At 42.7% G+C, this 71,487-nt stretch overlaps 4 protein-coding genes across 7 annotated transcripts in view; 3 read left to right on the top strand and 1 right to left on the bottom strand.

Moving 5' to 3' along the window:
• Positions 1-4,818, top strand: part of golim4a (golgi integral membrane protein 4a) — a 22,136-nt gene extending 17,318 nt beyond the window's left edge. For 3 of the 4 annotated variants that reach the window (XM_036535918.1, XM_036535917.1, XM_036535920.1), the window contains 7 exons: positions 174-328; positions 513-586; positions 947-1,023; positions 1,614-1,781; positions 2,455-2,523; positions 2,805-2,906; positions 4,480-4,818. In XM_036535918.1, the coding sequence (XP_036391811.1) occupies positions 174-328; positions 513-586; positions 947-1,023; positions 1,614-1,781; positions 2,455-2,523; positions 2,805-2,906; positions 4,480-4,641 (807 nt within the window). In that variant the 3' untranslated portion in view covers positions 4,642-4,818. The remainder of the gene's footprint in view (positions 1-173; positions 329-512; positions 587-946; positions 1,024-1,613; positions 1,782-2,454; positions 2,524-2,804; positions 2,907-4,479) is intronic. The other variant, XM_036535919.1, reaches the window with a different exon arrangement.
• A 13,930-nt stretch (positions 4,819-18,748) lies between these two features.
• On the bottom strand, positions 18,749-33,587 carry serpini1 (serpin peptidase inhibitor, clade I (neuroserpin), member 1). The gene is made up of 10 exons (XM_036536394.1): positions 33,503-33,587; positions 33,141-33,201; positions 25,045-25,315; positions 24,509-24,739; positions 23,931-24,125; positions 21,437-21,641; positions 21,054-21,163; positions 19,713-19,799; positions 19,168-19,257; positions 18,749-18,968 (listed from the first exon to the last, which is right to left on the bottom strand). The coding sequence occupies exons 3-10, from the start codon at positions 25,292-25,294 to the stop codon at positions 18,892-18,894; spliced, it is 1,245 nt and encodes a 414-aa protein (XP_036392287.1). The 5' UTR covers positions 25,295-25,315; positions 33,141-33,201; positions 33,503-33,587; the 3' UTR covers positions 18,749-18,891.
• A 75-nt stretch (positions 33,588-33,662) lies between these two features.
• On the top strand, positions 33,663-44,446 carry pdcd10a (programmed cell death 10a). The gene is made up of 8 exons (XM_036536396.1): positions 33,663-33,751; positions 36,585-36,771; positions 39,455-39,508; positions 39,869-39,986; positions 41,778-41,904; positions 42,399-42,477; positions 42,738-42,820; positions 43,980-44,446. Exons 2-8 carry the CDS (start codon positions 36,682-36,684, stop codon positions 44,059-44,061), a joined length of 633 nt encoding a protein of 210 aa, XP_036392289.1. The 5' UTR covers positions 33,663-33,751; positions 36,585-36,681; the 3' UTR covers positions 44,062-44,446.
• A 1,054-nt stretch (positions 44,447-45,500) lies between these two features.
• Positions 45,501-63,802, top strand: LOC118783654 (WD repeat-containing protein 49-like). The gene is made up of 18 exons (XM_036537607.1): positions 45,501-45,506; positions 46,582-46,692; positions 47,062-47,493; positions 48,181-48,357; positions 49,212-49,383; positions 51,744-51,911; positions 53,114-53,262; positions 53,583-53,816; positions 54,288-54,452; positions 54,742-54,857; positions 55,665-55,795; positions 58,293-58,402; positions 58,763-58,832; positions 59,651-59,838; positions 60,797-60,994; positions 61,484-61,698; positions 63,121-63,230; positions 63,621-63,802. The coding sequence occupies exons 1-18, from the start codon at positions 45,501-45,503 to the stop codon at positions 63,800-63,802; spliced, it is 2,934 nt and encodes a 977-aa protein (XP_036393500.1).
• The last annotated feature ends 7,685 nt before the right edge of the window (positions 63,803-71,487 follow it).

Raw genomic sequence — 71,487 nt, 5'->3', positions numbered from 1 at the left:
TATGATTACGTTTGTTTGAACAAATGACAACGGATGTGTTTTTTATGATCTCATTTTGACTCATGGAGTGTAAATACTGAAAATGGTAGATTTCTACTGGAACTGTCTTAATCAGCTGCTCCAGAGCAATGAATGAGCGGCAGATCACATGACATCACCGCCTCTGTTTGCAGCCACTCGTGCCGGAGCTGCAGCCGGACGCAGAGCAGCAGGCAGCTGCGCAGGCCGAGCCGGTGAAGTCTGCATACCAGCAGCAGGAGCAGCAGCATGCGGCTGTGCAGCTGGCTGAGGAGCGCAGGCAGGCCCACCTCAGGGAGCAGCTCCTCAGGTCAGGGGTCATCGGGGGTCTTAGGGTCGTGTCAGGTGAAGACAGGGTAGGACAAGCTCATTACGTCATGCCTGCCAACTTAGTTACTGATATGAGTCTGATCCGAATATGCATGTAGATGCGTTTTAATGTATTTCTCATCTACTCTTACTTTGAATGTGCCTCTTTGCTTCATGTCTTACAGGCAGGGAAATCAGTTTGACATGGACTCAGCCATTGTTCAGGGTGAAGAAGACTCGCCGAATAAGCAAGGCGAAGGTGAGATGCCCGTGCTCAGATATCTGGACATGCCCATCAGGGGCCACCTCATGTATGCTCATCACTTTCATAACATTTTAGTGTCTTTCAAGAGGGTCAAACAGCATGACTGTGCTGGGGTGTGAAGTTTTAAGGTGTTCAGCTAGTAAGAATACTGCAGAAACACCCGAGCCAAAAAAACACCTCAGGGCTAGCTGAATTCATCAGTCTGGGAGAAAAATAGTTCATACAAAATGAAGTTGCCCTGAAGCCTGCTACTACTAATGGCCCTTAGGCTGCCTGTGCAGCCAAGGGTGTGTCACAGAGGGAATGGCTCAGGTTGGGTTTGTATTGGTGTGTTTTTTTTGCGATGTGTTGTAGAGGGGAACATTCAGACACAGTTGGAGGAAGAGGAGGGTGAGCAAGCGGAAGGGGACCGTGGGAGAAATCGTGAGGATGTGAGTGGATGTCTAGAACCTTCTTTAGGACTTCTAATGCTCTAATCCTGCAAATACCTGTTTCTGGAATTCCAAGTAGAACATTTTACACTCATGGTGTTTTGCTTAAATCTCCTGTCCTGTTTTGAGAGGGACATTTAATACATCTCAGAACATCATAGAAAGATATTACCTCAGACACTCACCTGCTAAATGTAAATGATTTCCACACACACATGCACGCCATATACACAAGCACACACACTCTCACACACACGCATGTACAGCACAAACACGCACACCCGTGCACACTACATACAGCAATGTTTTCTCAGTGTTTTTCACTGTGTCCTTGTTTCACCCTGAGCTCATTTCTGTCAGTAATCTGAACCTTTTCTCTAGTTACTGATCTGTGCTGTAATTTTCAGACATTGCCTGGCAGTAATTTTATAGGTGTATGAGGACACAGTTTCATCTGTGGGGCAGTACTCTGCTGTTTGAAATGTTCAGCCCTAGAGGACAATTATCTTAACTGAATCCCTGTGAAACCACAGCTATAATGACATGATAAACTGTGCCCCACTATGTCCTGCACACCCCCACCCTTCCAGAATCTGGCTGAAGAGGATGTGAACCCTGAGGATGATCCCAACAACCAGGGGGAAGATGAGTTTGATGAGGCGCAGGAGCAAGGAGCGGGGGCGCCAGTGGGGCAGTCCCAGCACCAGGCAGGAGAGAACCAAAATCAACCCGCAGCAGCCGAGAGAGATGACAGAGGGGTGAGACAGACTGGGAGGGGGTGAGACAGGGGGGGTGGCAGAGGGAAAGGAATGGCTGAGGGCGATGAGCTGGGGCATGTGGTGGGTGAAGATTGTGCAGAGGTAGGAAGAGGGGCATAGGAAAGTTTTAAAGAGAGAGGGCTCTAAGGGATGCTAGGGGAGAGGGAGAGTTTGGGCTGACAGGGTTGGGGAGGGAGGTGGTTAACTATTTTAAGGGACTGTTTATGCTGGTAGAACTCACTAAGTACATTATAACCAGTTGTGTATGTTTTATTTTTGAAAGCAGTTAGCATATAGAAAGTGAACAGATAAATGCATAGTGAACTGTCAATTGAAGAAAGTGAAATCATCAATAACCGAAACAGAAGACTGTTTCTTTGCACTTACTATCTGCTCATTAAATGCATGAAAGCGTAGGTCATACTGAGAAATGATATGTTTTTTAAATGATTTCCAATAGTATGAATAGGCGTGTAAAATAAAGATCGTCTGAGAAGTGTAAAGGGGAAGTGGGAAATAGAACATGGATTGAAGCAATGTTTTGCAGCTCTGGTCCTGGTGCTTTGTAACCCAGGAAAAATGGCTACAGTCCAGTACTGTGTCATCTAGAGGGAAACGTCAGGGGGAGCAGCTGTACAATAACTGGAGCATCATCTTTGTGGTTTGATTGCAGATGGGTGGAAATCCAGACCAACAGGAAGACACTCTGGATGAACAGTATCAGGAAGAGGGAGAGGAAGAGGTGAGAGGGCACACATACACAAACACAACAGCAAACAGTTCCACACAGCATATATTTTCTGTCATACATGGGGTGATGTTCGCTAACCAGTGTTGACTTTGTCTGTAAGTGTCACGGTCATATGTACTGAACTCTGTTTTCGTGATTAGTTGTGTTCAGGGTGATAGTAATTCTCAGGGTAACAGGCACTGTGTTGAACGCAACTTAGATAATGTTAAGGGTGATTTGTAGCGGAGGCCAGCTGCCACTGGCCTGTGTGCTGACCTGCTGCTATCCCACAGGTTCAGGATTTGAGAGTACATCAGAGGCAAGAGGAAGAGGTGGTGAAAGAAACAGAGGCCCCATATAATGACGAGAACAGAGAATATGCCCTGATGCGTCAGGTATGTTTTTAGGCTGTAAGGAAAGCAAAATAGGGGTAATCAGTAGCAGCCAAAATGGCAGATTCTCCATTGTTTATTTAAAGGCTGTCTGTTTTGCTGACATGAGGTTCCATCACAAGAAATCCTTCGTTCAGTAAGGCAGAGACAGGAACGGTGCTGAAACAGTAAGGACCACAGTGTGTGTCATATCCTTAGTGAAAAATGATCTTGAGGTTTGTTATCCTCCAGAAACCGCTGGTAGGTGTGTTTTACTCATCCTGGCCCCATGAACCAGCCAATCATAGCGAGTGGCACTACAGGACTAGAGGATTAGAAAAATAGTTTTGGAATTCAACTTAATTTCAGCCACTTTAGTTTTCTTCACACCGTGCCAGAAAAAAAAAAAGGAAAAAAAGTACAGGTGAGCTGGATCTTACAGGGTGGTGGTTTGATTAATCTCTAATAATTATCACTCTCATAAAAGTCTGAATGTTTAATTTACCCCCTCAAACTCAGGTACTGAAAATAGCTCAGTCTTTTACACAGCAGTAATTGACTCAGATGGAGGCCAGGCTCGACATACTGAATTCCACTGTTAGATTTGCAATTTAAAGATCCCCCCCCCCCCCCCCCCCATCCCTCTACCACCACATAAGTCACATTGATTTCTTGTCAGGTCATTAAGCAGCTGAGATATTTTCAGTTCACTTGCATATTATTTGAGCTGTGACCATGTAGGCTGTTTGGTCAGCTGCTCTGTAAAATAAACACATCTACAGCACAATCTTGAGAAGGACTATATCATCTTCATTTTCTTGTGTGGCTTTAACCTTGTTAGCTATGCTTAGCTCTTTGCTTTGCCATGTGTGAATGTGTGTGCGTGTGCACGTGCGTGTGCGTGTGTGTGTGCTGCTCCTGTAACTATAGACTGATCTGTGTGCCACAGCTGGGTGAACTGAGGATCAGTTACCATCTCGTCCAGAGTGTCTAGTTACCTCTTCGCTATTCTGCACCTACATTGAGACAGTACAGTTTACATCACTCTTCAACTCCATTCAGGCATCGTTCCCAATTCAGCATGTTTCACTGAGGAATCTCCACAGATAATCAGGTTCCGTTCACTACAAAGCAACATTCAGCATGTCACCACTATAAAACACCATTACAGATTATATGCTATGCTGTTCTAGAGTCTGCCACTGTTCCAGAAAATTCCATATGTTGTTGTTCCTGGCACTGTTGAGCAGCATTGTACCTACCAGTGTTCCAGAACATTCCATCCTGTTTCAAGTTCTACCTCAGTCAGTAGCTTGCATTTCAAGCTGGCATCTAATCATGCTTATGCTCCAGCTGTCAGACATACAGGTTCTGCTTTCTTGCTTGTATCCGATTATATGAACAGAGTACGTCTGACAAGGCAGCGTTTGGACTCATTTATAAACTTGATCTGAATGCCCATCTTAGGTATCACATTATGTACTTTTGTAATAACGTGTAATAACGTTATGTAAGTTTATAGTGGTCTGCACTCTAGAAGAAGGGCAGACAAGTGTACATCCTGTGCTAATTTGTGACTGTGTTTTGCGCAATTTAGGACAATATGAAGAGACAGGAAGGCCCAGAGAAAGAGGACAATGCGGCCAGGAAAGAGGGAGCTGCCAATGAACAGGGGAATTATGAGGAGGAAGAAGCGGAAGTATTGGAGGATGAGGAAGGAGCACAAGACAAGCCGGCTAATCGTAGAGCAGAGATTTGAAAGGTGCACATAGAGAGACAGTGCCTTCATGTGGATGCTACTCCCCTCAGGACTGTTGAAAGCATTTTTCTCTCTTTAAAAAAGAGAAAATTTTAAATATTTCCACTGGAAATCCACTCTCTATCTTGACTATTCAGATCTGCTGAGGGATGGATCTAAATATTCATCAGTCTAGGACTGGAATCTGTTTCTCACAGGAATTGGTTCAGGACACATCTGTTGGAGAAGGATCTGTTTGTCTGTCTGCCTGTTTGTCTGTATAACCATCTTGTCCAGTGAACTTTCTGATGGGGATTGAGCAATTTGCAAATCATAGATATAACTGATTCAGTACAAGAGGGGGTCTGTTTTGAAGACCATTGCTATATGATGATTTTTTTTTTCCCGAGGGTTTAATGTTGTATTTTGTACACCTGTGTAATTCTGTTTTATATATTTGATGTCTTTTTTTAAATGAAAGAATCAAGCACTGTATGTATGGAAAACGGTGGAGGACATTTGAAACTAGAAAAGGCCACTGCTTGATTCCGCTAGACCGCACAGTGACCTGGGAACTCTGCGCACACATTCAGATGTAGAACAGACAATGCTTTACTGCTGAGCCTGGTTGTGGACAGTCTGAGGACTGAAGAATTCCCTTTGTTTTTCCTTTTGTAGCCAGGTTGGTGAAACTTGCGGGGTGCATGCACATGCACAAACACATGTACATGCATAAACATGCATAAGGGCACCCCACACATGTAGGAAGTCAAATGATTTAATTCTTCCCCTGCTATTTTGTTCCAAAAAAAAACATGAGATGTTTGAGACATTCATTTGAAAGACACTTGAAGACACAGTTGCATCAGTTGTGTTACAAGTGAATTGAAGTACATGTGCAATAAATGTGGAAACTGTGAAGTGCAGTTGCTGAAGTGATATTGTATACATAATCTGTAATCTGCTGGACATGTGGAGAAATACACAGAGCATATACTGTACTTGCTTGTTGTAGACAATGAGAGAAATCTTCCCTGAAAGGGAAGCGGCCATTTTTGATATTTTAAGAAGATCTACATTATGCTGCGCTTGAGGAGGACCGCAACTGATGAACGCAAAACGGATTCAGATCGAACCTCAGATAGCATGCATACGCAAGGTAGAGAACGTGCATACAGTTTTCCACCTTATTTTTTGAGTTCTAGAAATTAAGAATTTTTTTTTGCCAGGCTGTGTTTGATGAATCATGCCATGCTTTAAACAGAATGGTGTGCATCCTAGCAAAGAGCCTCCCGTCCAAATGTGTCCTCCAAGCTGTGCTGAGTACACTGCATTTCCCATCACCTGCATCGTGTCCATGAGGCCAGTGATGCTCTCCGCTACACTGGATGTCCTGCGTCCTGTGGAGCTAACCTGGAGTGTGAGCCTGTGTCCTGGACCTGCATTTTACTGGTGCCAGGCTGGACTTGTCGAAAATGAGGTTTTTATTCAGTTGTGACCAATACTGGGTCACTATAGTATATGTGTCATGAAGTATTTTATAATTGTTTTGAAAGGACAAAAAGAACATTGTTTTCATTCTGTGATGTGAAATTTAAAGCATACTTTCCAGACATCATGCAACACCCTTTATTTATTTTTAGAAAACTGAGATTCTAAAGGTTCTCTTCTATTATAATCATAATCCTTTACACTTCAAAAATAGGGTGTATTTTTGTATGCTTCTTTGACAATCAGGTTATTTTCAGACACTTCCAAATAAAAGCGACACATTTATTTTATATATTGTACATAAATAATATATAAAATAATATATAAAATAAAAACATATATATGTATAATATAAACAAAAACATACTTTGGTATTGAAAATGCATATTTCATCTTCTCTAGAGATGAATGACTGGTACAATAAGGGAGAAGAGAGTCCATGTCTTGCATGTTTCTCTGAGATCAAACCTCCTTAGTTACGCCTTTCTCACATGTGACTATGGAAGATCCCCTTGGGAATATGAAACAGCATTTACATCTATATTTAGTAATTTAGCAGATGATCTCATAGAGAGCGACTTACAGTGTAGATAATCAAGTTCCAGGAACAACAGAACATACATACAAATCACAATGAACACAACCAAGCACACGATCCATTCCCAGGCCACAAGGGAAGCCATTTCATATTGTGCTTGAAAAAAATCTGGGGTATTCTTACAGCGATGTGGGAATATGTTTATAATTGTTTGTGTTGAAATGTTGAGCAGATTCTTGTTGCCATGGAGACAGGTTAGTTGTTGATGAGGTTGCTGTGTAGGTTGGCAAGGATTGATTAAAGGGTTAAGGGGTAGCCTGGTCTCACCCTTGGAGTATGCAGTCATTTTGGAACGTAAATTAAAAAGGGAATGGGTGAAGGAGGATGTCTGAATTAATCTCATCTTCCCCCTCCCTTGGTCTCAGTCCAATCTTGCCGCCCCCTCGCTGTCTGAAATGAATCTCTGAAAATGTGATGTATGTTCACACCTCATCTGCAGTAGATGTCATGTGATCCTTCTCTCCTCTGCTGCCCCCTCAGGGGCATTCTGGGAAGGCGTGGGAGTTCTTGCTCTCCAGAGGTGATTCATTAGTTCACTCAAAAGAGGCTTCAAGGCAAATGATGGAAGACTAAAATGATGGAAAAGAATACAGGACAAAGGACTACATAACAATAAGCAAAAAAATGCAGTTTATATGGTGCCTTTCATGGATCTCAATGCACTTTACATTGGAGGGTGTGGCAGATTCAGTTCAAACATGTGTAACACATGGAAGCCACATTTTATGCACGACAGGCTTTATACCAAAATGCTCACCACATCAGCAGAAGTTAATTAAACTGGAGGATGATAAGACAGCCAGATTTAGAGAGCCAATTTAGGTGTTTGGGGTCAGGACGCCAACTCCTTTTTGCAAATGCAGTGGGATCTTGAACGAGGATCTTGGTTTAACACCATATGCAAAAGGCAGCCTCCTCGAGCACAGCATCCCCATGTGTAACAACCTGGAGGTCTTATACCCAAGTGCTGTCTAAGCCCCACCAAATTTCTTCTATTTGATGGTAAAATGTGACAGGGCAGTGTTAGATCATTTTTTTAAGGTCATTGTGAATGAACATGACTTGATCATGTAATCACGGACCTGTTTTTTTTTTTCTTTTTTCAATGAATTTTACAGCATTCTTTCAATTACCATGCAGCTGGATAAATATAATAGACTGAAAGCCCTGATAAGAATGACTGACAAGAATACTGTCGCAGGTGATATAATTAGAGATGTTTATCAGGGTAGCCTCTCTCCTCTCAAAAAGGCTCTGGCTGCAGAGAGACGGATCACATTCAAAATGATCTTGCCCAGGGATATGAAGTCCATAACCCAAATTCCAACCCTAACCCTAAATGAAATCGGAGAGACTGTAATTAATATGCTTAATTAATATAGACGCATTGCTCATAACTGTGTTTCTTGCGTGCCTGGTACAATCAGATGCAACAGCTGACACAACCCATACTTGACTGTGTTGTCTTTATGAGTCTACTACAAAGTTGTGCAGAGACTACCGAGAATGACAACACATCTGTGGACAGGTCCACTTTTTGGACAGGTCATCCTCTGAAATCTGCAGTCTGCTGGGCTTCTCCATCTTTCTCTGCTCTCTCCTCTCTTTCACCATTGTATCTTTCACCATCTCACTCTTTCTCCTTCCCTGTGTTTCACGCTGCTGTTCACATAGCTGATTCATTAATGTAATGAGGGAGAGCTGGTGTAAACAACTCAAACAGAGCACTGATACTGTTTGCTTGTGTGAACCTATTTTTGGAAGCATCCCACAATGCTGTTTGTGTTCCAATGCCAGGGAAGTTAGAGGGGGTGGGGGTGTTCTTGGAGAAGGCTGTGTCTACCGTACACACAGGCCACAAATCCTTGTTTTATTTGTCTAAAATACTAGTAAAAAATTTATGTTTCATAAAGAAAAAAATGTTGGTTGTTATATGCTGGCAGAATTTCCGACTCACAATGACTGTATTAGCAGAGATAAAGAGAGATAAATTTCAGTATAAAACTGCCTTTATCACTCATTGTTCAAATGAACCCTGAAGCTCCTATATATGGATTGTAAATAACAATGTTGATACTTATTTATTTTCATAAGGCCAGCATATGGCCAATATCTCTGCCGGCTTTTGAACAGAGTTAAGTTTCCTTAACTTTAAGTGTCCGATCATGTTTCAGTGGAACTGAAATCAACACCAAAATTAAAACAAAACACTGTTCTGGATATGAATAAATGAAGCACTGCTGAAATGACACAGCCATTGTGAGACTGTCAATGACAGGCATGGTTGGGACACCGCTATGGTCTCTCCTGTATCTCTGCTCCAGCAGACTCCTCAGGCACTGTAACAACAACATACTGCCATGCTGAACTGTAATAACTTGTATGCTGCCCAGAAATAACTACTTATTTTAGTTTCAAGATTCAGGGCTGTATATTGCAACTTGGATCTGTGTATGGTGGTCAGGGTAAACAGATTTTTATTGTAAATAGAAATTTATGTAGACAGGTATATGTTCCAGACAGGTGTTTTTTGTAGACTTGTGAACAGGTAGAGAGTTGTCTAATATTGACAGGTGTACAGGTAGATAGTTACACTGTACATTTAGGCAGGCAGGTGTGTGGTGTAGACCAATGTTCAAGTAGAAAGGTTTATACTGTAGACTGGCGTTCAGGTAGACAGATGTTCAGATATACAGATATCTTTCCGGTCTTCTGGTAGGATATTTTGTAGTGACTTCAGAAGTGATTGTCACTATCTGCTGTCATTAGGACGTCAGGACAGTATCATATAGCTGTGTGTGATCTTATCTCTTCCTCTCTGTCCCACACAGTGAGAGATCAAGTCGTATCACTGTGTGGTTGGTCCGCCAGCCCAACAGGTAACACTGGACACCACACTTAGGAGAGGAGAGAACAAAGAATACTAATTTGCACTCAAGTGCTGAAACCCCCTCACCAAAAAAACAAACAAAAAAAACTCAGAAAAAACTTAAAACTACACCTTTCAAACCAGGTACAGTTTTGAAGAGAAAAAAATCATCAATTGTTAAAAGAGCATTTGTATTTCCTTATAGGTCTGCAACAAAAGCTGAGGGAATGAAGCCTGCACTCAACTTGAAAATAATATAATATAATATAATATAATAATTACCAGGAACAACTGAAAAATTGATCAAAATGTATGTACACAAAACAGCTTACAACATCTTTAAATAGTAACATCAATGTAATTTGTTTCAAGAGTCTGAATTCCTTTCTGAAAATATATGAAATAATTACATTCATTATGAATATGGTTGTCCCTTACAGTTAATACAAAATGTGATTAGTGTCTTACATACTTTTGTGTCTATCTGCCATTATAAAATATTTGGAATGGATTCAGCATAAATACATAGTGCAGAATGTTAAAAATGGCATGAGAGGGTACGCCCCTCTCTCAAGTCACAGAATGGTGCACATCCTAGACGTGGCTGGGGATTTAGAAGGCACAGAGTCTTCTGGCAGTCTGGGGATCCCATCCAGGACTTCCAGCTTTGGCAAACAGGAGAACACTCTTCAAAGCATGGGGAGACATGCCCACATTAGAGTATCGCACAAAAACAGTGAAATGACAGCACAGTGGCACTCAATCTGATATTTGAGCCAATGAGAATGGAAAAATATTTTCTGCTTATTGCATACCTGCATATGGGCTATAACATGTCATTCACATTCACAAGAATCTGTTGAAGGTTCTTGAATGTATTTAGCATGTTTTATTTGGTTTTAGTGTTTTACATAGCTCTTCGGGGGATTTGAGGTTAAAATGTCTAGAATCTGTCACAACAAAAACATTAAAATGGCGATTTGTGTTTTTCGTACCTGTCTTGAGTGTGCATGTGATTATATGTGTGTGTGTGTGTGTGTGTGTGTGTGTGTGTGTGTTTTTTGTGTATCTGTACTGTATGCATGTATTGTGTATGCATATGTGCATGTTGTGCATTTGGGATGCGTGAGGTGGACTGTGACAGGCTGGGCCTCTCATACCGTGAGCGGTAGTCCTCCTGGAACTCACAGGGGTTGCGGCTCAGTGTGAGAGACTGCAGAGGCGTGGCTCCCAGCAGCGCTAGCTCTCCCAGAGCCGCAATGCTGTTCTCTGACAGGCACAAGTGCTGGATCCGAGGGACCTTTGGCAGTTGTCGGATCGACGTCAAGTGGTTCCTGTGCAGATTCAGGCTAATGCATCTGTGCAACAGAGTACAAACAGCTTTCTTATACACATTTTGAAGGGTGAAGATTAACCATGCAAGGTTTCTTTAACAGTCACATAAACACTTGACAGCGTGGCCTCAGATGATAGTTTCTAATGTGGTAGATATAATAGTTTGAAATGAATCTTTGAAGTTTCAGCAACATTGGCAGACACTTTTAAACTACAGAAATGACATAGTGAAAGCAGCTTATATGCTCTCAAGGCCAAACAAAATTCATTATCGATGTATTTCACGAATTGAATCATGTAAAAATAACATGTTGGAAGACACTGTGCAATAACAATTAATTCTCTGTTTGGTAGATACTTGTAATGAATAACAAGACTGTACAGTGCATTTCCTCCTTAAATGTGCAATACATATTTGTCATATCTGTCAGTTTAAAATTTCAACTTTGCCTCTTCCATGCAGTGGGTCTCTTGGTGACTCCACCTCCACCATGTTGTGATCCCTGCTCTCTTGTAGTGCATTGTGGGAGATGTACCTTGGCAGTCGGATAGAACTCAGGTCCCTCAGTGCATTGTCCACCAGCTGCAGGCGCTCGACTCGGATCAGCCTGCGCAGAATCCGGCTGAAGTTCTCCAGCTGGTATGGGTCCCCCAGGTCCTGGTAAGACAGGTTCAACTCCTGCAAAAATCAAGGAACGCAAGAGATGGGAAAACAGTGTTATATAAGAATGCACACACACACACACACACACACACACACACACTTTCACAGTCTGTGTGTGTGTGTGTGTGTATGTATGTATTATGCACATGTGTGCATATGCATGAGTATGCAAGTGTAAATGCGCACACGTGTATTTCATGGCTGCCACAGAAATGGGATCTGATGACTAATATAGGCATGACAGGAGAATTATCTCTCACCACACAATTCTCCCAGTTCTCCTGCAATCTCTCCTCCCAGCTCTGCGCCTCGTTCACTCTCCTCATCCCTCTGTGGGCGTGCTGCTCCCCCCTCAGGAAGAGCTCCTCCTCTGAGGGACCTGATCGGTGGACAGACAGCAGACATATTGTAGACTGTCAGGTCCTCAAATTCAACAACAAATTGGATGACAAATGCTGAGCGCTGGTAACAAATGCTGAGTCCTCAATAAACTAGGCTATTACAAAAACCTTGCAATAGTGAAGGGAGAGTGAAGCTTCATAAATTTCATAATGACAGACTATGCTCTCCATATGAAAACACATACAGTATATGTTTGGTATTGATAAGGGCATCGCTAACAATGTTATCCCTCCACCAAAAGGTTCACGAAGCTTCATTCCCCCATAATTACCTGCCAGCACTCCTTGAGGATCAGCGCTAACTCTGTAAAAAGGATGAGTCATGCAGTGGATGATGCACAGGCTAATTTTGAGAGCTGCGGCTGCAAAATGATTGTGCAGGGATGTGGTCTCACCTTCTCTGACCCTGGGGCAAGCCAGCTGGTCACCACGAACATCGTGTTCCTCTAACTTGTACCACGAAACAAACCTAAACCGACTGGATGGAGACTGGAACAGAGGAACCACATTGGGACTATCAGAATCAAAAAATTCATTTTGCATTAATGGAAACTGATCTAATTCTGTGAAAACTATCAGCATAATCCTATGGAAAATGTGACTAATATAATACACATGTAGCCTGTTCCTAACCAAAATGCACCTGATCCTATAGAAAACTGGTCCAATTTCTATGGAAAGTTAAGATTAATCTGGTAGTAAATTCACATAAACCTCTGGTAAATTGGCCCTCCTGCAGGTCATTTTTCTAAGAAGCATTCACTGACTAATGATATTGAGTCCCTTGTCATAACAGAACCAAACAAAGGACGCCCAAGACCCTGTCACTTTAATGCTTCTAGCCCTTTCTTGGAAGTCCCAACTATGAGCTCAGGCATGAGCTATAACAGGAAACCATATCCCTTCCACACGACCTCAAACCCTGACCTGTGTTGTCACACAATATCGCCATAGAGTCAAAGAGCATGTGAACCATACAGCATGTGCTACATGTCATGAATTCATACAGGTATTAGCCTGTCATATTTAATAACAGAATGGATTTAGAAAACCCTTGGCAAGTTGCTACATTAAAACTTTAAAACTGTGACAAAGAATGTGCTGAAGGCACTGGAGACCCCTTTCCTCAGCTGATTGGGGCCACTACACTACACTACACTATGCTACACTACACACACACACACACACATGCATGTTCCACATCTTTCTCCCTCTCCCTCAACACGTACTGCATTTTCATCACTTCATTTTTGCTCAGCAGGGTGTTGACAAAAACAGGCAGAGAAAAACACCTTACTGCAGTGACTGTGACAGATCTGAAAAAAAAAAAAAACTGCTTCACTGCAAATGACAGGAGGCTTGCTGATAATGGTGAATACAATTAACCACACACACACACACACACACACACACACACACACACACACACAGAGGTAGCTCTCTCCCCTTTTTCTCTTAGCAATATGCCTCTCTGATCAGGATCCCATGTGTTGACTAGACTCCGAAAAGCTCTCTGTAACATAGCTGTGTGAAAAACCAGAATCTACAATGTCCCTCTACCAGGAAGCATGCATTTTTCCAGGACATTTTGGTACAAACTGCACCTTCCTTAGGGCTATCAGTGTATCATCTCACATAGCAAAAGGGCCACCACTATACCAAATTTCAAAATGATTTTTATGCGGCGACAGATAATCTAGACCATATACATGATAGGGATGTAAGATCACACCTTTCCTTTGCCAGCTCGTTATAATGAGCACACTGTTTGTTCAGAAAGATGTTTTTGAAATTCCATCAATGATAGAGAGCTGACAACGACAGGGAATGTTTCCGACGTTTTTTTGATATATCATCAGTGGTGGGCGCATGTCTCTGCCTGTTCCAGGTTGGGTGTCACTCACAGGGGAGGCGACGATGCCTGAGTCCGGACTCTGCTCCACTGAGACCCTTTGCCACGACGGTCCTGCCAAGGGGCTGTGGGTGTCACTGAGGTCAGAGTAGCGGGAAGAGTGAGACTTGGGAAGACTGTCATTGTTCGTTACCACACCCGAGGAACTGAGAGACAGGAAACAAGGGAGAGAGAGAGAGAGTGAGAGAGAAAGAGAGAGAGCGTGAGAGAGAAAAAGTGAGCTTGTGTGAACTCAAAGTATGAATTGTCCTCCATTTCAAGTACATTACGACCAAACATGAAGGATCTAATAGAAAATTGAGAGCATTTTAAAGTGCTGTTAGACCCTGTCCATTACATTTAAGTTCCATGAAATCTCTGTAGGTTCTCATATCGAAATGCAATCATTGGGGCTGTCGGTGCATTAAATTGATCAGACATGTTCCTGCACTAAATCGTGCAATCTTGGCCAGATCGACTGATTGAAATGCTACCCATCCCCTGTATCCGCTGCGTTGAAATTCTGACCTGCTTCGGTCCGTTTTGGGTTACCGTGAACTCTGCACCCTGGCCCGGATTAATGCGGTAGCCATAACAGCGGGACACCTGAGCAGGTGTCATTAACTTATAATTGTTGCATAAAGGACAGCGTGGACAGAGGATATCGTTTCGGTTGTTCTATAACCAACCACATGCACATTCATTCATGTCGTTAGTTGTGATGCTTCTTATAGAATCGTCTTTTGCTGCTTGAGAGCCGGAGACGTGTTCGTTACATCATGACACAGCCAAACTTTCTTATGTGAACAAGAAAATAACTGTTTTCATGACACCAGAAAATTAAGACAATAGTATAAATGCAAACAAATTTCACAGAACAAAAACGGACATAAAAATATCGAAAGCCTTTTAAAATAAATAATAAAAAACAGCGCGGGGGAAACAGTTTCGGCCAGCGTTTGGAGTCAAATTACCGTGCACTGAAATGCACAAACGACATTACTTTATACATCGACGCCACTTGCCCCTACCTTTCTGACATGTCCTAACGCTTTGCCGAGCTCCTGCAGTCTTTATCGCATAGTGAAGTTGGCGTTTTAATGATCCAGTGGCGCTGGTTCCCATGAGGGCGGACAGTAACTGCGGCTACACTGCTGGTTCGCGCAGGGAGACGGTGTGGCGCTAGTGCTGCCGCAGAAGCAGGTCAACAAGGGCAGGTGGCTGTTGCCTAGCAATGCGGCGTTTCGCAGGGTTAGGCTTCCAAATGCTTGAAACGGGCACTTAATTTGTCGAAGAAAATTCGAATTAATTTTGAAATAATTTTGCCCGTGTTATCAATGCATGTGTTCGAAATGAGTGAAGATTTGATAACATATGTCAAATAAAGAAGGTTGAAGGGAAGACAAACAGGAACAGAAATACAGATCTATTACTGGTATTATCATCAGCAATATACTGATATAAAAGGAAACCATTTACTGCCCAAGACCGTGAGGGTTGTTATCATGTTCTGTGAGATGAATGAAGATTTGCTACTTATCTTGGCAGTGAGCCTCCAATAACCTCAGCTTCAATTAACTGCAGGTTGGCCTCGCGGTGATCAATCATGCGCTGAAACATGCTGCAGGCGTACAGCAAATGCTTTTGGTCTTGAATACAAAAATATGAGCTGCAAAGAGCGAACTGTTGGAACAAAAACCTTTGCATTGATTTTTGTTTGCGGTGTAGCCTATTTGCTGTTGATTTTGTTGTGCGGTTTGATCATTTGACACCTTTTAAAATGCTAATTTATGTCTCCTGGCACTGGCCAGCTAATTATTTATGTCCAACATCTGGACAACCCTCTGAAATCTGTTTATCACCACCGGCTATCTGCTCCATGCTTTGGTGCCCCCTGTACTATAGTAATGTCCTCCTGACAGATGTCCCAGCCAATACCATTCTGGCTCTTCAGACCACCCAGGATCATTCCCCTTTTCAAATCTCAAGGTTTTCTCCCTTCCTACCAAGTCTGGTGCCACCTCTCTTCCTCATTTCCTTCAAAGTCTATTAACTTCATCTAGCGTCTGTTACAAAACTCTGGTTGTGGTGTACTATAACACACTTATTCCAAATGCCTACAGTCCCCATCACTGGTCATACTTGTCATTAGGGAGCCACCTGGAAATTAAAAGTGCACTTGGAACTCTGTCCATGAGTTCCAGGTGCACAACCACTTGATTCTGAGCACACACTGCTAAGAAGAACATGCTAAAGTAGTTGAACCAGTGGGGAGTGCAGGCGTGATGGGATCTTCCTGGAAGGCTGACTGAAGAGGGAGCATTGCTGCTCTCTCCCTTGGAACATGCCGTGCATTTTAATGTGCGCATGCTGGCTGTGGAGTTGGAACCATGGCTCTGCTAAATGTATGCCCAGATTCTGCCAAATGCTACCCCTAGGATAATGCCAAACCCTGCTCATGTCTTCCATGACCAGATGACCCCTCAGCGTCCATGACAACGATTGCATAACACTATGTGCCTGTGCTACGCTGCTGTGCTAAATAGCACCCCCTGGTCTCCAAATGCTACACAACCTCACCTTGGGAGATCCAGATGATGTCTCAGTGTCATCCTCTGATACTGTGGCAGATTCAGTCCTTGGTCATTGTGTTAAACTTTGCATTCCTGTTCGCTGTGACTGTGTAATAGTCTGCCTGCTGCTCTAACTGTGCTTATCGACTATGTTGTCATCAAGGTTTTATATCTCAAGATCTTCATGAGAGTAAGTCAGTGGCCATGACCCAAAAATAAAATAGAATAAAACAGAATCAGGTGATGATCACAGTGGATTTTGACACTACGTAGGCAAAGGCTCAGTGGAGACTTAGAGCTGTTTATGAAACCTTTGAACATTTTAGAGCCATTAGAAAGATGTGTGTGTGTGTGTGTGTGTATTATTGTGCACAAAACCATTTCAGTTGCACACAATTAGCCAAAACATTAAAGCTTATAAGTCTCATTACTAAACTCAGTTCGATGACAAATACAGAGTCATATAAAATGTAATGTTGGACACGAAATATGATCTGTGCTCAGTTGCTGGCTGTGTTTTTGAAGGTTATGGGTTTCAAGGCAACATCTCTTTTGTGCAGTGGGACAGAAGTCATTATCAGGCATAGCCAGCAGCTTCCACAGCGTGTTTTTTCCATCACCTGACACAGGGCTGGCATTGTTTTTGAGCTGTGTGGGAACTGCAGAGTCAGTTGAAACCCTCATGGTTATAAAGCGCTTAACCCCTTCATTCAATAGTTTCTTATGCAACCAGGGCTGCCTTATGTGATGAAATCCTGAAAACATGGAACTCAAAAACAGGAAAGCATCGACATTAGAAAAACAAGGAAAAAGTGGATGTCACACATAGCCGTTTTTTTTGCTGTGTCACTGTTATTTTCTATATGAAAATCAAAATTTAAATGTTAAATCATATTTATTCATATTAAGATGAATAACTCATCTAGCTTTATTAGACTTAAACGTGGTAATGTAGCAAAATGTGACTAGGCAGCAAAGAAATGCACCTGTTTTGCTCTCAGTGGTTAAGAGGCACTTTAGGGCCTAAAACCCCTCAATGAATGAATGAAAAGGTGTTAAGGAGTGCTTTGGGTCTCTTGAGAAGAGGAGAGTGTTACTACATTGGGAATCTCACTCAGCTAATCTGGGCCACACGCTGCAGTTTTGTCCAGATACAGTACATTAATATAATAATTGCTATCTATTTAATAATGTTTGACATATTTTGTATTTATAATAGTCTTCAAAAACACAATTTTTCTGTTGTGCTAATGGTGCTTGGAACAATTTGATATAACTCATACAATGCATTTCAGATGAGGCCATTAGCTATATATCATGAGAAAACAAAACGCATGTTGACCTCTAACATTTGTACATGAATTTCTCCATTGCCGCATTACTCGTCATTTGAATTTGACTTTCATTTGATTAGGTAGATTCTGATCACTTGTACCTTAGCTTGGATAAATATGGCTCAGCGCATACTCTGATTGTGCAGTTCTCCAGAGTAGGAGAGCACACATACAGTGATACATACTTGCTTTCATGTACTTGAGTTTTAAAACCTTACTTAACATATTAGTCACAAAGTTCTGTACTTCAAACTAGTTTGCAAGTTGTGACAAAACCTGTGTCTGATGAAAATTAACCATTTGAGAACAATATTTACTGGCCATTGATGCTTTCAAAAATGATTATGGTTGTTCTTCACAGACAGCATAACAATCAGAGGAGCCGTTCTAATTTGAACACATTCATGTTTATTTCTGAAAAGAGTGGATAGAGCTGGTGTTTTGTCTGTACACTGATCTACACTGCCACAGAGGCCCACCCGCAATATCTCCTTGACAACCTCCCGTACACACCCTGTACACCTGTGCACCTCCACAAAATCAACAAATCATATAAGGCATATTAGTAGTTTAGCAGTATTTTAGCCATATGCTTAAAACATAAATTAAATTTAAAACAAAATTTAAAAAATTAAGATCCAGTGATTTCAATACAGAACTTCACAAATTTTGGCAATAAATATCTACTCTCATACATAACACAATAGCAAATGTACAATAAAATAAAATGCTGTGATAGTTTCATCAAAATACACACTGAGACAACCAGTGTCCTGCGCTGTAACACTGCAGGATGGAGGGATAGGGGAAGGTTGCTCTGAAGAGGCTATGTGGGATATAGGTGTTATTTAAAGGGAATATATTGGGTTTATGTGTTCTGTCAAGGGGGTATATGGGGTACATGTGTTATTTAAAGGGAATATGGGGAATATGTGTTCCATATTTCTCCTTGCTTCCAGTCTCCATTGCCTCTTATATATATTTACAACTGTCCTGGTGGTTTTAAGCTTCCAGTATCAAAACACAGACCCTATATAGGTTATAAAAACACGGCAAATGACAGGAGAGAAATTTTTTCATGAGATGTTCCACGTGCACTGACAGCATGAATAGAGTTACACTGCATCAAAGTCGTGGTCATTGGAGTCAATAACCTCGGGATTCATGACTCTTCCCATGAACACAATGGACCCTGGAGAGGAATAAAAGCACAATGAGGAATTCACTGACTATCAAAGTAATGTGAAATTCCCCTTTGCTCCACACACAAACACAGACAGCCAGACAGACACACACACAGCAAACACATGTATCCCAAGGTGCATGCGCCCATCACTATAACAGGATTAAAGAGACTCTGTGAAAATGCAGATGTGTATCAGAGCTTTCACCTGTCTTCCTGTTTCTGATGAGAAAGAAGAAGGGGTGGTCAGCCATGACCTGTGGATACAGCACCAGTGTCCTGGTAAGTGCAATCATTCCTGCAGGGGAAAAAATGTCAGAATAACATCAAAATTATGTAAAAAAAAAATAACACTCATAATAAAACTGTACAAAATAAAGGGTTGGGGAACTTTTATCAATCAACAGAAGGTGGCACTGTAAGCATTTGTGCCTGTCTGCAAATGAATTTTTGGCTCAAAGCCCTCCCAAGCGCAGAAACAGTAAATGCAACCTGAACAAACAGAGCTGAAAGCAATGGAAAGAACAGAGAGGAAAAAACAGAGACAGAAGGAGCGAGAGGGAGATGGACAGAGAGTTAGATCGATAGACAGATAGGTAGATAGATAGATAGATCTATCTAGACATCTAGACAGATAGCTAGATAGATAGATAGATAGAGAGAGAGAGAGAGAGAGAGAGAGAGAGAGAGAGAGAGAGAGACTATTGAAGGGGAATCCACCTATGGATTTCTCCAGAGGAGAAGACATTTCACCTGATCCAGCTGCTCCCTCCACCCCCTCCTCAGTCACCTCCAAGTATGCCTTCTGCACTGCCTTCCCAATGAAAAGGTCCTTCCCATCTGCAAGGCAAGGACACTGTTGTATAAACAGGGAGCACTCTAGAAGGAAGGCAGTGAGAATCAAGAGTGGCATGCCGGGCCGCTCTAATAGATTCTCTCAGAGTGGTAATTAATACAGCTGGCAAGAGGCATGCATGCAAATGACTCATACAAGGTGGCTGTCAATCGATTTGCTCAGGTGGTGAGAGAGACACCTCAAAACCAGCCAGGGACAGAAAAAAAAAGGAATTTCTACTGAGAATTGATCGTTTTTATTAAATGTGTCCCAAGACACCAAAAGCTTTGTAATGAAAATTACAGCTGTACTTCACACCATGACAGACTTATGACCATTTAAACCTGGCCATCTGCCGATACATAGGACAGGTGTTTGAGCCAATTAGTGTTTATTAAATAAGGTCCTGCCCTCCTCTTTAGTTACAACATTTATAGTATTTACATCACTGTGGCTCTCTTAATGGCATAGCAGATGCCAGAGAAGAAAAGAGGTTTTAAGCTTTCTTCAACACATTTTGCTTTTGTGCTGCAGCTACATTTAAAACAGAAAAAAATTGTACTCCCATTTTACTTTTTGTACTGTTTTCAAGCGAACCTTTACATTTTTTTTTCAAAAATGTAGGTAGGAAAATGACAAGCAACCTGCTCTTACAAGAATCTCTAAAATTTGAAAAATATTATTTCAACTAAAATGTACTGCAGATTTATTTTGTTGTCCCTGGTCACAATTTTATTCACAGATTCTGTGTACTTACAATAGCTTGTGTTAATTATCCATTTATGCAACAGGACATTTACTGACTATATTGAGCCTTTTCGAGCCTATATACGTGACTTACAAGAGCAGTGCCCCCATCTGGAGATCAAGCCCTCAAGTTGAGTTTACCATTATGCCACACTGCTGCTCCAAATAGACGAATACTCGTAGTTATGACACATTTTGTCAGATGAAGTCAACCCATCGCTATTAATAGCGTGGCGCTCCACTCCTACAGCACAGCTGGGCACGCAGGAGCTTGGAGAAAGGCGCACTGCCCAGGCACTGACTCACAACAGGAAACTAACTGTGAAAGTGGTAGGAGAGCGCTTCCTGTTAATTACCAATCAGTCACTGCAGGCATGGGTCAGCCAAAGTCCAGAGCGCTGCAGACTCTTATCAGCGTGACACAGCCTGGCAAAGGACAGACAGTGTGTGGTGGTGGGCGTGTCCCGTGTGTGACAGGAGCTGCGCAGAGGTGTCAGCGGGAGACGACTTACCTGCCATCTCACCTGCCATTGCCGACAGGTCGGCGTCCTTGGTGAAAATGTTCTTGATGCCTAGCTCCTGAAGAGTTTCCCTCAGATCGATCCTCTGCTCCACTTTGAATCTGTAAAACCATGACAGGACTCAGGCTATGGAGAAGTGGTGGAGGGGGGGGTGGGGGCATTCAGTCTAGCTGCTTTGGCTCTTTGCCTTATGTCATTCCTTCACAATGTGCTTTGCTAATTTCATACGGCACCAAATCTGTGATTCATAAGAATAAGTAAGTGCAAGTCAAAGTGCCACAACAGTTACAATGATTGTCCCTGTATATAGGATGGTGTGGTGTGAATAAGCGCTACACTACATTACACTAGGGAGATACCTGCTGTGGTCTCACCTGGGTAGGTACACCTCCACCTTCTGTCTCTTGACATTGTTGGCCCAGTCCTCCAGGAGCTGGGCCTTAATGATTGGTTCCAGAGCCGCAAGGGGCACTTCCTGACGGGGCAGAACGATCATCATGCTCATGTCCTCGCCCTCGTAGGGCATCTCCAGCACCTGATACACCCCGCCCGCCTCTGTGGAGCCATCGCTGAACTCACCTATACAGAGAGACGGGAGTAACACATGAGGGGTAACAGTACAGGGAGAGCTAGCCACAAAACAGTGCTGTGGACAGGAGAGCTAAGACAACGCCACACTCTTGGTGTCTGGAGCGGCATCTTCTCTGTGTAGAGAGTGCAGACGGAGCAACAGTGCATTATGGGTATGAGATTTCTGAAGGACATGGCCCATGCCTTTTCGCTTAGACTTGTCCATTAAGACTGACAGTATCGCCATAGTAACAACGAACATGCTGACAAACCATGGACAGAAAGATGAGCCAATGCGCATTCTGTCTCCACTGCGTTTTCCCTGCTTTGGGTTTGTAACCAATCATAGGCTTGAGAGTGTGTGTGTGTGTGTGTGTGTATATGTATGTGCAAGTGCTGTAACACCACTAGAGAATGCAAGAGGGGTAAAACTGCTGAAGAAGCAGTGCAGTAGAAGTGCGTCTTCAAATTTTAATGGTTCTGAGTCATAATTTCAAGATTTTCATTCAGTCACCTCCTTAGAGGTTTTCTCTCTTTTCCTACTGAGTGGTATACTTGTGAACTGCTTCACTTATATCAGATCTAAGTATAAAGTAAATACATTGCTACATATACTGCAGAGAGAGAACTACAGTGCATTCACAGAGCCATACTTTGGGCTGCTGTACTAGAGTGTGCTATAATGCAGCACTAATGGGAGAGAAAGAGGAGAAAGAGAAAGGAGACAGAGGATGCAAGAGACAGACAACAGGGAAGGGTAATGAGAAAGATCTCAGACAGACAGGGTAGTAACCCTAAATACGCAAGACCCACCTGTCTGTTGATGACAAACTAACATGGCCCTGCGCACTAATCAAACACTGCAGACCCGGGGACTGGATTCAATTGATGCAATTGCAATTTCGGGATAGAGTTACTTAGCTATATCAAGTTTGAAGTGTTTGTTGATGTCAGGTTTTGATTTAGCTGCAATTTGCTTTCCGCCACTGGCCATCACTCAGCTGACCTCATATCAGCTACTTACTCCCTCTTGGCCAGCATCAGTCCATCTGCTCAGATGTGCTAATCTGATCCAAGGCCTACACCTACACAAAGCCAAACTCAGACATACTGCTGACTCAGCTGAGCCCAGATTGGCTAATTCTCAGCAATGCCAATTTCAGTCTTGATCCCAAATTCTCAGCAATGCCAATTTCAGTCTTGATCCCATTGCTTTCTTTTCTTCTCCTAGGGTTCACAGAGAGTGTAATCACAAAATTAAACACTAAACACCAATGATAAACAAGAAAGTAATATTTAAACTGAAAGAACAAGTCCATTTATTCATAATGACAAGAAGTGAATTCTATTCTGTGATCTGGTCACCAATTAATTATATATTATCAGGGTGATTTGTGCCTTTATGTTCTGGGATCTGACTGGGACATTCGTGGTTTGGGAGCGTTGGATGGTGACAGTGATTTTGCAGGGAGCTATCTTGTAATTCACAAAATATCTGATAAATAATGTCTGATTGGAATGTCTGTGGTGTAAAGGGGGAGATTACTTTAAAGGATGCGAGGAGAGTGGTCTAAATGGGACATTTGGGATGTGTGTGGACTGTTGGGAGTGTGACGAGGGCATTCAGGGACGACAGTCACACTGAGAAACCTACAGTGGTAGAGGCCTGGGGGAACTACTTCTTAAGCTCAGGGACTGGAGCTTTGAAAAAAACAGCTTTGTCTCCTGCAGCAAAGTATTGACCCAGTATTTATCCATTCCCTCTCTCTATCTCCCTCTCTCTCTGTCTCTCTGTTTAACTCGAGCATAAAACTGCACTTTCACCCCAACTGCCTTGATGCAATGATCCCAGAACTTGCCCCCATCTATAATAACGCTTTGCCAAAATGGTTACAAGCAGCGAAAAACTCAAATGTTGTAGGAACAATTTTCACAGTGTTTCTGGCCACGATTAACAGTTTCCAATATAGTAAACATGGGGAATTGTTGGGATGGTGTCTACCACAATTAAGGCCTTTTTTCTCAAGCTATGCAGATTGGTTTTGGCTCCTCTTTATGTTACAAAGTTTATTTTTGGCACACATCTTTAACTTGAGTGATTTACTTTACATTTTATACAAATCTTCTTTGTGCACATGCAGATTTTTAGGAGGAATTAAAGCCACAGCCTCATTCTAAGACTTAGTTCAATATTCATGTTGTGGGGGATTCAAGCTCACAAACCTTTGGTGGTAAGACTCAAACCCCCAATCACAAGCCCCTGCTCCACACCTGTGCTTCCCCACACAAAGCACCCACCATAGTAGAAGTCTCCCTGCTGGTACATCATGAGTGTCTGGACCTCACTGCCGTCATCTTTGCTGAAGGAGAAGGTCCGGGTGTTTTCGGGTCGGAACTGGTTCTTCCAGCTGCCCCGGAAGTAGATTGCGTTGACCAGAGTCAGGCGCGTCACGCTGCTGAAGTCATCCGCAGACAGCAGGTCTCGAATTTTACCTGTCCTCAAACGTACGCAGTCATTGTTGGGGGATTTCATGCACAATGGTTTGGCATAGGACTCTCAAAATAAAGTCACTGTCACTGACTGTAAGCAAATTGTTCTGACTGTGGCACATCTGTTTTGCAAAATTTTTCATACTCCTAAGTTTTTAAAGTTTAGGGACCAGAATGAATCTAACAGAGTTCTTCTTTGTTCTGAGTTTTTACAAAGAACTTAATAATAAAAATAATACAAAAATGTCCTGAAACACCAGGCAGATTCTGTGTATTCACTAATGAAATAATGTAACGTGTGATTCAGTTTCAGCACAGGACTGGCAGTGGAATCACACAATAATGAAAATTCACACAAATCTATTAATGGCTGCAGCCCCACTCACTCTCAGTGTGGTTCTCCACCCAAGTGTTGATATGTTCGGCCACGGCAGTGGACTCGCTGAAGTCCACTGTCTCGATCTCTGCCCGGAAGTACTTCTTCATGAGCTGGATGAAGTCGGGGTTGAAGTGCACGCCGGTCTGCAGGAAGAGGGAGTTGGCCAGCTTGACCACGTTCTGTGTTTCATCGGCAGACATGGCCTGCGTCAGGTTCCTCAACAGGGAGAACTCATCACCTGGTCCAGGCAAGGAGGAGAGCAGGGTCAAGGGTCAGAAGGTGGGGGAGGGGAGATGCACAGGCATGGGCTGAGAGAGCGGTGGACAGGTAAATAATGTGTGAGTCTCGGAGGGGTAAAGGACTGCTAGACACAGACAGATCCATGAGCAGGTAGGTGTACAGATATGGATGGATAAGTAGATCAAGAAATTAGTGAATAAATGGACGGATGGACAGATCAGGACTGGAACAGAGGACAGATGTGAATAGGCAACACAGGGAAACTAATGTAATGGCAGATTGGAGCACTGTCTCTGCTCTCACCTGCTCTGAGGTGGCTGTAGCCCACTGCCTGTCGAATCTCATTCAGCGTGGCTCCCCGAGCCCCGAGCTCCACCATGCCCAGGGCCACAGCCACACTCAGTGGGGAGAAGATGATGTTGTCCTCTCCCCCTGTGGACTGCAGCTGGTGGTAGAGTCTCACTGAGAACTCCGCTGTGATGTCCTCCGGAATGTCTGCCGCCCAGCAGGGCACCTGCATCAGGAGCAGCGGCAGAACCCCGAGAATCAGCATCACGCAGGAGGGCTCCAAGAGCTGCAAGACAGGGGAGGGAGGAAGAGAGGGAGGAAGGGAGCAGGTGTGGGAGAGGTAGAGAGAAGAAGGAGGGAAGCAGAACAGAAAACAGGTGAAAACAGATGACCTCTCTGCTACTCACGACAACAGTCACAGATGCAAGTCACATGGGCAATCATTATGACATGCTGTTTAGCACCATTTCTGTTACAAAATGACTTGATATACATTAGAATTATTCATGGTATACTGACTGTTATACTTTAATGATTGTTTTCTCTTGAGAGATGTGTTTTTTCCTTCAGACCTATGTGGTGTGACTACACTGGGCCCACACAACAAGTATATCCCAAATGACTGAGCAGTGATGCTGTCCCTCAATGCCGGGACACACGCTCAGATTCGGGGTTGACATTTTTGGGCACCTCCCGCTGCCACTCTGCCGCCACTGCCCTTTTCACTATGGCTGCACATCCCTCTGCCTGTGCTGTTGCCTAGCAACGCTGTTTTCGCACAAACAAAGAAAACATGATCGTGTGCAATGTGTTTAAAGCCACACCGAAAGATGCATGATGGGACAAACAACAGAAAGAGAGATATGAAGAGGTATATATGTAGGGAGAGAGAACGAGAGTGAGAGGGGGAGAGAGAGAGGGAAAGAGAACAACAGGCTAAGAGACAGAAAGATTCACAGAAAGACAGAGACAGATAGTGACAGAGAGAGATACACGCAAAAGAGGTGAAAAGAAAAACTGAGAAAGAGGGAAAGCCAGAGACACAGAGACAGGGTGAGAGAGACTGAGAGACAGAGTGAGAGAGCCCGAGAGAGCCCTGCCTGCCTCTGTTTTCCACTGTATTGTCATGGTGATGCTGCAGCAGGGCTGTGTCCTGTATTCTCTTATATTGTTTTGAATTGCATTTAACTGTATTGTATTACATTGTATTTTGTGTGATTGCATGCTTGAATGCATTTGTAGGTAAGAGCTTGAGTGACCCCCCCCCCCCCCACCCCCCCATCTCCCAAGTCCTTCACAGGTGATGCATGTAATGGCACAAGGTTCGAACACCCTGTTCTCCTATGGCAGACGGGAACAGCTTAATTCTCAGAACATGCCAGAAACATACTGGATCTGGCAGGATTATCAGGTTCAAGAATTCTTTGTGTCCGACTCTGCACACGCACACAGTGTCCGATCGTGGTCACGCGTGCATGCATGCCACCATTTGGTAATTCTAATCTCTTTTCCATGGCTTTCATCCAGACAGAAAACAGACTCTCGGTTGTGAATGCGGAGAGCGATCAAGGCAGGGAAGAGAAGTACACCCGAAAACAAAAATCCTGCCTGACCTTTTAGGATGCGGTTCCTCTGTTCTTTAAAGGAGCTGCTGTCTGTAGGGGAAAACCCCGCCACTGACTGCTATACACATTAAGTCATCATCTACCTGCTCTGGACTGCAGTGCATCTGAGCGTTCAGTGGAAACAACAACAACAAAATTGAACAACAGCTAATGGGAACTTTTACTTCCCCCCCCCAACCAGGTAAGCTCCAAGGAGGAATGATCTCAGAATTTTCCCATCACCACAAATAACGCCATCACCCTGGCTGACAGGCAATGTTCACAGAACATTCTTGTAATGTTGCAGGAATGTTACAATGTCACTGTAATGACTGAAACATGTTTATGTCAATATCAATTCATTCATGAAAAAATACAGGCACAGGAAGAGGGACCAAGCATCCTGCATCCACAGGAAATCCCACATTCCCCTCTATTTCTTAACAAAAAACAAATAAACAAACAAACAAAATGCACTGCAGCACTGGCAGATTTTAATCATCAGGAGCAGAACAGACACGACCTCAAACTCTTCCCTCCTCACCGTGACCCCTTGACCTCTTTCGTCACGTTACCATGGCGACGCCTGTCCTTGTGGATTCCCCCTCTCTCCCCGTGGGGATTCAACCCGAATGCGTGATCGAAAGTTTGCGGCACGGAACAGAAAATCGAAAGAGCTGCGCTCTCAGCATTCCGGGGCCTTGGCGGCTGGAGGAGGCTTTGAAAGCTACAGTACACAGCGTTTTGCCTCTTCAGACTCTCCCCATTTAAAACACTTGCTCCAGTTCTGTCACGGTCTCGCAGAAGTCTCCTCGCCTGCATCAAACAGCACTTCAGAAACTCTGCAGAGTAAGTCTTTTTAAAAGTGGGTTGAACGCTTCCACCTCTGCTCTTCTTTCACACTGAGATAGCACATTCTGGTCCTTATTGAAACTATAAATGGCATTGAGCTCCCACCAAAACTTTAGCATTGCCAGCTATGTACTTCTCTGCTCTAATGGCAAGTTACATAACCATAACACTCAGGTAGGTGTCTGCACTCTATGAGGTGGAAAGTAAGTTCTTCCATAAAGTGGTAGAAGACCCCATTTTTTACATTTAGAACCCCCACACAATGTCTCCAATGTCTTTACAGCAGAGACACCACATTCAACAGCGCAGCACTCCAGACCTCAAGCCAAAATGTAGCCGAAGAATCACAACGATAAGGGTGGGATTTTCTGTGAAAACAAAGAAGAGACACGCCCAGCGGGTGCCCCTGTGTTGCCTCTGCTGACCCGCACACACGCCTGCACAGAGCCCTTCTGCAGTGCTGCTGCAGCCCGAGCAGTCAGTCGAGCTGTGCTCCACCTGCTCCGATTCCATTCATCAGATGGAATACCCTAGATAATGCAGCACTGCTACGGGCTCATCTCTGAGATCTGATCCTCCTAACTCAGCACTGCACCCGCTGCAGTGCAGAATTCGGGAGATACGAGGGGAGGGTGGGAGGAGTGATCGGCTGAGAGGGTAGGGAAATTGAGAGACTTGGGGAGGGGTGGCAGGGTTGGGCGCATGATGAGAAGGGTAAGAGGGGTCAGGTACAGGAGAGAGCAATACGGAGAGATGAGAAAGGGGTGTGAGAGAGGAGAAAACATGAAGTGGCGTTAAAGAACGGAGAGAGCAGACTTTAAAAGCATTTCTGCCCACATGCATACATCATCAGCCTGATAGTGAGAAAGCCAGCCATCACAAGCTCTGACATGGCTTGGGGATATGGGGAGGTGTGTAACACAACGGACACTGAGGCCCAGCCATAAAACCACAAAAAAGACTAAAAAGAGATGCGTCATTTTCTGTTCCCATGCTGTGATTTTGAACTGAACTGAACCATTTCCAAAAAAATCAGCCCTCAAACCCCTGTGCACACAAATCACACAGTAAAAGCCTACCTGGTCTGCATGTGTCATTGTATTAGAAATATGATGCTAATCTCTGTGAGAGGCCCTGTATCGCTTCATTCTGATCACAGCAACTAAGCTTGCTTCTTCAGATTTTGCTCTCAGTGTCACTTGAAAGTCATTCTCCTTCTGACGTCTCTCTTTCAAGATCTCCGCCTTGCTCGCCTTCTCGGGGGCGAAGATAAGCTGAATTCAGCTTGTTGTTCAGAGCGTCTCTTCATTAAAATGTGAATCGAGTAGTCCTTGCTTTGTCTTTCACATTTTCAAAGAGGGGATGGAAATATCATGCCTGTGACTAGAATGACTGGAATCTTCAATTTGTGTGTCCTTCAGAGTGTTGTCTACCAGATTAAGACACACAAGTGGCCTCTGAAGAGGGTGGGAAGGTGGGATTGGGATGCCTGGGACAGAGGTCGATGCGCTTCGGTGCACTCCGATCCTCCTCCCATGAGCCCTCAATAACACTGGTATAAGGAAAGGTAGGAAGCAACGCGACCTCCGAGATCCCTGAGGATCTACATGTGCTTCTGGATATAATTCCCCACATCTGTCACTCACAATGTATATAATTTATTTATAGACTGCAGTCATTTCTGAACAGAGATCCATTGCCACAAAAGACACTGAGCAAATCGCCACCACTGGTGCTGCCGCCACCACCATCCTGTCTGACGTGTGTTCTCTCAGTGCTCTTACAATCTTGCAAGTGTGATGTTTCACTGTTTACACGGGTATCCTAGGAAGTGCTTTCAGGTCCCTGCCATCCTGGAGCCTGGATTCTTGATTGGCAGCTGTCAAACCACCCACTTGCAACTCCCTGACAACACACATCCTGTGGAATATCTTGCTCATTGAGAGCCCTTCAGGCTGGCCCTGAACATTGCAGAATTACATCTTCTCGTATTGTGCTGCAATAAATCCTGGCCTGTACTTGTCACCTCATCTTGCAGGTTTTACATACCTCAGCATAGGATTTACCTTCCAAACTGCATGGACAAATCCTGGTTTAGTACAAACATCATGATTACTTGCAGGTGCAAAGTGTTTATGAGTGAACATATTTCTGTATGTATGTATGTGGTGTGTGTGTGCGTGTGTGTGTGTGCCAGTGCTCATGTGTGCCTGTGTGTGTTTACGCTTGTGTCAACACTAGGAATTCAGATAGAAGTGGTAATACTTTCATATCATTGGCATTTCATCCTCCCCTCCAGCTATGCATTTCCATCTTCATTACAGCACACTCACAGACTGGAATCAGCCCTCACACTCTGTCTGGAATCTCTGAACAGCAAGCAGCAAAATGGGCCAGAGGTTTCTTTATTCATGGAATATGACAATGTGCTCAACCTATGGGAGCTGCACGATAGGGTGGGGAAGAACACAGGCAGCGTGCGAATGCAGTGTGAAAGCCAGGAGAATAACAACCAGCCTGAGACAGAGAAGAAAGCCCATTACAGCTTCCTCGCCTCAAAGTCAATTTAAAATGATGGAAATAAACCGGTCTCCGTCTTCTTGGCTGAACCTGTTCTGTGCCATACATCATTTTGAGCACGAATCTGGGTAATGGCTTAAATATGCACCCTGTAGACTTTAAACTTAATTGAGGAGCAATCAATATTAACCAGCTTTGGAGACTTGTTTATGCAGGTCGTCACCTCAGATCTCTCCTCTGCAGGATCATTCTGCGATTCTTACAGGACATGCAGTGTACAGACTTGCCACTCATCATTTTGATTTCCAATTTTCAGGCGCTGTGTACAGTAATTGTTTGATTAACAATATGAACGGCATAATTAAGACTACAGATCCACAGTGGAATGAATTGAATTGGTCTGGTATATGATGAATCCTGTTTTTTTTTGTTAGCCGAAGATTTATAAAGGGGAAGAAGAAACGGGTAAGGCCTGCCTTCTCCTGATCCATGGCCATAAAAAAGCATGAATGAAAAAATTGCACACTATTTCTTCACTGTCAATTCCATGCAGAGTCAAGCATGGTCAATTTCAGCCTCATAAATGCACCCCATGTTTCTGTGGAAAAATGTCCTATTGCATTTGTCTGTGACATCAGTTTTCAGGACATACACATAGAGAACAAGTTTTGTTTGTTTTTAGTTTACTACTTATTGTTATGCATCTGTGTCAAGTTTTTTTTCTTATGTATTGTAGGGAGGTTTTCCCATGCCATGAATAATAAAATACCAAATAAATAATTCACTAAATGTGCTCTCCTCTTTTGTAAATGAAATCTAGTGTCATGCGAGCTTCTACAGGAATCCCAGGAAACTTTCGGCTGAAGACTAGGGGTCAACAGGTTATTAATCCCTGTTAACAGACCAACAAAGAAAGGGTCTATTCAGCTGCTCAGAGCAGAGAATGCTTTAAATACAACCACCACCCTCCGAAGCATGGAAACAAGGGCTGGTGTGCCAAGGTTACCCAAGCCCTCCTGCCCGGCATGGCTTGCATGGCCCTGAAACCCTCTCTCCCTCTAACACCACAGAGGGGCTGCACCTCAGAGATTTCACCAGTAATTGAATCTGCTTCTATTTAGATTCATTGAGTGGAATAAAAGGCTTGAAGGCTTTTAAAATGTACTAAAGAGAGAGAGAGAGAGAGAGAGAGAGAGAGAGAGAGAGAGAGAGAGGGAGAGAGAGAGACGGAGAGAGAGAGAGACTGAGGGAGGTAAAGAGGGTGTTTCAGTCCCAATCCAAAGGAAAAAAAAAAGAAAAATGGCAAAGACAAAAAAGCTGCTAAACACCAATAATATAACCTCAAGACATTTGCACATCATAGGGAAGGACAGTGATGTGAGTTGAGTTATTGTTAGAGGGATTATGTAATCAAAACAGGGGTGACTGCTATGAGATATCCCTACCAATGACTGAACCAGCCCACCCAAGTGATCAATTATTCAATCAGTATTTTTTGGGGGGAGAGGGGCAGCTCTCTCTCAGTCTTCCAGTCTGTCTTCTTTTCTCTAAGCGGGAGAAGGGGGCACCATATTCTACATCATGCAGCACTCTCTAAGGAGAGGAAAAACCCTCTCTTTAATCAGCCCCCATTAATGAGTAAATATTGATTTTGTTTATCTCTGCATGTGCGAGTGTACACGCACACACCAATATATACTTATATATTATATACTATATATACTATATATACAATGGAACTACTTTCATTTATAGAAACAAGTGTAATAGCATAGTATTAGGTATACCTTATTTCTTCTTATTACTGTCATTGGCTAGCTTCTCTCTCATAGAGAAAGGTGTGCCTTTGTTAAAGAGGGATCCTTGGAGGCAAGTCTGGCAGAACTGGAGGAATTTAATTATTGAAGTGCAATTAATGCAGTAAATCTGCACATACAAGGATGTTAGGAATGGCACCAATATTCAAAGCACTGTAGCCTATACATATACATTTGTGTGTGTGTGTTTATGTACATATATTGAGTTATGGTTTGGCAGGACATACCGTATACCTATACAGGATACATATATCATTACCACCACAACCATAGATGGAAAAATTACCACTCTCCACAGAGGACGTCAAGTGAAATGTATACATAATGCATTAGATAGCATGTCAGGAATTTCCTACCATTGGGTTTATGTTTTTTTTTCTACAATATGACAAAAATACCTGTTTTCTTGCTCATACAGTGTCCATCATGATTTCTGTCATGTCTCATATTAATAATATCCTATCTATTTTTACGTTATTTTAATATCAGATACTCTTGCATCTTAGTATAATGCACTTAAAATTAACCACTACTCCACAAATACCACAAAACAAGCGTATACCACAAATGATTAATTGTTCTCAGTTGATGAAATAGATAACCACTGGTTTAGGGTGTCCGGACTCACGCCTATTATTACAGAAAATGTGAGGCACACGACAACTTCACACGATTGGATTATATATATATATATATATATATATATATATATATATATATATATATATATATATATATATATATATATACTGGATTTGCTATTTGTCAAACTGTATGTTCGCTTGAATCCGATTCATTAGCGATAATACAATAGCACCTTTCTCATATTTTATATATATATATATATATATATATATATATATATATATGTGTATATATATATATATATATATATATATATATATATATATATATATATATATATATATATATATAATCCAATGTAAAACGGAATAGTGGGAATAATAATAATAATAATAATAATAATAATAATAATAAGACTATGCTGACTATCATTTTTGTCATTATCATTGGTATGTATGTAGTCGCAGGATCGCAAAAAATATGAAGAGAAAAAGCGCTTTACTTTTGGCTTCACTGTCAGTAACATGGTAACAGAAAATGCAATTCTGTCATATCACAGCTGGCTCTGTAGCTTTGAGGGGGGACATAACTTTGAAATATTATAATCAGTTTACACGACATGCAACATTATCACTACATTCAAAAAACGATAACAGAGACATTTGCGCTAAGTCGCCATTCATATACAACAATTATCAAACTGCCCCGTATTTATGAAGAAAAAGCTCCTTACCGAGGGGTATCGAGAGGGATGCTGTACAAACTCGTGTGGTGCCTAGTCTTCTTCGACGCCGCTGCAGGTTCAACACACAGCTAAATATTTTCACTGATGACCCTGCCTTTCTCCATCCCTATTGGTCCTTAATGCCCTACCTTAAAACCCCTTTCAAACTCGCAGCACGATGTTTTCTTTTCCAGTTTTATGATTTTATGAAATTCCTAGCTCATAAAATGTGTGCTGTGGCATTAATCAATATGAGAATCCTTATTCGAAACAAATCCCATTTATTTGATGGAATCCCGTTCCCTAATAACCATTTGATAAAAGAGGTGCTAATCAATTTTTGAAGGTCCAATAACAACAACAGAACTTACTTTCGGGACTTGTATTTCCATTGGAATGAGCTCCAATGGAAAAGTGGCCGTAGTAAAAGATCTAAAAACTACATTTCCTGATGTTACCCCGAAGCTGCGGACGCCTGTGTGGTGGCACCTGATTGGTTTGTTCACGGAAGACGTTGCCTCCCTGCGCCTCTGCTCATACAGAAAACTTCCGTCTTCGGTTAAAAAAAGAAAACACGTACACAAGAGTTTTCGAGCTTACATCAAAAACGCAAAGAGCAGGTAAGTATCAAACAATCGGTGTCAGTTTTAGCTATATATTGATTGGTTCAACTACATAGGTCGAACTTCTGCTTAAATAAATCACGATAACAGATTAGCTAGGTCGCCAGTTTAGATATTCGCATAACAAGCTCGCTAGCTCGCGTCGTCCGATCGCGGTTCGGTTCCTGGCTCTGCGATTCTTAAACAAATTTACGCCAAAGTCGATGCGTAGTTAGCTAGCTTGCCGAGTCGATTCACTAGACTTGTGGTGAAATCTCCAAGTTGGCAAATGATAGGGAAGGATCTCACGAAAGGGGGCCGCATTCGGCCTATTCTTGGTCCTAGCTAGGTAGCTGTCAGTTCTGAACTTGGTAAATTAGCTAGTTTAAGTAAGTAACTAGCTGGTGAAGTTGGCAGACCCAACGCGAGTCTTCATGCTTTCAATCATGTAGAGTCTAGGTGAGTTAACTAGTTAGATAGCTAACGTCAGTCTCAAATCTCGGGCCTCGGCTTCCAAATAGCTAGCTAGCTAGCTAACACATCACCGCTTCCAGTAATGTTACTTTCTCGTTTTATTCTGAAGCTGGAAAACACTGCTGCTTTTTCGACAGTAATGTAGCTAGCAAGCTAGTCAGTGCCCACCTGCAAAGTAGGTGGCTCAGTGGGATGTTAGGAAGTAATTTTTGGAGCAGAAAATTTCTGAAAGTAACATGCATACATATAATACAGTGTCTTATTATTGAGCGAATTAACAGCAGTCTGCTCAAGTACTTCCTGAGTCTAGCTAGCTTCGACAAGAGTAGAATCGAGTCAATATGCAATATTAATAGGTACAGATAAACGTCAGCTAGTGTTAGTCAAAGCCATATTTGAAATCAGTCGTATGGCTAGCTAGGTAGACTAATTCCTCCGCTAATATCACAGTTTGGTATCTTTTTTTTTTTTTTTTAATTCAGTGATGTTAAAGCCATTTAGCTAGCTCCCAAATGTTTACAATTTATGTTGCTGGCTTGCTAGCTAATTCTTCGTGATTCTGACAGCTCTTATAACTAGCTAGCTAGCTGACCATTAGCTAGACTAGCTACAGATTCGCCATCTAGCGACTGTCTTTGCAGCGTTAGTTAATTCGGATTTTTTCTGGCTGACTAGTTCTAATTTAACAAGTATAATTTAGCATACGGGAAGTAGGAAATCCTAGCCAGTTATCGCCTTGGCGATGCTTTTCCATTGCGCCAATATATGAAATGGTGATACGTAATTTTGGGAGGCTACCATTGAGATTAGAGTTGGCTAAGGGTTTAAATCTGACTCGGCTGTACGAAAGTGCCTGCTTGGCTACTGCAGTGACTAGTGTTTTGCTCTTCTTTATCACGCATATGTGGTTTGAGAGGTGGACGGTGGACAGTTGCACCCGTGTAGGTGCTTCAGTTTCTCTTGCATCATCTGGCATATGGAGTATTGCAGCTAACCACATTCAGGGGGTTATCAGCGGTATTATTTGGCAAATGGAGCGCACAGTAGACACAGAGGTCGCCAGTGTTCGTCAGAGTTGTAAAATTACCTCTAACGACAAGCTATTCACCACTTAATTTTAACAATGCAGTAAAGCACGCTTTGGCCGCTTAAAATAATTTCTAACAAGTGTGGTCTTTACACGGTGATATTAAGGTAATTTAGCAAGCAAGAACCTCATTTTAGTGAGTGATCTCCCCCCAACCCTCTGTAACCCCCCACACCCCTTGGGATGAAAGCCTAAGTCATTTAATCAGCTTTAAAACTGCCCTGTGTAGGCTAAGCTTCCTGCAATGGTTTGATTACTCATGTCTGTAAACAAGAGAATGTGCTATGGTCTTTAACCTTGGAGGCTAGTGGGAGTGTAACATCCATTAAACTCTTCACATTGATTTTTTTTTTTTACTTCACCCTTGATAAGGTGGGTGAATCATGGGTGGCAGTGTGATAAATATTCTTCACACATACATGGCAGTCGGAGGCTCAAGATCAAGTTTTACAACAGCAGATATGTAACCTGTCCTCTGAAGCAGATTGCCTACAGTGACGTCATGTGTTTGCAGATGATGTCATTCAGATCAGACTGGTTCAGTGATTAACTTGCCCTGCTTCTTTATTCTGAATGTGCGTTGTGATATGTTACTCGCATGTTGCTCAAAAACCCAGAGGATGAAGAATCCAGGTTCGCACCCTGCGTAGCTGACATGCCATGCTGGATAAAGAAGTTGAATTTCTCACTCATTCGGATGTCTGGATGACCAAACATCATGTATTCTTGCATTTTCAATGTTGCCCTGTTCCCCTTTGCAAGTAGATTCTAGGGATCTGTGCAGGAGTGTTGGATTAACCTCAGTCTTCATTCAAAATGCATGTTTTGTGAATAGATTGCCTGAATTTCATTTTAAGAATGTGAGTGGTCTGTGATGATGTAATCGTGAAATGGTTGTACTTCAGTAAAATATAGATAAACCCTGTGATGTTCTGTGATAAACTTGCTTGCCCCAGGGGAGGGTCACACTGCCATTCAGTGAGCATGTATCACCTTACCAAAAAAATTCAGTTTGGTCACAAGATGTGGCACTTGCTGTTCCTTAACTTGTCATTGCACATCCTTTAACACAACTCTTACATTATTGGCATGCTTGAGTTCTTTGAGACATATTTTTATATTGAACAACTGATTGTTTAAGAGAATCTTTACAAATACAAATGGGGATTTGAATCAGAACAGAAAAAAACAAAGGACATTCATAACGATATGACTGCACTGGAGTTCTTCTGGTTAAAAAAGGAAGAGACAGTACAAATGATGTTTTAGCATGAATATCTTTCTCCACAGGGATTGTCTGGGCTCTTCCTCTGCGATAATCAGCTGTGAATGAAGAGTATACTGCCTCTGTAGCACCTTCTCACCGAAAGTGGGCCTTCGGACGAGGATGACAATGGAAGAGATGAAGAATGAAGCAGAGACGACCTCGATGGTTTCCATGACACTCTACGCAGTCATGTACCCTGTTTTCAATGAGGTATGGTAACAATCACAGGGAAAGGACCGTCTGCAGGAGTTTGCAAAATGTAAACACTCATTAGCCCTGACATTGAAAACAAATAGATAGCATTAATATAAGACTGTGTAAAATTCTATTTTAAAGTATTTTGACTATGTTACAACAGTAAAAAATAAGATAGGGGGCATCAGCAGGGCTCAGATGGTTGCTTGGATGGGCAACCGGTCATCCGTTTTTCAGGGCACCCTCATCATGTTATAACATATTTTGAACAAGGGGATTCTGTATATTTTGGCTGTTTCTTAGCTATTAGCTAACAGGAAGGGAAGAACACAAATTCATAATTTTTCCATGGAGGATTTTTCCCTGTCAGAGATGTTATTTGACTGTAAATATCCTCGTATTTGCACATTTTTCTCCAATATTAGCAACGTCTGCACAAAGCTGAATTTAAGTTCAGTAGCTAGCCCGCTATCCCAAAACACAGTCAGGTTAACAAGCTAAATAAAGTGAGTTTGCTACCTATAGTAAGGTATACAGAAAAATATTAAATGTGTAGCTGGCAAGGACTTGTTTGCTTGATGACAAGACTTGAGAACAGCAAGTTGGTCATTGCAAGGCAATGAGAGGGGACACAATGGTTTATTTAAAGAGGAGTACTAGTAAAGAGCAGGGCTTGTAACCAAAAGATAGCAGGTTTGATTCCTTGCTGTGGCATTACTTGTGTTCCCTTGTGCTACGAATTTAACCCAGAATTCCCTCAGTACAAATCCAGCTGTATGAATGGATATAAAAATCTGGAACTAGTGTAAGTTGCTCTGGATAAGATGACAGTAGTGTAATTTAGTAATTTTTTTGGTTACCAAGATAGGCAAGCGGGCAACACAAAATGGTTGCCAGAACCTCTTGATTGGTATGACATGGTTGCCCCGGGCAACCGTTAAGGGTGAGCACTAGTCAGAGTTCTCTGTCTTAAGATGATGGCATCTTGCCAAGATGGCAATTGCCCTGGTATGTCTACAGAAATCAATTCTTTAAATTGTTGTCTTTTAAATTCTTCAGACAAATTAGTTATTGAGTAGCTGTAGGCTTTTTGAAAACTCAAACGCAAGATATGACAAAAGAAATTTATAAAATCAACAAAATAAAATATGAAGGCAGCTATTACAGTCTTTGTGTTTTGCAAGGGTGGCTCTAGCTTGTTGGATTGCGGTTTTCCCTTCAACTGCATAGGCATTTACTGAAGCTGGCACTAACTGCAGTTTACACACAACCAGTTGGCAATAAGTACACTTTACACAGTGGGAAAGGTAGTATGTTATACTCAGAGTTGTTGCCTTTTGGTAGAGCCTGGCTCCCTACATAAACATGAGTTCCATGTGCTCCCACAGTCTTGCAGGAAAATACATTCTTCTCTTACAGAGAGCACAAGTAAGAGAGCATTTCAAGAACGTCACATTTTGAGCTCTATGACCTTTTTAACCTGAACAGGTTAAAGCCTGTTTTCACTTATACTGTCTGACATTGACAATGCTACTAGTACATGAAATTGTGTGACTGGATAATGCTGCCTGTTAATATTGTCCATAATGGCAGTTTGGGTTCCCTTGGAGATCAGTCCATGTTGGATGTCCGATGACGATTTTTCACAGAAGTGCGTAGTCACGTGTGGACAGACTTCATCACCCTGCAGACTGTCAGGCACTGCGGACCAGCCCATCCTGCAGTGAGTCTCTCAAGCTGTGAGGAGGACTGCAGTCTCCGTCTGCTGCAGTGGTGTGTGGGTACAGGAGTGTGCTGGATAGCCAGGATGGAGGAGCGGGCGGTGGAGTGCCGTGTCCCTGAGGGGGTGAAGTTTTAGGCAGGGGGTCTCTGTGGGGGGGATGTGAGTGCGGATTCCCTGGGTGAATGAGTTGTGTGGGTAGGGAGCATGCAGGCGTGCCGAGTTCCTGGGTGCATTGTGGCATTAGTGGAAATAACTCTTAACAGTGATAATAATGAGTTGACAAGTCCCAGTGTGTGCACTCTGAGAGAAGGAGCTGTGCGTGATAATTGCTCTGCCCAGCGCCTCTGGCTTTATAATGCAAATGAGGCGGCCGTCCACTTTGATCAGGCGAGTCTGGCGTTTCAGCTTCGCAGCAATGAGCTAATCCAGGTATTAGCTTTTCCACCACGACACACACGCATACATACACAGAGCAACTCAAAGGCACACCCTCAAGCTGTTGTCTCTATTTCAGTGGGGGAAAAAAGTTAGTCAGAAACTGTAAACAAAAAGGAATCTTTCCTGTACTTGTCGTGGTCATCATGGTCATGGTTAATATACAGCGCCCGGTTGGTGCTGACGTGTTTGTTTTTTGTGCGGAACGTAGAGGCCAGTAACCTGATTGGGTGTGGGTATGGGCTTGGGCAGGGATATATGGGGTGGTTGGAGGCTGCCATCTGTGTTCCTTCATATGAGGGAATAGCCCATTTATCACTCAGCCACACTCTGCCCTACAGTCTAATGAGATTTAAGAGCTCTGTTAATTAGCTAATTCAGAGAATCTGCAGCCACCAGAGAGACTTTTTTTAAAAATGATTTTTAACCCTCTGGTGAGGTGGTTTCTGTATTCATGTCACAGCCTGTACGCATGTTTTCTGTGGATAGTATATTGAGTGCTGATGCGGTTATTTTGTGTGCTGTGTGTTTTATCTGCAGCTGGAGAGAGTGAACCTGTCTGCGGCACAGACACTGCGGGCAGCCTTCATCAAGGTAGGGCTGGGAAAGGGGCGTGTCCCTCCCCTCACGGAGGGGGTCGGTGTCTGGACCGAGATCTCAGCACGATGCTGCACTTCTCTGCACTTACGCATGTTGATTGTAGCGCCGTCTCAGCGTTTCTGCTTATTACAGCTATCGCTCAACCGAAGGAGACATTATGAGGTCTGTCTCCTGCAGACAAAGGGAGCATCATGGTGTTACTCGCTGGTCAAGAATGCTTGCTTTTCATTGTGTGTGTCTTTTAGTACAAAGACTTAATACCACAGTCTGCCTTTTGCAGGCCAGCTGTTTATTAGAATGATGATGATGGTGATGATAATTGTGGTTGGTGGTTGATTGCTCTCCCCTGGCCAGGCAGAAAAGGAGAACCCAGGCTTAACCCAGGACATAATTGTGAAGATCCTGGAGAAGAAGAACGTAGAGGTGAACTTCACAGAATCTCTGCTGCGCATGGCTGCTGATGATGTGGAAGGTGAGCTTGCAGGTTCCCTTGCCTCAGCCTTCTCTCACATCAGGACACCACCTTATTTTAGGTAGTTAGGCTCAGTGACATGTCTCAGGCACAAGGGATACTGTTTCTTGTTTGTAGCAGGGGAAATATGTAAACACCGACTTCAAACCAGGCCAGGGATGTTGGAGCCTGCAGCTTGAGTTTGTACTTACATTTACATTTACATTTATATTTTTACAGTTTCTTGTACTTGTAGTAGGATTAGGACAGTAAAGTACTTCTAGCCCCGAACGCTTGCATCTGACCCTGGAAATTGGGTGGGTCTCTGTCAGAATGGGTGCATCTAAGTCTATTGGTTATGTATTGGGTGTCCTAGAGAAGAGTGCAGTAGGGATGCGCAGTCACTGCTATTTTCTGTGAGGACATAATGGATTTTACGTGCTGACATTTACTGGTTCCCATAATGCATTTTTTTCCATCAGTCTGAAAACAAAATGCATTATGGAACCAGTGAACGTCAGCACGTCAAATCCATGATGTCCTCATAAGACACCGTTGCTATGGTTTTAGTTTACTTACACTTCTACTTCCAGCTGAACGCTAGCCTTGAGCGTGTTTATGGTAGAAACCCACACTCTCTTCTGCGTGAATGTTTCTGCTGTTAAAAACACAAGGGCACTTCTGCTCATAGATGGTGCTGTTTCATCACAAATAACAAAATAAGTGCCTGCTTTAAGTGCATTTCCCCTCTTCTTCATATTTACATTTTCCCCACCTGTGCTGTGTTTTCTGTGTCTTTAGATTTATGTTAGTAAAGAATTTATGTGTACACACAGTTTGAGTCAGAAGAATGGGAGGAATCTGTTGCCCGTGAAGTCTGAATTTAACAGTAATCTGGTGTTGTCCTTGCACCTTAATCCCAAATTATGTAATCCCTGAATGGTGGTCAGGGAGATGATGGGAAGGAGAGTGTGTGTACTCAATCCTTAGAGCAGGGGTTTCCAAATCATTTAAGCCTACAGTGCATATATTGTGTGAAGACATTTTTTTGTGACATACCCTTTATTAAAATGCAACCTAACATGTTCAAGTATGGAATTTATTTGTAGTGTACGTCTAAATAACAGCATGTATGCTAGCCAGTTCTGTATTTAGTTTGATGCTTGGAAATGTCTGAGGAAGTGGTATAACATGCTTTTCAAATAAATCGTGCCACACTCCCTAACCAGGACCCAGAATTTAGTAGCAGCTTTCTAGAGGTTGTGTGGCAGTGTCCTGTTATGATCCGCAAACTGCCTGGAGGGACTTCTGTCTCTCTGCTTTTCTGTTTAGGGGCCTGGATTTATGAAAAGATTGCAAATCAGTGCTTATATCCAGACGCCCATCTTTTTTTTATTTTTTTTTTTGTACAGAATTGTATGTGGTTACATTACTTTATGTTTATGTGCCTCGTAGTGTCCACAATAAACTAACTACCAGCGTCTTGGGATATTAGCAAAGACATCAGTTAGTTGGCTCTGGTCTTTGTGTGTAATGAGTTCAGTGTGTCATTTCCTTTGATTGCATGTGTGATTCAATAAATTGTTCAAATGCATCCACTTCAAGATGTCCAAAAGCTTTTGTGAAATGTGTCCTTTTCTCACTTAAATTCAGAAGTTTCTTTCTCAGAAGTTTAGAGGGAAAAACCCCTAGCTTGGAAGAATTAGCTGGAAACCTTTTGGGAAATAAGTATTTCACCTGCTTTAGACTTGGCAGTTTTTTAACCTGTTTCTGGTGACTGACATGATGCCTCTTTTCTGGCTGTCCCTGCAGAGTACATGATTGACAGACCGGAGCAGGAGTTCCAGGACCTGAATGAGAAAGCCCGCGCACTGAAACAGATCCTGAGCAAAATCCCAGACGAGATCAACGACAGAGTGCGCTTCCTGCAGACCATTAAGTGGGCGTCTCTCTCTTTCTTACTCTTACTCTTACACACACACACACATACAAAAGCACACACGCAAAGCCTGGGTGCGTTTACTGCTGATAATCAAGTGACCATCAACACATGCAGACACTCGTAAACAGGCATGATCCTACACAGATACTGTGTACAGGAATATTTACATGCACAGACACATACACACATAAGCGTGCTGTAATTACTCTGCATCCACACGTACAGTCGACTGAAGTTTAATTTCTTTCCCAGTTAGCTTTTTTCTATTTTTGAGTTCAGTTTTATTACTTAGTCACCCTGTATACTGTAAGCAACTTATTCTGTGAGAGAGATTTTAAATGAGCTTGCAGCAGGGGGAAAATGCATGGTAACATTTCTGTATGAAAGTATTAAGAAGTTTTCAGTTTCTGCTGGAGCTGTAGTGTGTTTACTAAGAGCGGAAGGAATGCTGGCTGCCCGGCAGTGATTGGTGTTTTAATTGGTATCCGCAGAGACATCGCCAGTGCCATAAAGGAGCTGCTGGACACTGTCAACAACGTGTTTAAGAAATATCAATATCAGAACCGCAGGGTGAGTGCCACACCAACACGCACACACACGCGCACACACACACACACACACACACACACACACCGTCTCATTAGATCATCTGCCTCCCTGCTCCCTGCTGAAACCCCTGCAGACAAGAAATCCTCTTTCCTTTTCTTTTATTGGCAATTTAAAAGAAGAAGTTTTGTGAATATTTCTCGTAATTGTGTTTCAAGTAATTTTGGCTCATAAAATGTGTTGTTTTTATCGATCTAAAGGAAGCAAACTTTCTGTCTTTCCAGGCACTCGAACACCAAAAGAAGGAATTTGTGAAATACTCCAAAAGCTTCAGCGATACCCTCAAAACGTACTTCAAAGATGGAAAGTAAGGAGGCGTCTCCATTCACAACATATGTCCTCCATGATGGGGCACTGTTCGCTGGTTTTTATCCCAGTCAAGCTCAAGTAATACGATCTTAATGGGTGGTTGATTGAGTAGATTTGCATTTACGCATCTTTCATTGTTATCTTTGAGAAATCCTTTGTGCAAGAAATGTTTGAGCTGCATGAAAAAGTATTTCTTCCACTTAGTTTTACTACTATGTGCCTTTTACAAATTAGCAATACAAATTAGTGTTAAGTTTAATTAAGATTAATTTATTTTGAAATTAATTGTTCTTGGTCTTAAAGTAATTAATTGAACAACCAATTAAGCTTTCTTGAGGGAGGCCCTGGTTTTCATTAAGGGATAGATATAAACAAAATTAGGTTGAAGGAATGCCTTCGTATTCATGTATTTATTACCACAATTACACCCCCCAGTCATACATTGTTTTAATTAAAGATTCACGGATTTGGATGGAAAATCCAGATCAGCATTCAGTTATTCTTTCAATAAAACTGATTAAGGGTGCATTTTATTTTGAATTTTAATTTGAACCTAGAACATGAATAGAACAATGATCCCTGTTCAGAAACGCAGAAGGCAACTTCGATTCAAAGGCTGGTGTTCAGTTTGGGCTCTGCATACAGGGTAGAAATTGTTCCTGCTGGCTCCACACGATCAGTGTCGCTGTAAGGGCGTGCTGCAAGAGGAACATGAGTTAAGGGTGGATTCTGTGCATCCACATTTTGGGGGCATTGATTGAACTTCTGTCCATGATCTGAAATTTTAGGCAAGGAACAGACATCATGGTGTAAAAACAGGCCTGGAAGGATTAGCGATGTGCATCAGGTGTGGTGCTTGTTTACTCTTGCATAATGAGGAAGTGTAAGTAAACTGCATCACACTGACTGCACTGGAGCCGGGTTTTGTTCTGTACTAATGATCAGTAAGAGGTGTATATAAGTGCATAATCCAAACACAAAAACGTGGCTTTCCGTACGTGAGTATGTTGAGTGAATATGGAGTTCATGGTGAAGGGAGGGAGATCAATACGTCAGTCCTTTTTCATGCACAGTCCACCAGTCCAGACCTGCCTTAAAGCGCACAGGGATCACTGATGGGTCCTCTCTTTTTTTTTTTTGTCTCCTCTCGTTTACAGGGCAATAAACGTCTTCATCAGCGCCAATAGACTGATTCACCAAACCAACTTAATACTGCAGACCTTCAAAACTGTTGCCTAGGAGCTTCTGTTGTTAGAGGTGTTTTTTTTTTTTTTTATTTGGGGTAGGATAACCTTTATATGTATAATGTAAATTTTTTTTGACTGTATAATTTATAAGTCTTGCTTCATGGGGGACAACTTGAGGCAGGGCATTTTGGATGGCATAATTGCCCAGCTTTTCTATTCATTTTACTTTTAGCATCTTAATCATGATCTCACCACAAAAGGATTCTAGCTTCACTTCTTTGCTGTAACTATTGTTCTATCAAAAAGAAAGCCAAAAGATTTTTGCGCCTTAAAACGTGTCATGTAACATTCCTAATATGAAGTGTAAATATTGGTATTCTGTTTCAGACATTCTAACTTGAATAAGAAATGCAAGTTATGTATTTAACAGATATTTGGTGGCAAATGTTCAAATAAATAGTTTACATATGTTGAAAATTTTAAATGGGTCCTTCCTGGATGTTTTGATCACTTTGTCCTCTGACTCTATCTGGTTTGTGTGCGTGTGCGTGTGTGTGTGTGAGGAGGAGATGAGGCAGGGTGGATTTCAGCAGATATTTCTGCTTTTCTTGCCCCATGGATTCTCATTCTTTATTCATTAAGTTTCAGGTATCTGATAACGAACCATTTTTCTCCCTGGTAAGGTTTCATAAAAAAAGTAAATTCATCATGCAAATCCATCACTCATTAACACATATAACACCAAGTTAAGAATCAATAAAAAAAAAAATCATTAATTACACCTTCACAAAGGATTACCTTGAACATATTCAGAGAGCAGTTTGTATAAATAGATGTGTTCCCTCTGCGTATTTAAAGGGTGTGGTGCATTTTAACAACTTGAGTTTCCTAATCCAGCCAGCATAGTCAATATTATTTTATTCACACAACATGCCTCCCAAGTTGAAATTCTTCTGTAAGAATTAATTTAAAATAATAATGTTTGTTATTACATTGTGTGTCCCTACTGTAAACTGTGAGTGAATGATTTTGTGGTGGGTGTGTAGGTTGTTCTGTGAGGCTACTGATACAGACCTACCCTGGTACAGTAGACATATCCAAACAGTGGGACAGAAATCAAACCAATGCACTTGACAGCAGTGTATGTGGAATGCAAGACAACACTGACTACAATGCAGTCAATTTTGGGTTTTACTCAGTTGAAAATTACTGGTTTGTATGGAAGGCAAGTGAGAGGGTGCCAGTTGAAGTGAAACATGCTGTGGAGTGAATTCATTCAGGTCTTCTTTTTTTCAACATGGGGTGAGGAGAGGAAGGGGCGGGGGTGAAATATAGGAGCATAGTGGGTCATTACTGGAGGCTACTGAGAGACGGTAATAAAGCTCATTGTTCTCTGATCACCCCACACACACATGTCCGCCCCTGAGGTCAGAATTCTGGGGATGTGGTGTGTTTGGGGGAAGGTTAGCGTCCCTCTTGTGTCCAGATTGAATGGAGGTGTGGCCAATGGCACACAAACACAAGCGTCCTGCTGGCTTGGTTGCCAGGAGACATCCACGGCAGTGAGAGAGAGAGAATGAGGGGGCTGAGAGGAGGAAAGCAGGGGCTTGTGTCTGCCATGCTGTGGCTCTTTAAAACTCCTCTGAGTTTCTGTAACGATCTTTAAACTGAAGGAACACCTCGGACTTGTGTTACTGAACAATATGCTGAATTCTACGCAACTATCTGGATTCCCATGGAGACATAAACAAACATTGCTCAATAGCTTGTAGGTAGGAAGAAACTTTTTCGCAACTTGTGTTAACATTTGCTGTATGCCTGTGCACCTTACTGCGTGTTTGTATCTCAAAATGTTATTTTCACTCGACTGATCTGCTCAAAAACAGCATCTGTGCTTGATCTTTATCCTGAAATTGAATAAATGGATGGTTGAGTGATTGTCAAAATGAAGCAACATGGTTGTTTTCCATCAAGTTTTTAGACCTTTTGTTCTACTGAAAGTTTTTTTAAGCTCATACTTTTGCAGTAAGAATGAAAGCTGTGGTTCGGAGGTTAACAAGGTTCAGCTGTTTTATCCGTACTCTTGTGCGACTGCCTTTGAAACTATACTATGTCTCTATCTAGTTTCTCAAAACTACACCAGTAGCACCAGATATTACAAGAGCGGGCACTGGGCATTCTTCACATGCTTTTCTTTTCTTATGTGGAAATATAAAGTCGTTGAGTGTTAGGTGGTGTCTACATATACTGTATACCATTGTACTGCGCATAATCTCTCTTTGATTGTAGCCCTAGCCCTTATATTTAGCAATGGCACCTTCACACACTACAGCTGCAATGGCTTAAATCGCTGTTCTAGTACTCGTATCCAGGCAGAGAATGAATGGCAACCTCATTTACATGTCACAAACATTTAGTTGGTTATAGAAGTGCATTGCTCTCCTAACAGCCATATTAATCACATTCACAGAGACTGAAATGACCCATTCCTCTTCATGACTTAACAGTGGCCGTGTCTGAGTAACTTTGCTGATGACTTCAACACAAACATGCAACACATGGCTCTGTGTAGAATCTGCTGAGAGGTGACAGGATCCCACACAGACTGGAAACCATGGAGGCCGAGCGACTGGAGTGCAGGCTGAGCATGAAGGACTTTGTGAAAATGCAGGACCTCTTCCTGGTGAGATTGGAGAGATAATATTCACCGGTGTGCTCATTCCTCACCAAAGAATGACTTCTATCACATTGAGGAATTGGCATTAGAAAACAGATGTGTTTTACCTAGGGTGACATTTTACATAAATCTGGCATGTAAATATACATACATACATTACGTATTGTGTGTGTGTGTATATACATACATGTATACACATACACACACACACACACACACACACAAAGAACAAACAATAGACCACACCCCAGACACCCCAACGCCACAACACTGTCCACATCCTCCAGACACTTACTAGAAGCAGCTTTATACTCTGTGGTCTGTGTGACAATGTGTGTGACTTCTCCCTGTACCTCTACCCCGTAGCCCAGTGAGCAGGATGAACCGGTGTCCATGGGGAGGGAGGAGTTTGTGGAAAAGGCATTCTCTCTGATAGGCCGAGGGTCACGGGAGGAGTACGGCCAGCTCTTTGACAACGTGGACGTGACGCGGGAGGGGCTTGTGGACTGGGAGAAGCTGACAACCTTTCTGCTGCTGGAGCTGTCGGAGAAGGACGAGCATGCCCGCGCGGCGGCCGTCACACGCTGGAGGCCTCTCCACGTGCTCCCCGCCGTTCACAGGGAGCCTGTCCAGCGGGTGGCATACCTGAGGAGCTCTAACAGGTACCTGAGCATCAGCAAAGAAGGCATGCTGGGAGTGTGGACAGATGAGCTCACTCTTCTGAAGACTCATCGCGTCACCACAGACTCTGTCAAGCTCAAAGACCTCTGGGTAACGGGCATGGTGGTCCTGTCAAACGTGCACAAGGTGAATGATTCACATTATCTCTGACATTTGTTTATGGTTGCTAATTTTAGTGTTTTTATTCACTCAAAATTCAAATAAAGGATGCTCTGGGGAGCTTTTGTTTTATTCTTTTTGACTGAATACATTCTACACAGATGCTCAGCCATGTGGGCTCTGTCACAAATATAGAAATGAAGTGATGAATATAGTACATTTAAATATTGAAAGGCCTCATTTGAATATCAAAGGAATGGATGTACCTATTGTTCTCCACCATTTTAAACAAAGGCCCAAGTCTCATGAGTACAATAAGGAGAGAGGACACACAAGTGACTCGACTCGGCTCCTAGCCTCGGCTCCTCGTCTGTCTCAGTCCCTTTTAGCTTCTGTCTGTCATTCTCACCTTCAGTAGCTCTTTCCTTCCCTCTATCTCTTTCTGACTTTTCCTCTTTCTTTCCCTCTCACCCTCTTCCTTTCATTCTCGTTGTCACTGTCTCTCTGTCTCTCCTGCTTTATTTTCACTCTTTTTGACTCTCTCTCTCTTTTCCTCCCTGACTCTATTTGCACCTCTCTTTGTCTCTCAGGCTATTGCTCAGCTTTGCTCTCTCTCTGCCTCTCTGCCTTTCATTCTCTGACTCTATTTGCACCTCTGTGTCCTTCAGACTATCGCCAGCTTTGCTCTCCCTTATTCCCTTCTGTGCCCCACAGATTGCCGTGAGCTTCACCAGCAAGGAGATCTGCTTCTATGACCTATTGTCCAAACAAGAGTTCAGTTGTCAGTACAAACTGCAGGGTTTGAGACATACACCCATCAGCTTGGACTACTGGTTCAACCCCCAGAATGCTGACGAGGCTGTTCTCAGTTTCGGGGATGTTGGGGGGCAGGTCAGTTCACCTGGAGTGTGTGTGTGTGCATGTATGTGTGTGCATGGGTGGGTGGTTGGCCTAAAACCAATAGCTTTTATAAATGTGAAGCTGCAAAGGGGTGAAAATTATGACTGAGATTATACCTGGCACTCCTATGATGAAGTGCATCTCTCTCAATTGAAGGACATGCATATGAATGTGCTCCAAAGGCAACCCAGCCACAAAAAGCAGGCCCATCTATAAAAAGTCACCTTGGACTGATCTCTTGAAAAATCAAATGTAGGGACCTTCTGAAGGCTCTGTTGGTGTGTCCTTGGTATGTCCGACCACATTCCATGCTTCATATTTAAGATAATTACGGACTTTGTTCCAGAAAACTCAAATCAATTTTGAAGGCCCAATTAGATGTGTGTATTGAATAATAGTAGTAAAGTGAAATATTGGCCATATTTCTGAGAATAATAACCTCAGGCAGAGAATAACCTTAGGCTTTTTGTCAGCTTTAGCGTTAGACATTTACCACCTATCACTGTCACATTTAACTTGCAGCACTGTGTGTGTTCTTCTCCTGACCTCATGCCTGAAACAATGACATACTGTTTTTGTAAAATTACATTATTCTCACTCTTAGCGTATGACCTTATAAAGGACACCTTACAGCATTTACAAATTAACACCAAAGACACACACTGGCACTCAATTACACACACACTGAGACGCAATTATTCAGATGGATTATTACTGCTAAACTTGAGTTATCGTACCTGGGACACTCTTGGGTCTACAGTCTAATGCGGTAACTGCTATGTGCTTTATTGTTCTGTTTTGTGCTGCAGATGCTCTGAGAACCGTGTTTACCTATGTTTTTACAGCTGAGTGCCATCTGCTTCAGGACAGCCCAGATTTCACTGTTTGAGAGGCCCAGTGCGGGTCCAGACCAAGACACAGTCATCATAATCAGGTGGGCGGAGCTTGCACAAGGCCACCACAAGTGCTGCTATACGGTCCAACATCAGGCGCATGGCCAAGATTGGGTTCGTAGAGGTGAGGTCCCTTCTACTTCCTCGTTTAGTGTAGCAGACTTCCTGCGTCAACCCAGATTCAGAGGTGGATATGTACCTTTACATATTTACCAAACACTTTACAGATATCTGCTCCCTGGTAATTAATACAGCAATGCTTTGTGTGACTTGTTCCCTGTCTAGGGTTTTTTCGAATCTCTTTCCTGAAATATTAAACATGCTGAAATTTCATGCCTTTCTTACTCATTCATTAAGACCACATCTGTCTGGGCTCCATAATTAACACCAGATATCACTTGATATGCAAATCAAGTAACTTTTCAAGCACTCACTGCAATCCTAATAACGCCTCATCTATTTTTTGTTGTTGTTATCATGTCCAGTGAGCTGAGATAGAGTGTAGAGTGTGAAACTGTGATGGATATTTCTGTAACATCTGTATAAGATGACATTCTCCAGTGTGTGCAGAGAAAGTGCCATGCCCAGATTGGCCATGGTTCCACGGTGTGTGTGTATGAGTGTGTGTTCATTTGTAACTGACCATGTGTATGTGAGATGTGTGGATGTATGCATGCCCATGCGAAATTGCCTGCAATTCTAGGTGTTTAAGTATGTAAGTGTGTGTGTGTGTGTGTGCGTGTGCGCGTGTGTGCGTGTGTGTGTGTGTGTGTGTGTGTGTTTGTGTGCGTGTGCGTGTGTGTGCGTATGTGTGTGTGTGTGCGTGTGCGTGTGCGTGCGCGTGTGCGTGCGTGTGTGTGTGTGTGTGTGCGTGTGTGTGTGTGTGTGTGCGCGTGTGCGTGTGTGCGTTTGTGTGCGTGTGTGTGTGCGCGTGTGCGTGTGCATGTACGTATCTCTGCATTCCTGTGTGTACTAAAAGCGCGTGTGCATGGGAGTGGGACTGTATCATGCTCAGTGAAAACCCTTTGTGTTTGTCCCTGTGTAGAATAAACTGGGCCTCAGCAGTGATGCACATCTTCAGCACCTGCTCGGCCTGTCTCTGCTGTGTTCCCTTCGTCACTGATCCAGCTGTCTCTTCATCAAAGCTTCCACTTGTTTGTTTCAGAGATTGCCTCTGCAATGAAATTAACAGTCCTATAAACAGTGAAGCAAACTGTGCCATATATATTACTTGTGATGTACACATTGCGTAGAGTCATTGTGACTCATTGTGCATAAATAAACTGACTCTATGTGATCTCCACATAGTATCAGCATTATTTTTTCAGACAGTTAAATTTGTTAAGGTGAATGTGTGGCTTTGGAGCTGCACCCTCCGTGAAATGATTCCTACTGTTTTGGATTTGGCCATGTTAGTGTGTGAGGTGGTTTGTGTATCTGAAATATAGTTCAATCCCAGCTTCTCTCTCAAAATGTCTTTCTGACGGTTGCAAACTGCAGGCCTTTGTCCTTAACCCGAAGCTCTTACGCACGTTTCACAAAAATGTCAGGCTCACACATGGGATTCTTCCATCATTGCTGAGTGCCAAAGTTTTTTTTTTTACTTTGTCTAGGGAGTTTTGAACTTGGGTGACTTCCACTGTAACCATGGTGACTCACTGCAGTAGTTGCTGTGGGTATAGCGGATCACCCTGTGGTATCCTAATTACATCATTAATGACTTTATTTGACTGTTATATGTCTGTGCAGTGAGCATTTGTTTAACCCATCAGCTCCTGTGTGTGTGTATATGTGTCTGTGTGTATGTGTGTGTGCGCGTCTGTATGTATTTGGGGATGTTGGCGAAAACAAGGGGAACAAAACTAATTAAAAGAAAAACAAATCAAAAAAAGAACCAAAAACAAAACATGAAAAGGACTCCTTAATTTAAATTTGTAGGGTGCATTATCGCTGCTGTGTAAAGTTTCTGGGCATTCTTTTGAAGTTTATAGCCCTGCAAAATTGTCTGGTGTTGTTGTGCATTAGACAGGGGGATTGCATCCGAAGTCCTTCCCGTTAGCAGCGGTCACCCTCGGGCCAAAGGCACAGCGTTGCTTTAATGTTGGAGGAGAATGTATCAGCAGTAAGGATGAATGTGTCTCTTGAAAGCTCATTGTGAATATTAGCAATGACAATTTGCATCGAGAAGCATGTTTTCCTTCCTTTTTTTTCTCTCCACCCCCCTCTGACTTTCACGCATCAAAAATGCAATGAGTCATTTTTTTTTTTCTCTCCAAAATAGCAACATTTGAAGTGCAGCTGATCCCAGACTTGTGAATCTGGGGCAGCCAAACTCTGGAGTGACAGAGTGAGATTTGGTCATCATCTTCCTGCCATTTCCCTGAAGGCTCTACCTCCTCCTGCTCTTACTTGTCTTCAGCTCTCTCCTGGAGCCTGACCTCCGAGGGTTGTATTATTAATTGCTCTGTGTCACCCTTCTTCCAGTGAGATTCCTAGGGAATCTGGAGGCTTTCATGTCCTGCTCCAGAAGCAGTGAGAACACCATGGTGCTTGCCTGGAGGGAGAAAGAGGCCACACCCCTCAGGACCACATCCTTCCACATCCATAAAGGCAGTAATGACCTGGACTACCATGCTGGACTCAACCTCATTGGTATCTCCTTGAGCCAATTTCCCACCACCTCTCCACCCCATCGTTCTTTTTTTCTCCCCCCTTCTCCGCGTCCCCCTCCTCCACCCCCAACCACCCTCCCTGCCATCCCATTACTTTGGTCTCTGACTGTTAATTATCTGCCACGCATCTCATTTAATCCTTTCCCCTCTAATAAACATTGCAGATGCCTCCTCAGTCACACTAAGGTTTATTTATCAGCACGAACAGGGCAGGTTTTAATATCAGTCTTTTTTTTCCCAAAAACATAATTATGGTGAATTCCAGTGCTACTGTTCTGCTGATCAACAGGAGATTAATTGACTTATTAAATGAAATAAATTAAAAGAGAAAAAAAATGCAAGATTGAACAACAGCAGGGGTTTGGTCTCAGTGTTTTATTTGTACGCCTGTTCTGCTGTTGACTGCATTTAGATCATCTGTCATGCACACCTCATTGCTGTTATCAAGGAGAATACTTTTGACAGGAGCTCAGCCCCGCTGTTGTTTTCATCATATCTTCCATCTTCCCACACAAAGTACTCCCTTCATCTGAAGTCCTGTCACAACTGTGCAGCTTTGTATGTTACATTTAATTATAGATCTGCTCAGGAGAGACCCCCTGTCATGTCCACTTGATTACAGTTATATCAAAATCATTTCTGATCATTGTACCTAAAACTAAAAAACGAAATTTTATTCTTTAAGGACACTCGCTAGAGGGTGGCATGCATAACAAACAGACACCATGAAATAACTCAATAATTCAAATGCATACTAGTTTAAATAACAGCTGGTTTCACTCAGTTTGGTCAATATTTGTTAATACATTGTTTAAAATGTATTAAGTGTGGGGTGGCAGTGTAGCATAGTGGTTAAGGAGCAGTTCTTGTAACCGAAAGGTTGCCGGTTTGATCCCTGCTGGGACACTGCTGATGTACCCTTGGGCAAGGTGTTTAACCCACAATTGCCTCAGTAAATATCCAGCTGTATAAATGGATAACATTGTAAAGAAATTATAACCTATGTAAGTCGCTTTGGATAAAAGCGTCTACTAAATGAATAAATGTAAATGTAAAAAACAGTCAGATGAACATTGGTATTTCCAAAATGACAGTATATGAAATATTTACTTTTTACTATTTACTGCAGTCCAATGTCCAATATTCATTCAATCTGTTTTCCATCCTGCTTTCCGCCTGTAGCCACAGCAGGGATTGACAGCAAAGTTTGTCTTTGGAACCCCTATGTGATCTCCAAGCCTGTGGGTGTCCTCGTGGGTCACATGACCAGTGTGGTGGCAGTGCAGTTTGTCCTGGGAAAGAAACAGTTGATCAGCTTCTCTAAAGACAAGGTAGGAGGGAGAGAAGGCCTGGCAAGAAGAAGCCAACTGTCTGTGTGTGAGAGTGTGAGTGTGTGTGACATTGGATCAGAAATGGTGGTTAAGAAATGGAGAGTGTGATGACAATGTATTCACCTCTGGTCATGTGGGACAGTCATTGATTGGATATTTTATTAAGGGGATGAAGGTCAGTTCTAGAGTTTTAGCCAGCAGCCATACCATCCTTGAAGGTGGTCTGTATTCCTCAGGGTTTGACGGTAAATGTTTAGGTAGCGTCTCTTCCTCTAGCTGTTGAAAGTCAAGTCAGTGTTAAGGTGGTGTCTTCTCCTCAGGTGTTGAGGGTGTGGGAAGTGCATCACCAGCTGTGTATCCAGCGAGTGGCAGGGATATTCCCCAAGACTCAGGAGTGCCAGATGCTGCTGTTCTTCCAAGAGGAGCGTGGCCGCTTACTTCTCACCTTCAACAGCACTGTGGCAATCCTGGAAGCCTCGCAGGAAGTGGGCAAAAGAGTGACCAGCCACGAGCAAGCTGTCACCTGTGTTCTGTACAACCCCCTCTTCAAACAGGTGACCTCCTCTGTCTCTCCCTCTCCGTGAGCTTTATTTCTTGCTCGTACATTGCTTCCTCCTTCTTCCTTTCTCCGTTCCAGGCTTGCTTCTCAGCTCGTCACCCCTGCCTTCTTTCCTTTGCTTCTTTCTCTCCTCATCTCTCTATGTGTTTATGGTGGTGAATACTGAGGAAAACAAGGGGAAAAGGACCGATGAAATATAGCATACAAGACAGCTTGCTTTTAAGCTATTGTAAACTGTTGTTCAACTGTATGATGGGAACAGTATGTATATTACTACAAACAGTTACCTGGTTGATAAAATTTCTAATCTGTGCCTACAAGTAAACATTGTGTACAAGGAAAAGGTCTAAGCTTACCACCTGTGTGTACGTTCACATTTTGTCCAAAAAACATTACCCTGTTGTCTATGTCAGACCTGAGAGTGACAATGCCTTGCCCTCTCTTTGTGCTTGCTGTTCCACCAAAGGTGATAAGCAGTGATGCTGGCTCCACTGTGATCTGCTGGCTCATGGACACAGGTCAGAAAGTCAAACAGTTCACCCAGTGCCATGGCAACGCTGAGATCTCCACCATGGCTCTGGACGCCTCCCAGACCCGCCTGTTCACTGCTGGCACAGATGGGTCTGTCAAGGTCAGCAGCCTCAATGTGACACCACTGCTACCCACGCAGAAATTGGGGAGGGAGGGTTGTGGTGTTTCTATACTCACACAGGATTAGAGCTATGGCATTACTCTTCCATTTGAAAATGCAGTTATGCTAACATTACTTTGTCCAAGTGGAGGTACCAGCAAAAGATTCTCTTACTTCACTTTCGTTTTCTGTAGTGTCAGGTACTTCTTTGTTTGCTGAATGGTTCTTTTTTGTTTGTTTGTTTGAGTTCACTCCTCTCAGAAAGCTTTTGTGTCTTTCTGCGTGTTAGGTGTGGGATTTTAACGGGCACTGCCACAACAAACTCAACGCAGGCCGGGACCAGAGCGTGGAGATCTCCCAGATTCTGGTGCTGAAGCGGACAGTGTTGGTGCTGGGCTGGGAGAGGTACGACACTCGGTGTCACCGTCATTGTCTCCTTCACCTACAAGCGAGGCAGGATGCGTGTGACAGCCGCTGAAGAGGGGGCGGGGGGGGGGGGGGGACAAACGCCCGACTGTCTTCCCTTCCCGTCCTCCTCTTCCTTTCGTTCCATCTGAGCTCGTGGAGATACGAGACACGATATCTTTCGCTGCTTGTGAATGTCATGCAGAACAGCTGAGGCGCTGGGGTGACACTTTGAATCAGCGTTGGGTGATGGTAGCATTCCACGGTCAGGGCTTGCAGGGCACTGCAGGGATGGTGAAGTGATAGACATCTGACCGTGGCAGCGTTCGGGTGCCGCACCTCTCTCGGCGCCTTGCGTCTCCACCATCCTGTGTAAATAAGGGGTGACGAGTGAAATGGAGGTGATAAAATAAGCCCTAAGTCCAAACTTCTAAACTGCACACTCACTTCCTGTCATTGTCACTAAAAACCGCCAATGTGAACCAGCAACAGGTGTGGCATGGCCTGACATCCATAGTGTGCGGTGCATTCTGGACCCCTGTGGCTTTGAGTGAGGTGCTTCAGAAGAATTCCATCAGTAGGAATTTCCTGTGTAGAAATGGGCTAAAAGGTCAGAGACGTGTTATACTGTCGGTGTATTTGCCTTCTCCTGGATGACTGTAAAGTACATAGACTGTGTGAAAGAGTGAGAAGAATGATATTCCATGAGGATAATTTGATATGATAGTAATGATATGATATTATGATAATGATGTTATGCCACAATGGTGATGTGGTGCTCTTCTGGTGTCTTCTCTCTGCTGTCAGGATGATCACCGTGTTCAGACTCAACACTTTCTCGCAGTACTTTGTTCAGCCGTCTGAATGGAAAGGTGGCGTCCAGCATCGTGACGATGTCCTCTGTGCTGCGTTCCAGCCTCCACAGACCCTAGTCACAGGTGCACAGTCCTCCTTCTCTCATCTTCTTCATTAAACTAAAGCTCAGTTAGAATAAGAACTGCTCGTCTGATCAGGGCAAAACAATGCAGGTTCTAAAGACAGGAGAAACCACAATCATCCAAATAGAATACATTGATTTGCAGGAGAATGGACAACATGAGTGTCTGTTATTACAGCCCAAAAGCGATAGTCAATGATTCTACTGTTTGTCTTCACCAAGTATACAGTTGGAATGGCTACTGCAGTATTGATGTTAAATGCTGAGTTGCACCTTGTTAAAGGATCCATTTGCAGTATCTCACATTCATACTTACAACCATTAGATCCATCAGTGTCCACTACAACTACCTCTCTCCACTTCTTGAATTTTCATTAGGACGCTTGCTTTTCCTGGCATGGGAGCAGTTTGTGTATCTTGGTGACAGACTTCGTGCATGACAGCGACAGTTGATGAGAAGGTTGCGGGGGTGGTTGTTGGGGGGGGGGGGGGTGGGAGAGCTGATCTCTGCCTGAGGGGTATTGTAGGGGGTTCTCATCACACACGCCCACGTCTCAGTTTGAGCACATCAGGATGACCTGATGTGCTGTCTGTGAGGGAGAGGTTGCTTCTCAGTGCCATTCCTCGGATATGCAGAATGGGGGTCTGATTTTGTTCTGCACATGAAGCCCCCTCAGTCCACCTCATAATTCATGTGTTTGTTTCATTCACGTGTATTTGAGGACACCCATGAGCAGTTAAACCTTCACTAAAGTCACTAATTGTGCTGTTAAGAAAAATCAGCTTCCTATCCCAGCCTTTAGTTTTTGTTTCTGTCATATTTATCTCTGAGACACTGTACACTCTGTATCTGGCAGTATGCTAAATTCAGACGCGTCCCCAAAAGGTCAGATGGAAGTCTGCAGCACAGACCCAGGACACCTAGATAACACCTAGATAACCTTCCACTTAGATAGCTTCTTATTGCCAGGAGGTGGGCAGTGCCACAGTTGACAATTTGATGGCTGGTTGAAGGTGTGTTTGAGCTGTTGAGGCATCCATCTAAAACATGCCTTCTCTGCCCTCAGCCAGTGTGCCATTTTCCCTTAGTATAGCTGATATAGTTTCCACTGGTCCTCGCCCACCTGGCTGTTGTCTGCTAGGTCACTGTGATCCATTAGTCATTGCAGAACAGAAGTTGTATTCAGTGTGCCCCATTTGGTGGATGGCTAGAAAACAGTGAATGCATGAATCAGCAATAGAGTGCAATTTGCTTGTAGAAAAGATTTTGTTATACGGCCATCTATTGAAGGGGACATATAAAATATGTGTTTTGGGGGAAGTTGAAGGAGAGAAATAATGTGAAAAAAATAAAGGCAGAGTGGAGGATGGAAAAAGGAGAGAGAAAAGAAGAGGTAAAGAGAGGAAAAGAGATGGAGAGAAGGGCGAGAGTCGCAATATGAGCAGAACTAACGAGCTATTTGGAGTGGTAGTGTGCTCCTGCTCCCTCTCTCTGGATTATGCAAATGCACAAATTAAATTATGTTTATTAGTGCAAGGCGGAGAAGGAGGAATTTGCTTTGCAGGCTTGAAGTCCTCATTCAGAATGCAGAGAAACATTTGGCTGTTGGGGGACTCTGCTGTTTGGAGCTCCTCATCAATATTCAAATTATGCGTAGCACACACACACACACACACACACATGGCCTGACTTGTTCATTTCTTTCGCCATCCCTTCTCACGGTTGTGCCTGAGCAACTGCAGATTCTGTGTGAGGTCTCTGAAAGTTTGACCAACCATGGGGAATATGTTATTGAAGCTTGATGCTTTGTTAAAAAGTAGAGAATAAATGATGACGTGATCTTTTAATAATGTTTCTCTTGGTAAAGAGGGCAGTGACTGGCAGATGTGAATGTTGGCCATGGCCCTTATGCTGGCGCTAGCTTTGTTAGGTTGGCAGTGAGGAGCAGTGCTGATGGCACTGGACATTGAATATTAAGGTTGTGGGTTTGAATCTTAAATTTGGAAGCTGGTTGTTGTGCCCATGAGCAGCATACTTGACCTCAATGGCTCTAGAATCTAGCAGTATGAATTAGTTAGAGAATATGAAAGATGCAAGAGTTATAATAAAGTGTCACCTTGGATGGCCGTGGGCACTTGACAAGTAAGTAATGTATGGGTACACTCATAATTCACTACTCATCACCACCCTTCTTGGAAATAACAAAACTGAGATGCAGAAACATACATGGCATAAAATTAACCCTATGAAAGGTACAATGCCTCTGCTGGCATCTCACTGATTCTACAGTTATCTCTGTTATACAATCCTTTTCATCACACTTGTAGTCATCTTCATGACTCTGCAGTCATTTCTATGACTTTGGCAACACAACCATGACGTCATCTCCAGTTCTGCAGCCACCTCCACGTTGCCATCTAAAGTTCGCTAAACTGGATGTTGATACAGGCCTGAATTGGAGTTTGAAGGTTTACATTGATTGGCTTGTTTTACACAGGAAGCTACGATGGGGAGATCACAGTTTGGAACAACAGCACAGAGAATGCCCTGCGCAAGCTCCACCCGGATGGTCAGAGAGGCCTGAAGTCCAGCTCAGGCCAGTACAGCGTCCTCTTCACCTCTCCTGCTGCTATCTTCAGTCCAGTTGTCCTGTTTTAGATTTTGAGCTGAGACACATGGAATTTTAGAGGTTATTTTATTTTATTCCAAACATTGCAGAATTAATGTTATTTTCGTTTACTGTTTTTTCAAAAAGACACTGGTGCACAGGACTATGCATCCCCTTTGGGTTCATAATAAAAGATACCACTGAAAAATTATGGAAAGGCAAGCTGCTCTCCCCATTGACTAATGTCAGCACTTACCTCTACAGACAGCCAGCTACTGAAACCACAGGCTGTTCTTAATTCCCCAAGGAGTTCCCTCCCTTCCTTTCCATCACCGTCTGCTGCCCCTGGTGGTGTGGAGGACCCAGAGTGCAGCTATGCTGTGACCAGGCTTTTTTTCCTGGAGGGCAGGAAGAGCGTAGCCAATACAGGTAGGTCAGCAAGTGTGACTTTCCTAATGAACTACAGATGGGCCATCATTTTGCCATAATTGTAATGATGTAACTAGTTGTGTGATTATGTTCTGTGGAAAAATTATTGACTCAGCATAACATTTCAATATAATCAGTAGATGAAGCCTAACTTTCTCCAAACCATTCAATTATATGAATATCACTAGATAGAGCACTGCTTTAGCTAATGTCTGGTAACCATGTAGGACAGTGGTTCCTGGTCCTGGTGACCCACTGTGTATGCTGGGTTGCACCCCAGCAGCTGTTAACTGAATACTCATCTACTTACAATCTTGATTGCATTGTAAAAATCAACTGAAAAGGAAGTGTGTTTTAAGATTTTTGAAAAATAAAGCTATTCTAAATGGAAACTCATTCCAAACTGGATTAGCTCTAAAATTGTCATTAAATTGTGATAGCACGTAAACCATGTTAATAACTAATTAAGCATAACTGAGACAGGGCAGATAAGTTTAGGAATCAAATATACTTTAGATACTTAGATCCTTTAGATAAATTTTTTAATACATTTTTATTGACATAACACATCTCTAACAACTTCTAACAACAGATTTGTTATACATTGCTTATAATTTTTTTAAAATAGAAATATATAACACAATAATTCATATTGTGTTAAAAACACTTGTTTCTGTGTGGTAGGATATCTGAATTGACATCCTATTGGGCATCCACTACATTTCCCAGTGACACTGTGTGAATGTATACATTTGAGAGAGGGGTGGGGATCTGCTTGGACCTCTAGGTGCTCATTGGCCCACCGTCGCCGGTTTTAGGGGGGGCAGACCTGGTATCCTGTGGGGGCTCAGGCCGGGTGCGGTTCTGGAACACAACCCGGAGCTGCCTGGTGGCTGAGTTTGTGGCTCACAGTGACTCTGGCTCCATCATAATGACGGTGGAAAGCAGTGGGCGATACCTTGTCACTGCCGACATGGACGGAGGAGTGAAGGTGTGGGACATACAGGTAAGAGAAGAAACAAAGAGGGAGAGGGATGACGGGTGGGGGGAGAGAAGGGTTTGGGGTTGAAGAGGAGGACAGATAGAGAAGGAGAAAGCAAAAATAAGAAAATACAAGGAGAGAGGCCATGAGGGAGACAGGATAAAGGGAAGAATGACATGTGGGACACAACTAGCAGAGGACACGAGTGGGTGAAGCGATGCTTTGGGAGATGCAGGTGAGAGATATGGATTGCTCAAAGGGAGCAGTCTGCCGGAACCTCTTGAAAAAGCTGCTGACTCTGAATTTAATATTCAATTTAGTTTGTCTCTCAGGTGTACCAGGCACCAAACACACATTACAGCCTCCTGACAGGAGAGGTTTTTAAAGAAATATCCTTTTACTCACCATTGGCGTCAGAAGCACGCCGTTGTCCTTGAGAGATAAAGTAACCCTGACAACCGAGTGCGGTGATTGATGGCAGGAGAGAGGGTGTTTGTCAATTTCCAAACTTTTCTCAAAATGTAACTACATGCACCAATGAGAATGAATTGTACTTCCATTTTACCTTACTGCTAATAAGTCATGATAATTTGTGGGCTCATATTTTTGCAACAGACACTGCTCTCGGTCTAATGGCTTTAGTGATTTCATAACGGATTGCCTCTGACTTTTCTTGTGGAGCTCATCTGGGCGAAAGTACCAGAGCCCATTGGATCTCTTTCACAGTGGCTGCACCTTGAGTTTGGAGTCTGCAGAACTCAAATGTTCCAGATGCAGCTACTGTCCCTCTCTGCATATAGCCTCTCACCTGCAGGCGATTGATTAACAGGTGTATGTTGACACTTACTGGTAGCAGTCCCTGTCCTGTGTGTCAAGGGTGCCACACCTCATACTGGTTGTAATGCTGTTGCTAAGTAGCCGTCTCTCATGGGTGCTGCCTGCTGATTGGATGTTATGCTCTCATTGCCTGGCTGTTTGTCAGGATTATTGCCTCAGCCCTGGTGAAGGCGTGATCTATCAGACTCCAGAGCTGCTGGCCAGCGTTCACCCTCACCTGGACTGCGTGACTCATCTGGAGACCTGTGTTCATGGAGAGCAGCTCTTCCTCCTTTCAGCCTCTGCGGATTGCAGTGTCGCACTCAGCTACCTCCCTGGAGCTGCCGTGGGTGTCTTTGGACAGGTAAATACAAATGCACACAAATGTATCTGTACATGGAAGGGTGAATGTACAGCACACAAAGGTGTGTTTCTAGATAGACAGGTGAATGTATAGCTCACACAGGTGTGCCCACTGATGGACAGGTGAATATACAGCACACAGTGTGTATACAGTTTGTACCTGGTCACAGTGCATATCTATGGACAGGTAAAACAACACAGGTGCAGTGTATAAGCAAGTCGTTGACATCTGTGAGAGAGATCACACACAATGGAAACTTTAAGGTCAAGAAGTAGAACCTGCATACTTTTATACGTTTCCTAACATGCACTCTATTTGGCACAGATTTATGAACATAGCTTGAGGCTGTTTTTGTAAACTCTCTCTTGTTTTGATATAGCCTGAGGGTCTTCAGCGCAGCTTAGGATGTCTATCTGACATTGCCTTTTCCTGCTGCCCTCCTTGTAGCCCGTATGACTTTGACCATGTGCTTCCTTTCCTCACCACCAGGAGGTGCACTGGCGCCTCGATGGGCCCGGGGAGCCCCTTCCAAATGTCAGCACCACAGAGGAAAACCTGTCGAGCAAGGTGGACCGCAGAGAGGAGGCAGGGTCTGCCACGCCACGCAAGGAACCACCCCAAGGACAGGGTTACCAAAACGCTGATGGTGGACCTGAGGTCAAAGCTACAGACAGCAATCCAGACTGGACAGAACAAACCACCCAGTATGTCTCCCCTCAGACAGACTTGCCCCCCCCTGCCCATTCATCATGATTTCTCATGCCACCTAGTTCCCTCTTCCTCAGACATCACTATACGTCCATTAACATGACTTTATTCAAATATTTGACATTTGAAAAAGCATTAAAATGATGATGTTCTCATGGTGACTTTCACAGCTTATGTTTTTACCATTATCTGTTTATACATTTGGATATTTAACTAAACGAATCAAAGTCAATGACCTTTCTCAATTGTAGAATGGCAATCTCAACTGGCAGCCTTTAGGTTGCAAGCCTAGCTGAAAAGTGCCTATGTCACATTGCTACCATAATGCCAGTTCCTCTTGGCATTTTACTTTTGATATGTGAGACCACAAGTTCAATAGAGAACAATTCTGGGGAGCATGTCAGATGGATGAAAAGTTATTGGAGGGGAGTGTGACTTCAGTGACTGCTTTATGTTGTATCCCTTAGCACACTAGATCAGCAATGATGTCACTGCTGACACAGGCTGGAGAGACTCAGGTTAACTCAGGTCAAACTTTCTGAACATGAAAGCGTTTTTTTACCAGTAACTGCTATTTTTTCTACACACTGTATGAAATAAATAGTGTACAAATTGAAGGAATGAATTGGCTCATTCATAGATCTGAATCTGTGTGCCATGTCTATATTCAAGAATCCACAGAGTTATCCAATGTGGCCAAAAAAAGTCTGGCGTATATTCATTCATTTGGGGTAAATCCAGTGTTGATATTGTGTTTCTGAAATGAATATTGCACTGGGCGTGGGGCACGCACTCAGCTTGTGGTCTGCTCAACATTTTCAGCAGAAAAAATGAACGTTGCAGGTGTTGTCTCATACAACTAGGGTAATGGGAACAATCTGACATAGTGTATGAGACAAGAAGAGACACACTTTGATCTCTGGGGATGATAGTGAGAGCTTGCATTCAGTTTTATGATGCAATTTTTTTTGTTCATTTCAAAATTTGTATATGCACATCTCAGAACAAATCATACCTTCAGCAACTGCTGCTGTGTATTCAGCACATGAAAGAAAGATCTAAAAAAAATGGTGCTGGATATTTTCATTTTCTCCCAAGCTCTGTACTCATGGCCATTATCATGTCCTCCCTCACTCCCCTCTCTCCCAGGTCTCCGCTGCTTCCGCAGAGGGCTCTGTGGCTTTGATTAAGCCCTGTGCGCAGCCCGCTGAGAGCACCACACAATCTGTATGCATAATCTGCGTGTTCGCACCTTGTACCTGCTGCCCCTCCTGCTTCCTGGGGTCAGAGGTCAAATGAGCGGTGGAAAAGGCCTACTCTGTCCCAGCTGCTGACCGTCTGCTTCCTGTCATGATTAATTAAGTGTTCCCTGTGTCCCCGTGCCTCTGTATCTGAGTGAGTCTGTATTTGTGTCCCAGAGCTAGCCCCCGAACTGGCAGCATTCTGGGGAAAAGGTACCAGGAGAGGTGGAGACTGCGGAAGAGTGACAGTAAGCCCAACCTATCGAAGGACATACAGAGCTGTGTGGGTGAGGAGTTACATTTCTTACCATGGTAGAGAATGGTCAACATCGTTAAAATATTATTGAGTAACTGGTAAAGTATCTGTCTCTCTCACTGTCTGTCTGTCCTTCTGTCAGCATTACAATACTATATAATGTACTGTGAGCACAGTATGTATGGATATATCTGTTTGTCTGTTGTCAGGTGAAGTCACATCTGTGTTCTTCTGTACATGTCTTTATTAATCCTCTTCACTGGTGGCGATGGATGTGATTTTCCTCTTGTCTTCCCCTTTATCTCCCCCCTCGCTGTCTCTTGTTCCTCTGCCTCTTTCTGTCTTCCTTCATTAATCCACCTCTGCTTCTTTTCATCCTTATCTGTACGTGTGATATACTGGATGATTCATGTCGTCTCAGGGACGTTCAGCTGTCTGCGTATGGAGGAGCTGGATGCAGTGGGAGACCTCAGCAAGCCTGATTTCATGACCAACCCTCATCAATATTTCGGGCAGAAGTGGGATGGCTCTCTGCCTGCTCCACTCCCCCTCCCTGTAAACGTGGAGAGTAAGACAACCCACCGATGCTGTGGACGAAGCTAAAAACACATACTGAATAAATGTTGTCATGAATAAATTATATTCTGCGGCAATGTGACTGTCACCGTTTATTACCACTATTTATATGCTCTTTTCCAACAGCGCTAAAAGCAGCTTTCGATGATAGGAGCTTGTTCCCAAAAGAACTCTTGGAACGGGAAGAGTGGGTGTGGCCAGCAGACAGGCCGAGAGAGGCTGGAACAAAGACAAATGGTGGTCGTGGCTGTGGCAGGTACGTGAGCAAACTCTTACTTGGTGTTGTTACTCCTGCCTGCAGAGGGAGCTCAGTGCATTCTGTATTCTGCTCAAGGATTTCAGAGCTCCCAGAATTCATCACCATCGTAAGGTTCAGAGAGCACTGAGCAAAACAAATGATACACTAAGAACTGTGAAAGAGATGTTGTGTGTAGATACAGGACAGGAGAGGGCTAGCAATGCTTGCAGTGGGCGTATGATGGAAATGACGTGCTGTAGATGTAAGATTCTACGCTAATGTGTTTATCTCTGTTTTTCACACAGAAAACCCAAAGGTACTGCTAATGCAACCTTCAAAGTCAAATAAAAGAAAACATACTGCGCACATATGAATGCACACGCATACCTCCATCAAAAGTCTGTTCACAATTTACAATATGTTGTCCTTATTTTTTCATATAATGATTCTTCCTTTGTTATTATTTCCCTGGTCTTCTTCTTCACCTTCTTTTTTCCAGTGAGAATACTGTGTGATGTAGGTGTATTTTAGTTGCAACAATATTAAGAATTTGTTTGCACTAATACAACTTCTCTGTTTGCTGTGTGTCGACTGTATGACTGTATGATTATTTCATAAAAGTGTATTTGTATGTATGTGTGATGCATATGCAATAGTGTATGTAAATAGGGAAACATTTCCTTTGGCATAGGTACAATGTAAATAAAGTTAGAAAGGATCATCTAAAGTTTGTTGGATGACATTATTAACTGGATCTAATATTAATTGGAACCAAAATGATGCTTCAGTTAATATCTGTGTCCAGTAACTCCATGTGTCTTCTGCAGATTGATATACCCTGGTCAGTGCAATTAAATAAAAAAGAAATAATTGTTAGATGCTGTTTCCCTGGTTTGGCCCCTTGTGTCCAGTAATTTTGGAAAAGAATTCATTAATGCTTGTCCCCAGCGTACTCTGTTGGCATGTAGTGCTGATTACCAAGTTATAAATACAAAAGTGGGTTATAATGAAACTGTATGTATTGGAATGCATGTAGGCCATTATCCCCAGAGATGTCATTTAAGATGTGCATTCTCCTCCACTGAGAAGGAGCTTCTGTAGCCCCCTAGGAGGAGCACAGAGATAGATATGGGAGAATTCGAGTGCCACTTAATTTGGATTTCTGCGTGTTCCTCTAAAGAACAGCAGGCAGTATTCAATTTTGGAATTATTTGTCCAAATGTTAGTCTTCAACATGTGAGGGAAACATTAGAATAGATTACATTCTGGAGTCTGCGGGAATACACTAAGATCTTGTCCAAGGAGTACGTAGAAATAGCTGCATTGAGTATAAACCATACATTTCGTGGGTGCAAGCTAGGGAAATGCATCATTCACATCATAACCATTGCTGAGCCATTAGTGTATGGGACATTTATCGTTTCTATAACATTTTCTATAAAATTCTATAAAATTTTTATGTGCAGTAATATTGCCACTAGGCATTCAAAGGCTTTCTGTGCATTCAGAGACAGTGCAGTGCAAGGGAATTTTATGTCTACTGTGGAATGGACAATACAGATTCTGGTTATTTTTATGAAGCCATTCTGGTCAGAATGGAACAATCTTGTTTCAAGACAATGGACGAGTACTTTATCGTACAGCTTTATATCAGAATTGATCAAAGAAAGGTATCTATACAGCTCAAGAATTCACTGTAGTCCTTATCTTTATGTTACAAACAGAAATAACTGTGGTGTTAACGTCCTTTGTAAAGTACCTTTTTCAAAGATCTCTGTGTATCATGTGAAGCAACAACAGCCAGAAGGCCAAAAAAGGGGGTGCAGTGAAACCTGGCAGCGTGCCCTTACTCACACATCGCACAGCCTTCCTGAGTTCTCCTCCTGAGACAGGAGCTCTGATAAGGGCTGCCTCAAAATGCGGCAACAGTTTCTAAATTTACAAACCTCTGCATTCATTATAACAAATATCAGAGCTGTAGCTTAAAACATGAGTGGAGTTTAATAACAAAGGGTCTGAAAGCACATTGCTTATAACAGATGACATGGACATGATGCCTGTAAATTGGCCACTGGCTTTGAGTCACAGAGCCTACAGACAACTAGGCCTTGGCCCATTAAAATAATAACGATGCCTCAGTGCATAAACATTTGGCTCATTGGTGAGGAATAGTTTTCCATCCCTTTTGACTAATTCACATTACATTGTGATTGAAATCTGGGAAAAAGTTCTTTTTCCCAACAAGATCCAACAGCAGCCTACAGGATGAGTTTATGTTTGTATAATGCAAGACATTAAAGATAAGCATATGAGATCAGTTGTAAGCCCCATGTTATAGTTGTGCTTTTGTAGATCTTTTGTATCCTTACACATTCAGCATTTTTACTTTAATATTATACAATATTATTATTTTTTTTATTAATAATTGATTGAGGTGGAATTTTCAGGGAAAATATCACTACATCCAGGGTTTCCATTCCTTGTGACAGCCCAGTACTCTGAAGATTATCTCAACAGTTTCTATTCACAGCTTCACAGGTGAGTTTGTGTTTGAGCACATTGATTCCAGTAGTGAGATATGATACCGTGGCCATATTGCTAGCTAGCGTAGCCTGGAGGCTAGAGGACCCTGTTTGCAGTTTTTTTTTTTTATCTCATTCTTTATCTCACTGTGCAGGGTAGCAAATTCTAAAAGAGTTCTTTCCTTTAGGCAATAGGATTTATTGTCTGAGGCTTTGAACTGAGTTTCAAAGTCGTTATTTTACCAGGCTATTTTTTTAAATGGTGGCAGACCAACAAAAAACTAAAAAAACCCTTAAAACACTCTCCTTTAATAAGAAATGCCAAGAGAGAAGAGTATTGCTTTTGTTAGTTCTGTAACATCTTGAGGCAGGAAAGTTAAAGGATAATCAAAAGTAATCATGAGGAGTCAACTCAAATCTTAAATAAAATTTAAGACAAAAAAGAGGGAGAAATCTAGGCAACCATATTATATTAGTCATGTGATCCTATTAAAGCATTGCCTCTAAATAAACATATCTTTCAGGCAGCCCCTGAGCTATATGGTTGTGTTTAAAATGCCTTTGTACTGCGGCTGGCACTCTTGGTTCCATGAAATCAAATTATGAAATTACCTCAGGCATTGTTTCACTGCTAAGTACAGTAGTCTACAAGCTGAGATGAGGGCATGTCTCTTTTTCAGTCTGCACTGTGTCCATGACAGTCAGCTGAGCAGGACAACGGGTAATGTGATGGGCAATAAGTTGTTGCTGTTCCTAATGTTTAATGACATATGAATTCTTCATCAGTTGACTTCACCTGAATAAAAATCATGAAGATTGGACCGTCAAGATTGGACACGTCTAATTTTTATTTATTTATTTATTTATTTTTTTTTTCTACCCCTCCAAATGTCCTGCGCTGTGAGTTTGCATGGAATTATTCCCAGAGCTTTTCAGACAAAACAATGAACTCTTCAGGGACACCTCCAAGAGTGTATTGAGACTACAGGGACCCTCCCCTGCCACAAACTTTGAGTGTGTGGCAATCAAGTTTGAAAAACGGCGCTACCTCCAAGGCCAGACAACCACTCTTGAAACAGCAGGGTGGACTATGGGAAGAAAGCACTTTCAGGGGACTTTCACAGAACTTTAATAAGGCTGACTTTCAGACTTCACAGAAGGATTTTTTTCTCAGTGTGACTAGCAGCAGAAGCAATCCGGGGGGTTTTTTTTCGGCCGGGTGCCAGGCAGGAAGAACGGATAGGCTCATTTGCCGCTGCTGCGGATAAGAGCATCAGTGCTGTGGTTCCGCTTGTGCTGACAGACCGGGCCTGACGCTCGGGTGGGGGATGGGATTATTGATGGGCCTCGACAAGGGCTCTAATCTCTCTTTGGAAACAGAGGACTTAAATTACAACTGGGACAGAGGGCAGAATCTCACCAGGCTCACCCCCTGCTACCAACAGAAGACTCAGTTAAAGTGCTGAAGTTTAACATTGTTCACTGAGCAAGAACTAGAGAGCAGAACCAATTATCTCAATAAACGTGTGATTTTTGATGATAATTAGCGCTCGTGCTGTTGCTCTGAAACACACCTGTTGCTTCCCATGAGCTTGACAGATGAAGACTGTTGCCATGGCGCCAATCCCAAACCAATTTATTTTTAATGTTTGTAACCTAAAAAAATCCCTCACATTGTTTTTGTGCTCCTTCAAAATATGTTTATATGAATAATGCTGTCAAAATACTACATAAATAGAATAAGTTTAAATGATTTGGTGAACTAAGTGGATTTATCTTGTTAAAATGGGTTTAAGATTATGTTAATTCCCTATTATCACTTCTATTTTGAGTTAATGTGCCTGTTGCTTGATTTTTACTTTCCTTCTGAAGTTTTGTAGTAAAAGTCTGTGGGTTTCTTGATGAGCTCCATTAGATGTCTCTGGTCTCTTTGCAGGAGTCCAGCCAAGATCTGTTTACTATGCAGATATACAGTAAACCCACGCTCTATTACACCAAAATGCTGTGTTCTGGACAGAGTGGGTCTTCCTAGATATTTGGTGGTGGTTGGAGTCATGGATAACCTTTGGTGAGGATGAGGAGGGAGAGGTACTAAAAGAGGGTGAACCTCTGGGGTTCCTTGTAAAGTATTGTTACCTGCAGTCCAGCATTGACTACCTCCATGTCTCCATTAAGCACCTCACCTTCTAGCATCTTGTGATAAAATGGCAAAGCCACGAGGGCTAAATTGCTGGGTGGGAGAATGAACCAACTGTAAGTCCTCTGAGGGGTTGAGTGACAGAGTCAGAATAAGACCGATGTTGATATCTTACATTTATTGATATTTTGATATCTTGCAACAATGAGAATAATATTGTCATACATTGATTTGAGGGTCTGTTTTTACTGTTAGAAAACATCTGATAATGTATTGCTGGCTATGAATTAAGTATAATTTTTTTGACGAAATGAACAGTAACCATGTGGTGACTAGGTGATAAACTTCCAGTTACAGAGTGTGATTTGCAAATCGTGTTTTAAAAATGCATTTTTCTCAGGCTTCGATTTGGTGCTTGGAGTTAATGTTGACTTTCTGACAAATATGGTATAATAATCTGCAAAGTAGAAATTTCATTTTCTGTATATTACCCACTTACTATCTATCTTTTTCAAAGTCATACTTAATGAAGGAGTTGTAACATGTTAACTTAACGTTTATTAACAGAATAAACAGGCCCTTAAGACAAAATTTTGATACAATGTATATGAAAAAGGAGATACTACCGAAGCATGTAAAGCTGTAAAAATGCATGCATACACATGCACACAGATACACGCTGTCCTTCTTCTGCTGGTCTGCTGTAGTTATCGAGTTAAAGGCCAGGGGTCTGTTGACTGAATACAGATTAGAACTTTGAGACATTTTGGGATAAAACACTTTGAACCTTGCCTCATGCGAGCGTCAGAACAGACCATCCACTGCTCCAGTGAGAATGGCGATCAGGGACATAAGCGAAACTCAGGGCCAGACCACACTCTGCCATCAATCAGTTATCGGATTGCAAAAGCCCATGTCAGGGCCTGTTCACAGCACAGTGCTCTCAATTTGCAAGGATCACATGAAGACAAGGTGATATTATTCATACAAATGCAAAGAATTTTAAATTGATTTGGTTCTGGAGATCATGGTAAATGACTACTGCTTTTATTCATGGTTCGTGAGTACAGAATGTTCTGTATATCCTGAGAGAGCTGTTGTGCGGGGAATCTGATGTCAGTATCAGTTAGGAGATGGAGAGAAATGCATATGCATTTTGACATTTTTTTGTGATCTGAATTATTCCCTTAATTTTGTAATAATTACCATAATTTTTTTGCATCATTGTTATCATTCATGTAAATGACCTTGCTCTGGTATATAGCATCTTAGAGAAGCCTGAATTACGCAGACTGAATCCCAGCTTGCAAAGTGGATGCAACATTCTGACTCTGAGTTGATTTGAAATTCAAATCAGCTATCCCAATTATTCTAGTCAAAATTCCCAATTAATTTTATTCATAGTGTATAATATTGCTGCTCCATGCTTCTCTGTTTCAAATACAAAGAGTAAATTGCCAGAAACAAGGAGCATTGTAATATGCCCCTGGGCCTATGTGTGTATTAGCATTTCAAATTGAGCTATATGGTTAAGTAAGTAATCTTTCTGCTGCTACTGCTATCTACAACAGGGCTATGCTGTTTGTTAGTGCATGAATGCTCTTGCAATGCAATATTAGAACTGGTTCAAATAAAATTACCCTGAAGAAAAAAAAACAATCAATGAAGCGTAGACACTTTTCCCAAGAACAAGCTGTCATTACATCTAACCTTTTACAGTGCTTATGTACATTTAGCAAAAAGATGTCAAACCGCTATTGATTACATTTAGTTTTGTTTTTCATCAAAACAAACTTACCAATATCTAGAATTACTCCCCCCCACCATGTCCGTATAATAGTTTGTTTGTGGGCCAATCTAACCAAAATGTTTGTTTTTTCATTATTGTAAAAGGGCACAGCATCAAGACAGAACAACATCATCAACAAACATTTTTGAAGAAAGCTAGATTTCTTGGCAAATCTGGCCTTTAATAATACACACTTTCATACATTTTGAATGGATCAAGTGGAAAGAGGCACATTGTTCTTGTCTATTATTTATTTCTCCGGTAGCTCAATGAGACATTCTGAAGCTTGTACTCCCTCTTTTGAGTTGTGATGGTCTGCATGCCCTCGGTATGTGTGTGTGTATGTGTGCGTGTGTTTTAGTAGCAGCCAGTTCAAACTCAGTGTTTCCTTTACTGTGGCAGAACTGGGAACTTCCACGGTTATTCAGCAGGGAGAACAAGTGGTATTGGGCCTTTGGACTGTCAGCTTTGCATTACTACTTGAAAGCATGCAGGATCATGCAAGGAAACTAGAATATCCCCAATGCCAGCTACACTGCACAGATAATGCAGGACTTTAAATAAAGGTCTAGGATATTATTTAAAGTTATACAGTAATCATTTCACCTGATCACCAGCTCTGCACTGCACCTGTCTGTGTGACCTTCACAGCCCTCACAGAGCAACGCTTACTGAAAGTCCTTGGGAAACACTGACACATTGAAAGTCTCTAAGTGGGGAGTTGCCAGCCTACAGTGATCATGTTTCCCAAAACCTGTAGGGCTCAGGAGATGCAAGAGTTCACCCAGAGTGGGTCAACTAGGAGAACTCTTTCCTAAAGCCAGGGATACTTCCCAAGACAAATTCCCCCATGCCAGTGTCTTTTTGTAATGGTCTTTTTGTGAGCTGTTGTGTGAGCTTGCTGCTCTATTTATGCATCTGCATTTGTATGTGAATGTACAGTGTCTTGAATTGGGGTGCACACCACAGTGTGTGAGATCTAAAATCCACACAAGGTCCTACAGGTCTCGTTTTAGAGGGAGGCTG

The sequence above is a fragment of the Megalops cyprinoides genome, chromosome 9, assembly GCF_013368585.1.
Source record: "Megalops cyprinoides isolate fMegCyp1 chromosome 9, fMegCyp1.pri, whole genome shotgun sequence".
Classification (NCBI taxonomy): Eukaryota; Metazoa; Chordata; class Actinopteri; order Elopiformes; family Megalopidae; genus Megalops; species Megalops cyprinoides.
Note: the sequence above shows the minus strand (reverse complement) of the source record. Positions and strands in the feature narration are given on the sequence as shown.

Excerpts from the sequence above, each read along its gene's own strand:
- serpini1 (XM_036536394.1), bottom strand. The coding sequence starts at position 25,294 with ATGCTGATTCTCGGGGTTCTGCCGCTGCTCCTGATGCAGGTGCCCTGC. Across the intron at positions 24,126-24,508 it reads GGTGGAGAACCACACTGAGA|GTAAAATTCGAGACCTGCTG; the intron begins GTGAGTGGGGCT and ends GTTTGAGGACAG. Across the intron at positions 19,258-19,712 it reads GGAGGGAGCAGCTGGATCAG|GAATGATTGCACTTACCAGG; the intron begins GTGAAATGTCTT and ends TTTCCCCTGCAG.
- pdcd10a (XM_036536396.1), top strand. The coding sequence starts at position 36,682 with ATGACAATGGAAGAGATGAAGAATGAAGCAGAGACGACCTCGATGGTT. Across the intron at positions 39,509-39,868 it reads TGCGGGCAGCCTTCATCAAG|GCAGAAAAGGAGAACCCAGG; the intron begins GTAGGGCTGGGA and ends TCCCCTGGCCAG. Across the intron at positions 39,987-41,777 it reads GGCTGCTGATGATGTGGAAG|AGTACATGATTGACAGACCG; the intron begins GTGAGCTTGCAG and ends CTGTCCCTGCAG.
- LOC118783654 (XM_036537607.1), top strand. Across the intron at positions 54,858-55,664 it reads TTGGTGCTGGGCTGGGAGAG|GATGATCACCGTGTTCAGAC; the intron begins GTACGACACTCG and ends CTCTGCTGTCAG. Across the intron at positions 58,403-58,762 it reads CCAGCTCAGGCCAGTACAGC|GACCCAGAGTGCAGCTATGC; the intron begins GTCCTCTTCACC and ends GGTGGTGTGGAG.